General features: G+C 37.7%; 1 protein-coding gene across 1 annotated transcript; it reads left to right on the top strand.

The window, feature by feature from the left end:
* Positions 1–39,290: 39,290 nt before the first annotated feature.
* Positions 39,291–40,883, top strand: LOC123789967 (centromere protein V-like protein 3). Its single transcript, XM_045793913.2, has one exon. The coding sequence runs from the start codon at positions 39,291–39,293 to the stop codon at positions 40,074–40,076; it is 786 nt and encodes a 261-aa protein (XP_045649869.2). The 3' UTR covers positions 40,077–40,883.
* Positions 40,884–72,089: the final 31,206 nt, after the last annotated feature.

The following is a 72,089-nucleotide window of genomic DNA, read 5'->3' as shown; positions in this document are numbered from 1 at the left end:
TCAGTGATTCATCACTTACATACAACACCCAGTGCTTGTCACAACAAGTGCCCTCCTTAATACCCATCACCCATTTAGCCCATCCCCGACCCATCTTCCTCCATCAACCCTCAGTTTGTTCTCTATAGTTAAGAATCTCTTATGGTTTGCCTCCCTCTCTTTTTTTTTCCTTCCCCTATGTTCATCTGTTTTGTTTCTAAAATTCCACATATGAGTGAAATCATATGATGTTTGTCTTTCTCTGACTGACTTAATGTACTTAATACACTCTACCTCCAACCACATCGTTGCAAGTGGTAAAATTTTATTCTTTTTGATGGCTGAGTAATATTCCATTGTGTGTGTGTGTGTGTGTGTGTGTGTGTGTGTGTATACACACCACATCTTCTTTATCCATTCATCAGTCAATGGACGTTTGGGCTCTTTCTAGAATTTGGCTATTGTTGATAATGCTGCAATAAACATCTGGGTGCATCTGCACCTTCAAATCTGTATTTGTGTATCCTTTGGAGAAAATACAGTCTTACAGTGGGCTTTTAGCTAGCTGTTCATACTTCATTCAGATGTTTACTCTATAATTATTTAATAGTTCACATATAGTTTATGTACAATTAGTATATGATTTAATTCACAATATAAAATAGGATGATTCTGACTCCTATCTTGGAGCAAGCTCAAGACCAGACTAATGCATTACTGGAGAGAATATGACAGCCAGGAGGAGGCTGGTTGTTTAGTCCTTGAGCAAAATTTGGAGATGTCCATCCAAGCACAGTCCAAGGCAGAAGTCCAGAGGCTCGTAACCATTTCTGATCCCACTGGAAAAGTTTAACCTATCACTACTTGGACATATTAGACTGACTTGGTACATACATATTAGACTGACTTGGCACAATGTAACTGAATGTCCCTTCCTCTGTCCTTTCTGGTTTTTTTTTTTTAAGATTTTATTTATTTATTTGACAGAGATAGAGACAGCCAGCAAGAGAGGGAACACAAGCAGGGGGAGTGGGAGAGAAAGAAGCAGGCTCCTAGCAGAGGAGCCTGATGTGGGGCTCGATCCCATAACGCCGGGATCATGCTCTGAGCCGAAGGCAGGCGCTTAAACGCTGTGCCACCCAGGCGCCCCTGGTTTTTTTTTAAAGATCTTATTTACTTATATGACAGAGAGAGAGAGAGAGTGCATGCACAAGCAGGGGGGATGGCAGGCACCCTGATGAGCAAGGAGCCCAATGTGGGGCTTGATCCCAGGACCCTGAGATCATGACCTGAGCTGAAGGCAGACGCTTAACTGACTGAGCCACCCAGGTGTCCCATCCTCTGTCCTTTCTAAGCATTCATTCTACAGATATTTACGGAGTGTTTACGATGTGCTAAACAGAATATTAGAGGGACTTAAGGCTATGGGGGAGAAAGCAGAAATGGATAAAGATGATCAAGTGCCAATGCTTAAGGTAGATATAAAATAGACTTTTCTAACTTAGAAGATCCATTTATCTTTTTCCACAAAGAAAAGTATTTATAGGATATACACAAAAGGAAATGAGAAGGGAATCAAAGTGTGTCACACACACAAAAAATCAATTAAACATGACGGCAGTAAGGGTGGAAATCAGAGACCACAAAAGCTATGACATACAGAAACAGTGAACAAAATGACAATTCTAAGTCCCCTATCAGGAATTTTAAAAATGTTAATGGATTAAATGTGTCAATCAAAAGATATAGACTGGAAGAACGTATTAAAAAACTATTCAACTATATGCTGTGTATAAGAGATTCACTTTAGATCTAAGGACATGCACAGATAGAAAATGAACTGAGTAAGGGACGCCTGGGTGGCTCAGTTGTTTAAGTGTCTGCCTTCGGCTCAGGTCATGATCCCAGGGTCCTGGGACCGAGTCCTGCATCAGGCTCCTTGCTCACCAGGGAGCCTGCTTCTCCTTCTGTCTGCCTCTCTTTCTCTTTCCATCTCTCTCTCTGTGACAGATAAATAAAATCTTTTTAAAAAAAGAAAATGAAATTATTGAATAAAGAGATTCCGTGCAAATAGTAAATAAGAAAGAGCAGGAGTGGCTATATTAATATCAGAGAAAATAAACTTTATGTCAAAACCTGTCACAAGAAAAAGAAGGAAATTATGTAATGACAAAAGGGTTAATACGCACATAGGAAATATAACAATTTAAATATATATGTATCAAAGATCAGAGCTATTAATATATGATGCAAATATTGATGGAATTGAAGAAAGACATGGCAGCTTTATAATAATAGTAGATTTCAATACCCCAATTTCAATGATGGATAGCACAACCAAACAAAATATCAGTAAGAAAACGGAAGGCTTGTATAACACTATAGACCGACTGGACCTAACAGCCATATACAGAACACTCCACCACCAACAGCAGAGTATACATTATTATCAAGTACACATGGAACATTCTCCAGGATTGATTATATGTTGGGCTACAAACAAGTCTTAATAAATTTTAAAAGATTGAACTCATACAAAATATCTCTTCCAATCACAATGGAATGAAACTAGAAATCAATAGCAGAAGGGAAACAGGAACATTCACAGATACGTGGAAATTAAATAATACACATTTAAACAAAAATGAGTCAAATAAGAAATCACAGGAAAATTAGAAAATACCTTGAAACAAATGAAAACAAAAACACAACATACAAAAACACAGGTCGAAGCAAAAACAGTGCCAAGAGGGACGTTTGTAGTTATAAATGCATACATTGAAAAAAGAAGAAAGCTCTCAAATCAACAATCTAACTGATGGCTTCCCAGTGGAATTCTAACAAACATTTAAAGAAGAGTTGATACCTATTCTTTTCAAACTATTCCAAAAAATAAAAAAGAAAGGAAAACTTCCAAATTCCTTTTATGAGGTCAGGATTTCCTTGATACCAAAATCAGACAAAGCCTCCAGTAAAAAAGAGAACTACAAGCCAATATCCCTGATGAACATGGATGCAAAAATCCTCAATAAAATACTAGCAAACTGAATCCAACAATACATTAAAAAAATCATTCAACATGATCAAGTGGGATTTATTCCTCAGTTGCAAGTGTGTTTTAATATTCACAAATGAATCAGTGTGATACAGCACATTAATAAAAGAAAAGATAAGAACCATATGATCATTTCAATAGACGCAGAAAAAGCATTTGACAAAGTACAACATCTGTTCATGATAAAAACCCTCAACAAAATAGGTTTAGAGGGAACATACCTCAACATCATAAAGGTCATGCATGAAAAACTCACAGCTAATATTGAGTAAGGGACAGGCAGGGCTAGGTAGAGAGAGATAGGTAGGGGGCTATGTGACTAGGCTCACACAAGGGCTACATATTCAGGCTCATAGAAATCCCCAAAGCTGTAGTGATCAAAACATCATGGTACTGGCACAAAAATAGACAGATCAATGGAACAGAATAAAAAACACAGAAAGGAACCTACAACTATAGGGTCAATTAATCTTGGACAAAGTAGGAAAGAATACCCAATGTAAAAAAAAGAGTCTTTTCAACAAAAGTTTTTTGGTGAAACTGGACAGCACCACGCAAAAAAAATGACACTACACCACTTTCTTACACCACACACAAAAATAAATTCAAAATGGATTAAAGAACTAAATGTGAGACCTGAAGCCATAAAAGTCCTACAGGAGAATACAGGCAGTAACCTCTTTGATATCAGCCAAAGCAACTTTTTAGATATATCTCTTGAGGCAAGGGAAACAAAAGCAAAATTAAACTATAGGGACTTCATCAAAATAAAAAAACTTCTGCACAGTGAAGGAAACAGTCAACAAAACTAAAAGGCGACCTGTGGAATGGGGTAGATATCTGCAAATGACATATCTGATAAAGGGTTAGTATCCAAAATATATAACATACTTATAAAACTGAACACCCAAAAAACAAATAATCTAGTTAAAAATGGGGAGAAACAGTGAATAGACATTTATCCAAAGAAGACATACAGATGGCCAACAGACACATGAAAAGATGCCCAACATCATTCATCATCGGGGAAATACAAATTAAAACTGCAATGAGATACCACCTCACACCTCTCAGAATGGCTAAAATTAACAACATAGGAAAAAACAGGTGTTGGCAAGGATGTGGAAAAAGGGGAGCCCTCTTACACTGTGGGTGGGAATGCAAGCTAGTGCAGTCACTCTGGGAACCAGTATGGAGCTTCCTCCTACAGTTAAAAATAGAGCTACCCTACCACCCAGCAATTGCACTACTAGGTATTTACCCAAAAGATACAAAAATACCGATTTGAAGGGTCACATATACCCTGATGTTTATAGCGGCATTGCCAACAATAGCCAAATTATGGAAATAGCCCAAATGTCCATCAACTGATGAATTGATAAAGAACATGTGGTATACATGTGTATATAATGGAATATTATTCGGCCATCAAAAACGAAATCTTCCCATTTACAATGAAGTGGTGGAGCTAGAGTGTATTACGCTAAGCAAAATAAGTCAGAGAAAGGCAAATACCATATGATTTCACTCATATGTGGAATCTAAGAAACAAAACAGACAAACATATGAGAAATAAAAAAAAAAAGAGAGGGAGGCAAACCATGAAGGAAATTCTTAACTATAGAGAACAGACTGAGGCATGCTGGAGAGGAGGTGCATGGGGGCAATGGCTAATTGGGTGATGGGTATTAAAGAGGGCACTTGTGATGAGCACTGGGTGTTACATGTAAGTGATGAATCACTAAGTTCTACTCCTGAAACTAATATTATGCTCTATGTTAACCAAGTAGAATTTAATAAAAACTTGAAACATTACAAAAATTTAAAAATAGAAATAGCGTATGATCCAATAATTCCACTACTGGGTATTTCACCAAAGTATACAAAAACATTAATTCAAAAATTATATGCACCCCTATGTTTATTTCAGCATTAGTTACAATAGCCAAGATAGGAAGCAACCGAAGTGTCCATCAATAGACAAATGGATAAGGAAAACAGGAGTTTTGAGGCCTTGTCCTAGACAAATTCTGAGTCCTGGTTATAAACTGGAACCCTGTCAGAATGAAGCCCTGTAACCCAGACCTACTCCTCACTCTTTCCCTAAGAAGGCATACATGGGAACCCGAACAGACCTGCTGCCATTCAACAGAAACGTTAATGCTGTTTTTTTGGGTACGCCATCATCAATATGGAGAAGCAGCAAGCCAAAACCCCTGGGGGACGGGGAGAGGGAGTAAGATTGTCATCTAATCATGTCTTTTTTGTCCTCTCATCTAAGGCATAAAAACGGCTTCTTTCTTAGGTGGTCTATAAAAATTAGCTGTAAATTATTAGCCCTAACAATTCATTTTGTAGTAGTGGGCAACAGCGGTGAGATTGCGCCCTCCAGTGAACTTTGTAGGAACAGCCACAGCTCTGTGTAAGTAATGGATCTTTTGCAGGCCCTAAAACGCGCAGAAGAGAATTTCTGAAAGCAGCATCAGAAGTCAGGGGCAGCTGATTCTTGTCTTCAGATGGTACAGGAAGGAATTCCTTGGCATTTGGTTGATTTCTAAGTTATGATACTTTCATCAATAGTAACAGTTTCAGGCATCACATCTGGACACAACATAGTCTTAACCAAAAAAAAAAAAAAGGGTTGTTTACACTGGGGGATATTGTTTTGGAGATTGTGGTAACATTTTCCATAAACTTGGTCCCAGATTCAGATTACACTTACCATTTCTTAATTTTGAATGTGATCTTGATTCATCCAGGATAATAAATCTCATCCTCCGTTATTTTCCACTCCAGGAAAAAGTAAATTCTTTTGCTATACATTTTCATCCATGTTTTAACCTGACCTAGAGGAGTAGGACAAGGGATGTTGATGAATTTCTCCTATATATCCTAGTACTCCCATCCTAACTACCTGATTTCACCTCTCAGATGTGTGGACCTCAGGTGTGGACCTTGAACTGCTGTGCAGTGGGGATTTGGGGTTTCATGGTTGAGCAAGGTAGAAATGGACCTGCTTTTAGGGAATTCAGTCACCTGCAGACAACAAATAAAGAATCTTCAACTTTGTACAGTGTGATAGGCAAAATTCTCCTTCATTCTGGAACAGTGGGCTGTTTAGGGGGTATAGTCTCCTCAAGTGACCTGTATGTTCAGATGTGAAGGATGAGTATGAGTTAGGCCAGTGGGAAGTAGGTACAGTTTTCAAAGCAGAAGAACAGCATGCTTGAGGTCCTGGGGACAAGGAAGCATGGAATATTCAAGGAACAGACTTTATCCCTGGCCCCAGTAGCAGTTCAGAGAAAATATTGGTTTATCCAGCTCATTCTCCTTCAAAACTATGAGAGTTTAATCTGATTAATGTGAATAAGTTAAAACATGTGGGCATAGGTCCAGGCCATCTGGGTTTAAATTCCAGCTCCGCCTTTTACTAGCAGTGTGAAGTTTCCAAGTTGGAACAGAGAGTTCAAGCATTAACATTATGTTAAACTATCTCTAGAGTGTATGTGTGGTGGGGGTTGTACACATATGTTCCCATCCAGGCAGCCTATGATGCAAGATTGGACACAAATTTTTGGAATTTTTTATGTTGAGGTAATTTCAAATTTATAGAAATCCTGTAAAAATAGTAAAGGAATCCCCATTTACCCTCTATCCCTTTGTTCAAATTTCTCAGTTGTTAACACTTCACCACTTTCACTTTATCATTCTCTCTCTCTCTCTCACACACAGACATCTATTTTTTTCTGAATCATAAATTGCAGATTTCATGTCCTTTTATGCCTAAATATTTATCACCATTCTTAAGAAAAACATAATTAACAAAGCAAGGACATTCACATTGATGAAAATATTACCTAATCTATAGATTCTACATAAACACCACCAATTTTCCCAATATTTTTTATATATTTTTTTCATGATCAAAGATCCATTTCAAGATAATGCATGGTACTTAAATGTCATGTCACTTTAGACTTCTTCACTCTGGACTAGTTTCTTAAGCTTTCCTTGTCTTCTACACCTTAACATTTTTCAAAACTCTGAGCTAATTATTTTGTAGAATGCTACTCATGTTGGAATTGTCTGACTGTTTTCTCATGATTCAGTTGAGGTTTGGCATATTTGACAGAAACATCATAAAAATGAGAGCATGTCTTTTTCATTACATGATAAAGGCAGGCATGTGATATGGGCTTGTCTTAATACTGATTCTGCCACCTGATCACTTGGTTAAAATGATGTCCACCAAGTTACTCCAACGTAAATTTACTATTTTCCATTGTAATTATTAATTAGTCTGTGAGGAGATATTTTGAGAATATGTAAATAACCCATTGATCATAAAACTTTCATGGAGTAATTTTAGTGCTCCTTTTCATTTATTTATTTATAGCACAGATTCATGGATTCTTATTTTATTCAATTAGTTACAATTCATTGCTATCATTGTTTACTCTTTTTTGTTTCTGGATTCTCTCTGTATTTTATTTTATTTTTCCAGCTTTATTGAGATATAATTGACACATAACATTGTGTAAATTTAAGGTGAGCAATGTGATGGTTGGACTCACACATATATTACAAAATGATTACCATGATAAGGTTAGTTATCATATCCATCTTAACACATAATTACATTTTTATGTGTGGTGAGAACATTTAAGGTCTACTCTCTTTGCAACTTTTAAGTATATAATACAATATTGTTAACTATGGTCACCACACTGAATATTACAACCTCAGACTTATTCATCTGATAACTGAAAGTTTGTACCCTTTGACAAACATGTCCCCATTTCCCCCACCCCAAGCCCCTGGCAACTACCACTGTGCTCTCTGTTTCTATAAATATGTGTTTGTTTGTTTTTTGGATTCCACATATAAGTGAGATTGTATAGTATTTGTCTTTATCTGCCTGACTTATTTCACTTATACTGCCCTCAAGGTCCGTACATATTGTTGCTAATGGCAGGATTTCTTCTTTTTTATAGTTGAGTAATAACCACACACACACACACACACACACACACACACACACACACAAGCATTTTCATGTCTTGGCAATTTTGAGTAATGCCGTAATGAACATGAGGATGCAGTTATCTCTTCGAGATAGTGATTTCATTTCCTCTAGATATATACCAAGAAGTGGGATTGCTGGATCATATGTTAGCTGTGTTTCTAATTTCTTGAGGAAACACCATACTGTTTTCCATGGTGATTATACCAATTTACATTCCCATCACCAGTGCACAAGCGTTCCCCTGTCTTCACATCCTTGTCAACACTTGTTATCTCTTGTGTTTTAGATACTAGCCATTCTGACAAGAGTGAGATGATCTCTCATTGTGGTTTTGATTTGCATTTCCCTGATGATTAGTGATGTTTAACATTTTTTATGTACTTGTTTGACATTTCTATGTCATCTTTGGAAACATGTCTATTCAGTTCCTCTGCCCATTTTAAAATTTGATTATTTGTTTTTGTTTTTTGCTATTGAGTTCTATGAGTTCTTTATATGTTTTGATTATTAACCCATTATCTGATATATAGCTTGCAAAAATTTTCTCCCATTCTGTAGGTCGACTTTTAATTTTGTTGATGGTTTCTTTTGATGTGCAAAAGCTTTTTAGTATGATGTAGTCCCACTTGTTTATTTTTTGCTTTTGTTGCATTGGTGCCAAGACCAACATCAAAGAGCTATTTTCCTATGTTGTCTTTCAGGTATTTTAAATCTTTAATTAATTTAAAGTAAATTTTTCTGAGTGGTGTAAGATAGGGGTCCAATTTCATCCCTTTGCATGTGAATATCCAGTTTTCCTAACATCATTTATTGAAAAGACTATCTTTTCCCCATTGTATATTCTTGGCTCCCTTCTCAAATACTAGTTGACCATATATGCATGGGTTTATTTCTGGGGTCTTAATTTTATTCCATTGGTCTGAACGTGTCTGTTTTTATGCCATTACCATACTGTTTTGATTACTATAGCTTTGCAGTATAGTTTGAAATTAGGAAATGTGATGCTTCTGGCTTTGTTCTTTCTCAAAATTGCTTTGGCTATTCAGTTTTTTAGGGTTCCCTATGAATTTTAGGATTGTTTTTCCTATTTCTGTGTAAAATTCCATTGGAATTTTTATAGAGATTGCATTGAATCTATAGATGGCTTTGGGTAGTATGGACATTTTAACAATATTAATTTGTATGATCCACAAATATGGGATCTTTCCATTTATTTGTGTATTCCTCAGTATTTTTTATCAATGCCATATTTTTCAGTGTAGAGATCTTTCACTTCCTTGGTTAGATTTATTCCTAAGTATTTTATTCATTTTGATGCTATTGTAAATGGGATTGTTTTCTTTATTTTTCTTTCAGATATTTTGTTGTCAGTGTATAGATATGCACCTGAGTTTTGTATGTTGATTTTTTAAAGATTTTATTTATTTGTCAGAGAGAGAGAGCACAAGCAGGGGGAATGGCATTCCGCTGAGCAAGGAGCCCAATGGGGGACTCGATCCCAGGACTCTGGGATCATGACCTAAGCCGAAGCAGGTGCTCAACTGACTGAGCCACCCAGGTATCCCTGTATGTTGATTTTATATCCTGCAACTTTACTGAATTCATTTATTTGTTGTAACAGTTTTTTTCATGGAGTATTTAGGATTTTCTGTATATAAGGTTATGTTACCTGCAAACAGAGACAATTTAACATCTTCCTTTCTGATTTGGATGTCTTTCATTTCTTTTTCTTGCCTAAATGCTCTGGCTAGGGCTTCCAGTGCTATGTTGAATAAAAGTGATGAGAGTGGTCACCCTTCTCTTATTCCTGACTTTAGAGGAAAAGCTTTTAGTTTTTCACCATTGACTATGATGTTAGCTGTGAGGTTGTCATATATGGCCTTCATTACATTGAGGTATATTCTTTCTATACTCAGTTTGTTAACAACTTTTATCTGAAAGGATGTTGAATTTTGTCAAATATTTTTTCTACATCCGTTGAGAGAATCATATGATTTTTATATTTAATTTAATAATGTGGTGTATCACAAATTTTTGACTTATATATGTTGAACCATCCCTCTGTTCCAGAGATAAATCCCAATTGACCATGGTGTATGATCCTTTAATATGCTGTTGAATTAGATTTGCTAGAATTACGTTGAGAATTTTTGCCTCTATATTCATCAGTGATACTGGATCGTGGTTTTCTTTCTTTCTTTCTTTCTTTCTTTCTTTCTTTCTTTCTTTCTTTCTTTTTGTAGGGTTCATATCTGGCTTTGGTATGAGGGCAATGCTGGCCTTGTAAAATGAATTTGGGAGTGTTCTATCTTTAATTTCTCAGAAAAGTTTGAGTAAGACTGGCATTAATTCTTCTTTAAATGTTTGGTTGAATTCACCAGTGAAAGCCTCTGGTTCTAGGCTTTTCTTTGTTGGAAAAGAGTAGATTTTTGCTTCAATCTCCTTAGCCATTATTGAACTGTTGAAGTTTTTTATTTCTTCATGATTTATGCTTGGTACATTGTAGTTTCATAGGAATTTACCCATAGCTTCTTAATTATCCAATTTGTTGGTGTATAATTGTTCATAGTAGCCCCTTACCATCCTTTGTATTTCTTTGATTCCAATTTCCATTATAATTTTGTTTATTTGAATCCTCTCTTTTTTGGGTTAGTCTAGCTAAGAGTTTGTCAATTTTTTTTTCAAAAAGCCAACTCTTGTTTTTTTTTTTATTCTCTTGTCTTTCTAGTCTTTACTTCATTTATTTCTGCTTGAATCTTTTTTCCCTTTTTCTGCTAACTTTGGGCTTAGTCTGTTCTTTTTCTAATTCTTTGAGGTATAAAGTTAGTTTATTTGAGATCTTTCCTTTTTCTTATGTAGGCATTTGTTGCTATAAACTTCCCTCTTAGAACTGCTTTTGCTGAGCATGTTTGGGAGGAGTTTGAGAAGATGGCAGAGTAGGAGGACCCTGAGCTCACCCCATCCCGTGTTTATAACTAGATACCATCTACATCCAAGTCAATAAACCAGAGACTGAAGAATACTTGCAAAACAAACTCCACAACTAAATACAGAGAAGCAGCTGCATCTGAAAAGTTAGGAAGGTCAGGAAGGTGGAGGGAAGCTGTCCCCAGGAGGGTGGGAGCTGTGTGCAAGAAGAGGTAGAGAAACAGGCAATCACACCAGGGAGCTTATACAAGGAAGACTAACCCCCATAACATTTGGTTTTAAAAACCAGAGGGGTTGAATTCAGTGAATTTATAAAACCACTGATATTTGGAGCCTGCAGTTTTAAAAGCCAGCGGATTCAGCACTGGGTGAGCGGGGAGGGCAAGTGGTACCTGGGTCACCGCCCTTAGAAAAACAGTAGCCCAAAGGAGAGGCAACATAAAAAAAAAAAAAAAACGACAACGAAAAAAAAAAAAAAACCAAACCAAACGAACAAACAACAACAACAAAAAAAAAACCCCAGCAGTTTACACAATGCATGGGGGCAAATGGGAGACAGATCTGTTAATATGGTTTTTGGAACATGCTGAGGGACTTCTTTGAAAACAAGGGAACTGGCAGGTGGTATTTTTCCTCCCCAGGCCCCCAGCATTAACAAAGAGCCACCTGCAGGACTTGGGGCTGCACACTTTTAGCCTTAGCCCAAGGCTGAGGACATTTTGTTAAAGCTGAGCACACATCACACCCACCTGCCAGGTTGCTAAAGGAAATTTTAACTTTTAATGTTTGTGTGCACTGCTCCTGGACTCCCTGGGAAGCTCTACTTTTACCAAGGTCAGAATGACTCCACCAAACTTCACAGCATGGGCTCTATTTCTGCTACCAGCACAAATTGTACATCTGCTTCATTACCAAACAACCTAAAAGAAACATTTCAAACTAAAGAGTAAAAATCTACTTAAATTCCATTCCCATAATCCCAAGCCTGCAACCTGGCAATTACTAAAGAATAAAATAAAGCTTTTAACATTCTTTTACTTTTTTTGTTATATTCTTTTTTACATAATTTTTATTTTGTTATATTAGTCACCATACAGTACATCCCCAGTTTTTTTTATAATGATTTTTTATTATATTATATTAGTCACCATACAGTACATCCCCGGTTTTCGATGCAAGGCTCGATGATTCATTAGTTGTGTATAACACCCAGTGCACCATGCAATATGTGCCCTCCTTACTACCCATCACCGGCCTATCCCATTCCCCCACCCCCCTCCCCTCTGTAGCCCTCAGTTTGTTTCTCATAGTCCATAGTCTCTCATGTTTCATTCCCCCTTCTGATTACCCCCCTTTCTTTATCCCTTTCTTCCCCTACTGATCATTCTAGTTCTTATGTTCCATAGATGAGAGAAATCATATGATAGTTGTCTTCCTCTGCTTGACCTATTTCACTTAGCATTATCTCCTCCAGTGCCATCCATGTTGTAGCAAATGTTGAGAACTCGTTCTTTCTGATAGCTGAGTAATATTCCATTGTATATATGGACCACAACTTCTTCATCCAGTCATCTGTTGAAGGGCATCTCGGCTCCTTCCACGATTTAGCTATTGTGGACATTGCTGCTATGAACATTGGGGTGCATATGGCCCTTCTCTTCACTACGTCTGTATCTTTGGGGTAAACACCCAGTAGTGCAATGGCTGGATCATAGGGTAGCTCAATTTTTAACTTTTTAAGGGACCTCCACACTGTTTTCCAGAGTGGCTGTACCAACTTGCATTCCCACCAACAATGTAGGAGGGATCCCCTTTCTCCACATCCTCTCCAACAATTGTTGTTTCTTGCCTTGTCTATTTTTGCCAATCTAACTGGCATAAGGTGGTATCTCAGTGTGGTTTTGATTTGAATTTCCCTGATGGCTAATGATTTTGAACATTTTTTCATGTGTCTGTTAGCCATTTGTATGTCTTCATTGGAAAAGTGTCTATTCATATCTTCTGCCCATTTTTTGATTTGTTTATTTGTTTCTCGTGTATTGAGTTTGAGAAGTTCTTTGTAGATCTTGGATACCAGTCCTTTATCTGTAGTGTCATTTGCAAATATCTTCTCCCATTCCGTGGGCTGCCTCTTAGTTTTTCTGACTGTTTCCTTGGCTGTGCAGAAACTTTTAATCTTGATGAAGTCCCATAAATTCATTTTATCTTTTGTTTCTCTTGCCTTTGGGGATGTGTCATGAAAAAGGTTGCTTTGGCCGATGTCGTAGAGGTTGCTGCCTATGTTCTCCTCTAGAATTTTGATGGATTCCTGTCTCACATCGAGGTCTTTCATCCATTTGGAGTTTATTTTTCTGTATGGTGTGAGATAGTGGTCAAGTTTCATTCTTTTGCATGTAGCTGTCCAATTTTCCCAGCACCATTTATTGAAGAGACTGTCTTTTTCCCATCGGAAGTTTTTTCCTGCTTTATCAAATATTAGTTGCCCAAAGAGCTGAGGGTCCATTTCTGGGCTCTCTATTCTGTTCCATTGGTCTATGTGTCTGTTTTTGTGCCAGTACCATGCTGTCTTTGTGATCACAGCTTTGTAGTACAGCTCAAAATCCGGCATTGTGATGCCCCCAGCTTTGTTTTTCCTTTTCAACAGTTCCTTGGAGATTCGGGGTCTTTTCTGGTTCCATACAAATTTAAGGACTATTCGTTCCAGTTCTTTGAAAAATGTCCTTGGTATTTTGATCGGGATAGCATTGAAAGTGTAGATTGCTCTGGGTAGCATGGACATTTTAACTATGTTAATTCTTCCGATCCATGAGCATGGAATATCTTTCCATCTTCTTATGTCTTCCTCAATGTCTTTTAAGAGTGATTTATAGTTTCTAGAATAAAGGTCCTTTACGTCTCTGGTTAAGTTAATTCCAAGGTAACGTATGGTTTTTGGTGCTATTGTAAATGGGATGGATTCCCTAATTTCTCTTTCTTCGTTCTCATTATTCGTGTACAGAAATGCAACTGATTTCTGAGCATTGATTTTGTATCCCGCCACGTTACTGAATTGCTCTATAACTTCTAATAGTTTGGGAGTGGCTTCTTTTGGGTTTTCCATATAGAGTATCATGTCATCTACGAAGAGAGACATTTTGACTTCTTCTTTGCCGATTTGAATACCTTTGATCCCTTTTTGTTGTCTGATTGCTGTTGCAAGGACTTCTAGTACTATGTTGAATAATAGTGGCGAGAATGGGCATCCTTGTTGTGTTCCTGATCTTAAGGGAAAGGCTTCCAGCTTTTCCCCATTGAGAATAATATTTGCAGTAGGCTTTTCATAGATGGCTTTTATGAGATTGAGAAAAGTACCTTCTATTCCTACACTCTGAAGGGTTTTAATCAGGAAAGGATGCTGTATTTTGTCAAATGCTTTTTCGGCATCAATTGAGAGGATCATATGGTTCCTGAGTCTTTTCTTGTTGATATGATGTATCACACTGATTGATTTGCGAATATTGAACCACGCTTGCATCCCAGGTATGAATCCCAGTTGATCGTGGTGGATAATCCTTTTAATGAACTGTTGGATTCTATTAGCAAGTATCTTGTTGAGGATTTTGGCGTCCATATTCATTAGGGAAATCGGTCTGTAATTCTCCTTTTTGAGGGGGTCTTTGCCTGGTTTGGGGATCAAGGTAATATTGGCCTCATAGAATGAGTTTGGTAGCTTTCGATCTGTTGCTATTTTTTGAAATAGCTTTAGGAGAATAGGTATTATTTCTTCTTTGAATGTTTGGTAGAATTCCCCAGGAAAACCGCCCGGGCCTGGAGTTTTGTTATTTGGAAGGTTGTTTATCACTGACTCAATTTCTTCATAATTAATTGGCCTGTTTAAGAAATCAATTTCTTCCGGTTTCAATCTTGGTAGTTTATAGGTTTCCAGGAAGGATTCCATCTCTTCCAGATTGCTTAGTTTATTGGCATATAGCTGTTGATAAAAATTTCTAATAATCCTTCCAATTTCAATGGTGTTCGTCGTGACCTCTCCTTTTTCATTCATAATTTTAATAATCTGGGTCCTTTCTCTTTTCTTTTGGATAAGTCTTGCCAGTGGTCTGTCAATTTTATTGATTCTCTCCAAGAACCAGCTTCTAGTCCTGTTGATCTGCTCTACTGTACTTCTGGTTTCTGCTTGATTGATTTCAGCTCTAATTTTGGTCAACTGCTTCCTCGTGCGTAGATTAGGCCTGTCCCTCTGTTGCTGTTCCAGCTTCTTGAGGTGAGAATATAAAAACTGCATTTTAGATTTTTCTATTCTTTTGAGTGAGGCTTGGATGGCTATGTATTTCCCCCTTAGGACTGCCTTTGCAGTATCCCACAGGTTTTGGACTGTTGTATTTTCATTCTCATTGGTCTCCATAAATTGTTTAATTTGATTTTTGATTTCCTGGTTTATCGAGTCATTCTTGAGCAGGATGGTTCTTAGTCTCCATCGATGCAATGTTCCATGATTCATTATTTGCATGTAATACCCAGTGCACCATGCAATACGTGCCCACCTTAATACCCATCACCTGCCTATCCCAATACCCCACCCCCTCCCCTCTGAAGCCCTCAGTTTGTTTCCCAGAGTCCACAGTCTCTCATGGTTCATTCCCCCTTCTGTTTATCCCCCCTTCATTCTTCCCTTCCTTCTCCTACCGATCTTCCTAGTTCTTATGTTCCATAGATGAGAGAAACCATATGATGTCTTTCTCTGCTTCACTTATTTCACTTAGCATTATCTCCTCCAGTCCCGTCCATGTTGCTGCAAATGTTGAGAAATCGTTCTTTCTGATAGCTGAGTAATATTCCATTGTATATATAGACCACATCTTCTTAATCCAGTCATCTGTTGAAGGGCATCTCGGTTCCTTCCAGAGTTTAGCTGTTGTGGACAATGCTGCTATGAACATTGGGGTGCATATGGGCCTTCTCTTCATTACGTCTGTATCTTTGGGGTAAATATCCAGTAGTGCAATGGCTGGATCATAGGGTAACTCAATTTTTAACTTTTTAAGGGACCTCCACACTGTTTTCCAAAGTGGCTGTACCAACTTGCATTCCCACCAACAGTGTAAAAGGGATCCCCTTTCTCCACATCCACCCCAACATTTGTTGTTTCTTGTCTTGTCAATTTTTGCCATTCTAAGTGGCGTAAGGTGGTATCTCAATGTGGTTTTGATTTGAATTTCCCTGATGGCTAATTTTGAACATTTTTTTCATGTGTCTGTTAGCCATTTGTATGTCTTCATTGGAAAAGTGTCTGTTCATATCTTCTGCCCATTTTTTGATTTGTTTATTTGTTTCTTGTGTATTGAGTTTGAGAAGTTCTTTGTAGATCTTGGATACCAGTCCTTTATCTGTAGTGTCATTTGCAAATATCTTCTCCCATTCCGTGGGCTGCCTCTTAGTTTTTTGACTGTTTCCCTGGTTGTGCAGGAGCTTTTTATCTGGATGAAGTCCCACAAGTTCATTTTTTCTTTTGTTTCTCTTGCCTTCAGAGATGTGTCATGAAAAAAGTTGCTGTGGCTGATATCAAAGAGGTTGCAGCCTATGTTTTCCTCTAGGATTTTGATGCTTTCAAGTCTCACATCGAGGTCTTTCATCCATTTGGAGTTTATCTTTGTGTATGGTGTGAGAGAGTGGTCACGTTTCATTCTTCTGCATATAGCTGTCCAATTTTCCCAGCACCATTTATTGAAGAGACTGTCTTTTTTCCACTGGATGTTTTTTCCTGCTTTGTCAAAAATTAGTTGCCCAAAGAGCCGAGGGTCCATTTCTGGGTTCTCTATTCTGTTCCATTGGTCTATGTGTCTGTTTTTGTGCCAGTACCGTGTTGTCTTTGTGATCACACCTTTGTCATACAGCTTCAAATCCGGCATTGTGATGCCCCCAGCTTTGAATTTCCTTTTCAACAATTCTTTGGTGATTCAGGGCTTTTTCTGGCTCCACACAAATTGAAGGGCTGTTTGTTCCAGTTCTTTGAAAAGGAGTCTATATGATGGCTAACACCATTTGCTGCACCTATATTAAACTTCTTCTGGGAGGGAAATAGGAATCCATATTGATAAAATCAGGCCGGAAGCCATTTGGCTACAAGAAGCCCTCACTATCACTCCTCCTTTCTTTGGTAGCTAGGACTAATTTACTGATCTATTCTCCTGGATACCCCCATCAATATCAGATCAGTTTTAGAGGGGATAATGAGTTCAACTGTACTGTTACTTTTCCTTAAAATATACTCTGGTTTAAAATTAATGATGTCATGTAGTACCAAACAATGTAGGAAAATATCCAACTTCTCTGATAAGGTACTATCTCTGATAGTTCCCCTCCATTAGCACAAGGGACCAAATGTTGTGTCCTGCACCATGTCAAGTCCTTCCATTCCAAACCCCATAGTGTGTCCTAATTCAGCTTAAAGCGGTTATAGAAGATGGGCTTACACTCATGTTACACAGAAATGGAATGAATGGAAAATTATAACAGGAAAACACTTAACATATCTGATTCCATGTTGCTTCTATTTACCCTACTGCTGTGACCTATAAATTAAAAGCTTCTGCCTCGCCCTGCACATAGGCATGTTACAGCTAAAATTTGCAGAAACTGCTCTTTATGCAAAATCTACCTCACCTGAGGAGGCAAGGAAGTAGACAGAATGGTCATCATTTAAATTCATGAAGAATGAGGAATGATCATAACTCAGGGGACAACTGAAATGGTGCCCCACAAGGTTAATGAAATAAAAACTAACAAAAAGTTTAAAACGTGTTTTCATACAATTATTTCCCCCTAATCAGCTATTGTGTTTTTTCAGACCCCACTAACAAGCTCACTAGCTGTGTCTGTGGAAGCCTGGACTGAAGGTCAATTGATACGGTTCCAGCCTATGAACAAGCAAGGCCCTGCATTCCTTGCCAGATGCAACAAGCCTAAGACCCCAGCCAGGTCATACCAGTTTTTGGAGCATACCCATAGTCTCTTCTCCTTATCCTAAGAAAACCTCCTAATGTCAGGGACTGAATTTTGCCTCCTTCTGATGTTAAGTTTCCACCCCAAAGAAACATGGGAATATACATTATGTTTGCTCGATGCACAAACTCCATCTTTCCTCATAAATAATCATAAATTTCTCTACCTTTTTATCAAGATATATGTAAAAGATTCATTGGATTTTCTTCTTCTGTCCGAGTCTATTCAACATCCCATTGGTTCCTTCGAATTGTACTTATTAGAAATCTTTTACTGTCAATATATCTTTTTATAAATGTTTATATCAAATGTAAATGTATATATATTCACACCTAAAAAAAGGGACTTGATGGACCCAGGGCAAACAGCCCAGTCACCTTGCCATCGAGGTACATAAAATAAGGTTGATCACCAGTGCTTTCAGAGGAAAGACCATTGACCTAATGTGGGAAATGATAAAGGAAATTTTTAACTTTCTTTTTTTTTTAATTTTCAACTTTTAATGCTCGTGGGCACTTCTCCTGGGCTCCCAGAGAAACTCTACTTTAACCAAGGTCAGAATGACTTCACCAAACTTCAAAGCATGGGCTCTATTTCTGCCCCCAGAACACATTGTACATCTGTTTCATTAGCAAAGAACCTAAAAGAAACATTTCAAACTAAGGATAGAAGTAAAAACTTCCCTGTGTTCCATTCCCATAGCTCTAAAGCCTACAACCTTGCACGCACCAAAACTGTAGGACAAAGTTTGTAATTTTCTGGAATGTCCTTCATCATGATTTGTAACACTTGATGTAACAAAAAACATGTAACTCCATATTAAACGTTCCTTATCAGGATCACTCCCTTCTTTGTGAAGATTATGTATCCTGGGCAGCTGTCCTCACTTGGGCTCAAATAAAACTCTCTTCCTTTTTTAAAAAAAATATTCTAAAAGGTTTGTTAATTTTACGTCAATAGGGTGTACGCTGCCACTGTGCTTAATAACCAGCCACCACACTGCACCAAGCCATGTGGCCCCAGCCATTAACATGTGCTGGTCCCAGCTGTAACCAGCTGTGGTAGTAGCTCATGCCCCCAGCTGCCCCAACACACAGCTCCCAGCCACTACAATGTGTCGGGGTATCTGGCATAAGACTAATGGCCCGATGCAAATTTAGCTAACACCACTGCCCTGCTTCCAAGTTCCCTGGCAGGCATGCCCCCTCAGAGCTGGCCTGCCTGGGTCCCACTAACACTACAGAGAGTAAGCCTAGCCAACAGTAGGCAGAGTCAATTCACATGACTGCACTGAAAGGCAAAGTGACTCAGACACAACAGGATAAACAACACACTTTCCTGATGTTTCAGGTTCTGTTGAACAGGGGGACACTGCACTGCTGGGCACTCCAGGACCTCCTCTTCATAAAGTCATTACTTTCAAGAGCAGAAGACATAGCTGACTTTCTCAGCACACAGAAACAGCCACAGAGAGGCAGACAACATGAGGAGATAGAGAAATATATCCCAAATGAAACAATAGGACTAGGCCACAGACAGAGATCTAGTCAAAACAGATATAATTAATATGCCTGATGAGAATTTAAAACAACGATCATAAGGGTACTCACTGGCCTTGAGAAAAGAGTGAAAGACATGAATGAGACCCTTAAGATAGAAAAAGAGAATAACATAGCAGAGATGAAGGGCACAATAAAAAATGCAAAACAAATTTGATGGAATGAACAACAGGCTAGAAGAAGCAGAGGAACAATTTAGTGACCTAGAAGACGGAGGAATGGAAAGTAATTAACCTGAACAAGAGACAGAAAAGAATTATTATAAATGAGAATAGACTCAGGGAACACAGTGACTCCATCAAACATAATAAGATTTACATTATAGAAGTTCAAGAAAAAGAGAGAGAAAGGAGGCTGAAAATTTATTTGAAGAAATCATAGCTAAAAACTTCCCTAATTTGGGGAAGGAAACAGATGTCCAGATCCTGAAGGAACAAAGAACCCCCATCAAAATCAACAAAATCAGGTCAACAAAAAGAAACATTGTAATTGAATTTGCAAAATACAGTGATAAAGAAAAAATACTAAACACAGCAAGACAAAAGAATTTAGTAACTTAATAAGGGAAAACCCATAAGACTAGCAGGAGATTTTTTAAAAGGAAACTTGGCAAACCAGAAGGGGTGGCATAATGTATCCAAAGTGCTGAATGAGAAAAATTTGCAGCCAAGGATACTCTGTCCAGCAAAGCTATCATTCAGAATACCAAGAGAGATAGTTTCCCAGACAAAAACTAAAGGAGTTAGTGAGCACTAAACCAGCTTTGCAAGAAATATTAAAGGGGACTCTCTTTTTTAAAAGATTTTATTCTTTTAGGCAATCTCTATGCCCAATGTAGGGTTTGATCTCATGACCCTGAGATCAAGAGTTGCATACTTTACTGACTAAACCAGCCAGGCATCCCTAAAGGGGACTCTTTGAGTGGAAAGGAGAGACCAAAAGTGAAGGTATAAAGGCAGACAGCATAAAAGGAGTGAAAATGAATATTTCTGTAAAAACTCAGTGAAGCAGCTCAAAAAATAAAAGGACATGAAATATAGTAACATATGACAACATATAATAATAGCATATAAAACAAGCGGAGGAGAGGAGAAAAGAATGGGTTCAAACTTCAACAACCATCAACTTAATTGACTGCTATATGCAGAAGAGGTTATATACAAACATAATGGCAACCACAGATCAAAAACTAATAAACAGGCAAAGAATAAAAAGAAATTCAAATATATCACTATGAAAATCAGCAAAACAGGAAAGAGAGAAACACAGGAAAGGATCAGAGAAAATCTTTAGAAACCACCACAAAACAACTAATAAAATGACAATAAATACATATCTATCAATAATTACTTTGTATGTAAGTGGACTAAATGCTCCAATCAAAAGACATAGGGTGACAATGGATTAAAAAAAAAAAACAAGATGCATCTATATGCTGCCTATAAGAGATTCATTTTAGATCTAAAGACACTTGCAGATTGAAAGTGAGGGGATGGAGAAACATCTATTATGCAAATGGATGTCAAAAGAAAGCCAGAGTAGCTATACTTATATCAGAAAAAATAGACTTTAAAACACAGACTGTAATGAGAGACAAAGAAGGATAATATATAATAATAAAGGGGGCAAACAAATAGGAAGATATAAATATTTTAAATATTTAGGCCCCCAACATCAGAGCACCCAAATACATAAGACAGTTAACAACAAGCATAAAGGAACAAATTGATAATACTACAATAATAGTAGGGGACTTCAATACCCCACTTATAAGAATGGACAGATCATCTAAATCAAAAATAAACAAGGAAACAGTGGCTTTTAATGACACACTGGACTAGGTGGATTTAACAAATATTTAGAACATTCCATCCTAAAGCAGCAGAATACATATTCTTTTTGAGTTCACATGGAACATTCTTCAGAAGATCACATATCAGCCCACAAAACCACCCTCAGCAAATTCAAGAACATCAAAGTCTCACATCTTTTCTGACCATGCTATGAATTACAAATCAACCATAAGAAAAAATCTGGAAAGACCACAAATACATGGAGGTGATATAACATGTTAGTAATCAATGAATGTGTCAACCAGGAAATCAAAGAAGAAATAAAAATATATGGAAAGAATTTAAAAAGAAAACACAACAGTCCAAAACCTTTGAGATGCAGAAAAAGTAGTTCTAAGAGAGAAGTTTATAGCAACACGGGCCTACTTCAAGAAGCAAAAAAAAACCCCTCAAATAAACAACCTAACCTTCCACCTAAAGGAGCTAGAAATGGAAGAACAAATAAAATCTAAAACTAGCAGAAGGAAGGAAATAATAAAAATTGGAGCAGAAATAAGTGATACAGAAACTAAAAAATAGAACAGGTCAATGAAATCAGGAGCTGGTTCTTTAAAAAAAGTCATAAAATTGATAAAGCTCTACGTAGACTTATCAGGGAAAAAAGAGAACGACTCAAATACAGTCATTAATGAGAGAAGAGAAATCACAACCAACACCATAGAAATACCAACAATCATAAGAGAATATTACGAAAAAGTATATGCCAACAAATTGGACAACGTGGAAGAAATTGATAAATTCATAGAAAAAATGGAACTACCAAAACTGAAACACGAAGAAATAGAAAATTTGAACACACAGATATCCAGCAAAGAAATTGAATCAGTAATTTAAAAAAAACCCAAAAAACAAACAAACAAAAAAAACTCCTGACAAATTAAAGTCCATGGCCAGATGGCTTCACAGGTGAATTCTACCCAACACTTAAAGAAGAGTTAATACATATCCTTCTCAAAAAATTCCAAAAAATAGAAAAGGAAGGGAATTTCCAAATTCATTCTATGAGGCAAGCATTATCCTGATATCAAAACCAAATAAAGACACCACTAAAAAAGAAAAATAGAGATTAGGCCAGTATCCCTGGTAAACATAAAGGCAAAAATCCTCAATAAAATACTAGCAAACCAAATCCAATGATACATTAAAAGAATCATTCACCACGATCAAGTGTGATTTATCCTGGGTTGCAAGGGTGGTTCAATATTTGCAAATCAATCAACACGATACATCATGTTAATAAAAGAAAGGATAAGAACCATATGATCATTCTAATAGATGTAGAAAAAGCATTTGACAAAGTACAACATCTATTCATGATAAAAGCCCTCAGTAAAGTAGGTTTAGAGGGAACATACCTCAAAGCAATAAAGGCCATATATGAAAAACTCACAGCTAACATCATCCTCAATGGGGAAAAACAGAGATTTTCCTCTATGGTCAGGAACAAGACAGGGATGTCCACTCTCAGCACTGTTATTTAACGTAGTACTGAAAGTTCTAGCTTCAGCAATCAGACAACAAAAAGAAATCCAAATCAGCAAGGAAGAAGTAAAACTTTCATTATTTGCAGATGACATAACACTATATATAGAAAACCTGAAATACCACCAAAAACTGTTAGAACTGATAAATGATTCAGTAAAGTCACAAGATACAAAATCAATGTACAGAAATATTTTGCATTTTTATATACTAATTAAGCAGCAGAAGGAGAAAGTAGGAAAAAATCCCATTTATATTACACCAAAAACAATAAGATACCTAGGAATAAATCTTGCCAAAAAAGTAAATGACCTGTACTCTGAAAACTATGAAACACTGATGAAAGAAATTGAAAATGACATAAAGAAATGGAAAGATATTCCATGCTCATGGATTAGAAGAACAAATATTGTTGAAATATCTACACTACCCAAAGCAATCTACACATTTAATGCAATCCCTTCAAAATACCAACACCATTTTTCGCAGAAGTAGAACAATCAATTCTAAAATACATATGGAAACTGAATAGGTTCCAAAAAAGCCCAAAGACCCTGAATAGCCAAAGCAATCTTGAAAAAGAAAATCAAAGCTGGAGGCATCACAATCCTGGACTTTAATACTATAAAGCTGTAGTGATCAAAACAGTATGGTATTGAAACAAAAATAGACACATAGATCATAAAACAGAATAGAAAACCCAGAAGTAAACCCCAAACTATATGGTCAATTAATCTTTGGCAATGCAGTAAAGAATATTGAATGGGAATGGGAAAAGGACAGTCTCTTCAACAAATGGTGTGGGGAAAACTGGACAGCAATATGCAAAAGAACCAATTTAAAGTGATACATGCACCTCTATGTTTATAGCAACATTATTTACAATAGCCAAATTATGGAAGAAGGCCAAGTGTCCATCGATTGATAAATGGGTAAAGAAGTGGTAATATATATACAACGGAATACTACTCAGCCATAGAAAAAGAATGATATCTTGCCATTTGCAAGGATGTGGATGGAGCTAGAGAGTATTATGCTAAGCAAAATAAGTGAGTCAGAGAAAGACAAATACCATGTGATTTCATTAATACGTGGTATTTAAGAAACAAAACAAATGGGCCAAGGGAAAAAAGAGAGAGAAACAAGCCAAGAAACAGACTCTTAACTATAGAGAACAAACTGATGGTTACCAGAGGGGAGGTGAGTGGGGGGATGGGTAAAGTAGGTGATACATAAATAAAAATAAAAATAAAATAAAATGCAAATTGAAACCACAAAAATGTATAAAACATAAAATGAATTGAAAAAAAGGACTGCTTTTGCCTCATCTTGTATATTTTAGTATGTTCTGTTTCCATTTTCATTTGTCTTAAGATATTTTCTAATTTCCTTTTTTATTTCTAATTTGACACGTTTGTTGTTCAGGAGTTGTTTAATTTTCATGTATTTGTGTATTTTTCAGTTTTCCTCTTGTTATTGATTTCTAATTTCATACTATCGTGGTCAGAAAAGACACTAGATATGGTTTCGATATTCTTAAGTTTCTTTTTTTTTTAAGATTATTTATTTATTTATTTGACAGAGAGAGAGACAGCCAGCGAGAGAGGGAACACAAGCAGAGGGAGTGGGAGAGGAAGAAGCGGGCTCCCAGTGGAGCAGGGAGCCCGATGCAGGGCTCGATCCCAGGACCTTGGAATCAGGCCCTGGGCTGAAGGCAGACGCTTAATGACTGAGCCACCCAGGCACCCCATCAATATTCTTAAATTTCTTGTCTTGCTTTGTGACCCAACATATGATCTATCCTGGAGAATGTTCTATATCATTATTTATTCTAATTCTCAAATTGTACAGGTTTAGACAGTTTGAGCCCCATTCAAGCTGTTTCTTGTGTTCTTTTGACAAGACCCTATCATTTTTTGAGCACTTCCTTTCTTTTTGTTTGTTTGTTTTTGTTAGAGAGAGAGAAAGAGAGTGGCAGCACAGAAGGAGCAGATGGAGAGGGAGAGAGAGAATCAGAGAATCCCAAGCAGGATCTATGCTCAGTGAGGAGCTCAATGCAGGGCTCAATCTCAGGACCTGAGATCATGACCTGAGCTGAAATCAAGAGTTGACTGCCAGGTGACCCAGCACTTTCTCATTTTCTATTCCATTAAGATGCTCCACACTAATCTTAGACTTTCTTTATTCCATCTCTGGAATCAATGATTTGTCCAAAGAGCGCTGATTCCTTTCATTAGGAAATGGTATTTAGAAACAATGATCTGGGTGCCAGATGTTCTCATTGTAACTGGGATGGAACCATTCTAATTACATTCTGTGCTTCCAGCCTTATTGTGTCATGAAGCTCCAAGTGTTTTAATAAAAATGTACTAGCTCTAGTATAATACTTGGAGAACTACTTGAATCTTGGTTTTCCATTTCGCTGGACTAAAACAGACCCTGAACAAGGGAACAAAATATTTTTAGATGTTTGTTGAATGACTTACTACTGATTTCCACCTGCATTCCAGGAGCAATTACCCTTTGGAACTGAGGGCTTATTTTGTCTATAAAACAAGGTTTCAAATTCTTTTTAGCTAGAGCCAGAAACATAACCAAGTAAAGAACAAATATATTTAGATTGCAATATGTCAAAAATTAGTCAGTATAGTCTGGTTTTTGGACAATGGCATGGACTCACATTCCCTGAACTGCCTCTATAAATACAACTAAATAGCCTGGAAATAATTCAACAGACTTTGAAAGATAGAAAAAAGAAGGTAGACTGAATAGGGACATCAGGACTTGAAGAATGACACCTCACCTAGTGAGTTCCCTAGGGTTTTTTTCTATCACCTACATATCCTAGACTAGGTGCCTGAGCAGTCTACAATCCTGACACTGCCAACAGGCATTGACCAAAAAAAACCCTCAAAAAACAAAAAAAGGAAAAGGAAAATAAAAGCCTTCTCTCCCTACAAAGATCTGGGAAAGGGAAAAATTAGCAGGGAGATCTATACCCAGTGGCAGCAGCTGTCATCTGCCTGCAGTAGCTTCACTAGAAGAGCTGGAGAAGGGGATGAAAACTACTCATCCCCCATGCTCCACAGCAGCCAGAAGCAACAGCAGGATCTGATCCTCCATAAGCAGTAACAGCAGAACCCAGGGAAAGCCAACACGCTCCCTGCCCCACATTGGGAGGCTGCAGATGAGATCTTCCATCTGTAATGGTAATGGCAGTTGTATTAGTGTCTCCTAGTCCTCTACAAAACTGCATAAGACAGTCCAAGGCCAATGTTTCCTTATCTTCTACTCACTGGCAGATAGCCACCTAGTTCTAGTGGGTCCTGGCCCTTCACTAATGGCTGAAGGCACCCATGTTAGGTACATCTGGCTGGCTCTATACCCAGTTGCAGATGGTGAACTAGACCAGGGCTTCCTGACCTTCCAACTAGACCCATGGCTCCTGGCCCTCCACACAATGGCAGAAGACAGCCCATCTTTGACTATGCCAGGAGAAGTCAAGTGGGAAGCCCACTGGCACTAAATAGCTGGAGAACAGGTTAGGGGAAATGTTTTCTGTCTCATGAGTCCAGATTCCCCACAACTCACTTAACTACAATGGGAGAAGAAGGAAGCATTTTCTTTCTCTGCATGCAGTACCAGTAGGAGTTCAAGTAAAGCCAGAAGAATGAAAGAGATCAAAATAGCATTGCAGGGGCACCTGGGTGGCTCAGTCAGTCAAGCATCCAACTCTTGGTTTCTGCTCAGGTCATGATCTTGCTGTTGCAGGATTGAGCCCTGCGTTGGGCTCTGCACTCAGTACAAAGTTTGTTTTGGATTCTTTCTCTCTCTCCCTCTCCGCCCCTTCTGTCTCCCTCTCCCTCTCTCTCTCGCTCTCTCTCTCTCTTCTTCCTTCCCTCCCTCCCTCAAATGAATAAATAAAATCTAAAATATATAGCATTGCGAAGTCTCAGGAAACTAAATTGTTGTTGAAACTACAGTTCACAAAAGTAGGCCAGAACCTATACACTACACATGGTGATTGCCTGAGAAAATAAAAGCCATAAATAGGATAAAGAATCACTTAACCTAATGCTCAAAATGTTCAAAATACAATTGAAAATCATTTGTTATACCAAGAATCAGGAAGATAAAAACTTGAGTAAGAAAAAGCAATCAAATGACACCAAATATTGAGATGAATTAGATGTTAGAATAATCTCATAAAGATTTTAAAGCAGCCACTATAAAACTGCTTCAAAAAGTAATTATAAGTTTGCTTAAAGTAAAAGAAAAAGAAACAAAAACCTCAGCAAAGAAATACAAGTTATATAAAAGAATCAAATAAAAAGTATAGAACTGAAAAACATAATAATGGAACAAAAAATTCACAGGATGGGCTCAATAGTAGAGTAGAGATGACAAAAAATATTATCAATGAGCTTGTGGAGGGATCAATAAAATTTACTCAATCTAATGACCAGAAAGAACATTGCTGAAAAAAAAGAAATGAACAGAGTATTAGAGAATTGTGGGAGAGTAACAAAAGATCTAATATTCATAACTTTGGAGTCCCAGAAGGAGAGGAAAAAAGACTGTGGAACTCACAAAGTATTTATATTAGGGTTCTCCAGAGAAACAGAACCAAGAGGATGTGTGTATATATATATATATATATATATATATATATATATATATATAGACTTATGAGGAATTGGTTGATGTGATTATGGAGGCCAGTAAATCCAAAATATGCCATGTGGGCTGAAAGGCGGGAGGCATGGAAAAGCTGATGGTGCAGTTCCACCCTGAAGGCCACCAGGTGGAGACCCAGGTGAGCCAATGGTGCATAAGAAGTCCAAAGGCAAGCTGCTGAAAGATTCCCTCTTATTCTGGGCTACCAGTCTTTTTGTTCTATTCAGGCCTTCACTTCATTAGATTAGGACAACCCATATTATGGAAAGAAATCTGCTTACTCAAAGTTTACTGATTTAAATATTAATCTCATTCAAAAACACCCTTCAAGTTGACACGTAAAATCAAGCATTACAAGTCCATCTCTTGCAAACTTGGCATCTGCATGCATCTCCTTAAACCATACTTGATCTCCAAATAAAGACAATAACAAGGTTCTCCTTCTGCTTAACATGATAAAGCTATGCTGCACACAACTGCAAATGCATTTTTTCACCAGAAAAAGATGCTAATTCCTTGTGTGATATATATTCTTCTCCTTGATTATTTATAACTTAAATACTATGGTGTAAAATTTAAAACACTTAAATAGGACCATATAAAGTCAATATACCTTGTTATATGTTAAGAGGGTAAGAGAAGGAAGAAAACAAGGATATTTTAAATACATGTGCACAAACATATTCATAACAAAACAAGGAGGAAACACTCATGACAATTATAGTCCTCCTTTCTGTAACTGGTCATATAGTCATAGTTGGTATTTTTGACTTCCTTCTTCCACTACCCATTCCATATTCCATTTGCCTTCAGCAAGCACTTCAGCTGGTCAAGGTTCTTTATCTGGTGGGGTGACCCAAACCTTCATTCCTGAAGGGCATGGGCCATTAGTAGTCTTACCTGGACTGAGTTGCTGTAATTTTCCATCGACCTTAACCACAGGGCATGGTAATACTAAGATATGCTCTGTATTCCAGACATACTTTTCCTTATCTGTATTGTGGAATAGCAGACCAATTTCCTTTTACTAGTCAGGATCAATCACCCCAGCCAGCACAGTAACTCCTTTCTTTAACCACTGATTCAGAGACTTGAGAAGTTCACAGTGGCCAGGTGGCAGTATTAATTTCCAGTTCAATTGAATCATTGTTGTGTATCTCCTTGTGAAAGCATCCCTCCCTTTGTAACTAAGGTCTGTAGGCAAGTGGAGCATATGATTATCGGAACAGGAAGCAAACATTTTGCTAGTGGGACACTAAGAGTAATAGTGTTGATACTTCCATTTCTATCTCTTGATTACTGGACCCATGAATCCTGGCTATGGGAGAACCCATGCCACATATTGTACACTGATTCAGAGTATATATAGCCTTCTGGAGAACCTTGTTCCAGCATTACAAGGTTTTGCCACCTACCTAGAGCTGTAATTGAGTCTTCAAAAGGCCATTCCACCATTCAAAGACAGCTGCTTCACCATGGTAGGGAGCACGGTAAGACCAATAAATTCCAAGAACATTCCCACTTCATTTTCTGTGAAGTGAATAATTGCATTGCTATGTAGTATGCTGTGAGAGTGGATAAGGAATTCTTTAAGTCCACAGATGGTAGTTTTGGGAGAAGCATAGCAGGGACCATAAATCAGTATCCAGAGTAAATATATATTCTCGTAAGGACAAAATGCTGCTCCTCCCATGATGTAAGGGGTCCAATATAATCAACCTGCCACCAGGTAGCTGACTGATCACCTTGGGGAATGGTCCCATATTGGGGGCTCAGTATTGATCTCTGCCAAAAAATTGGGCTCTCAGAAGTGGGTCTAGCCAGGTTATCCTTAGTGAGTAGAAGTCCATGTTGCTAAGCTAAGGCATAACCTCTATCCCTGACACAATGGCCACTTGGTTCATGAATCCAGTGAGCAATAACAGAGATGACAGGGTGGCTGGTGAAAGAAACTGACTGGTATCCACAAAATGTGTCATTCTATCCATTTGATTATTAAAGTTATCATTTTCTGAGGTCACCCTCAAGAGGACATTAAGATGAGACACAAATATTTTTGCATTTTCACCTATTCAGAAATGTTTATCCACATGGATCTTCCCCAGATTTCCTTGTCAACAATTTTCCATGTACCTTCTAAATCCCTGATTACCCAGCCAAACTTTTGGCCATAGCCCATGAAGTGACCATTTCTCCTTCCAAGCAAAATGACAAACAGGTGCATCGCTCAAAGTTATTCCCACCATGAGAAAAGAAATGACAATGATGGGCATGATAGAGGTGTTTACTATTGTTACAATGGCAATCAAATTGTAATATATAAATGTGTCAAGTCAACATGTTCAACATCTAAAATTTACATAATATTATATGTCAAATATATTTTTTTAAATGTAAAAACTGAAAACAAACAAACAAAAAGACTTTCAGCTAGTAATAGGATTACTCAAAGTTGGTAAAGAGCATCTACCAAAAACCCATTTCCAACACAAAACTTAATAATGAAAGACTGAATGTTTTCCCCCTAAGACTGGGAAGAGCACAAGGATTTATGTCCTTACCACTTTTACTCAACATAATACAGGAATTCTAACCAGTGCAATAAGGCAAGATAAAGAAAAAAATTAAAAATTAGATGGAAAAATAAAACTGTCTCTCTTTGTGGATGACATGATTGTCTATATATAAAATTCTCAGGAATCTACCACAAAGTCCTTGTATTTAGTGCAAAAGAAAAATCCTAGTATTTAGCGTGAGTTCAGCTATGCCACAGGTTAAAAGATCAACACATTAAAATATATCCCATTTCTATATACTATCAATGAATATGTGGAAATCAACTTAAAAATGCAAACTCTCTCTCTTCCCAGATGACATGATACTTTATATGGAAAACCCAAAAGACTCCACCCCCAAATTACTAGAACTCACACAATAATTCAGTAATGTGGCAGGATACAAAATCAATGCTCAGAAATCAGTTGCATTTCTATACATGAACAGTGAGACTGAAGAAAGAGAAATTAGGGAATCCATTCCATTTACAATAGCACCAAAAAACATAAGATATCTCAGAATAAACTTAACCAGAGAGGTAAAGGATCTATACTCTAGAAACTACAGAACACTGATGAAAGACATTGAAGAAGACACAAAAAGATGGGAAAACATTCCATGCTCATGGATTGGAAGAATTAACATAGTTAAAATATCAATGATACCCAGAGCAATCTACACTTTCAATGCCATCCCGATCAAAATACCAATGACATTTTTCAAAGAACTGGAACAAACAATCCTAAAATTTTATGGAACCAGAAAAGGCCCCGAATTGCCAAGGAATTGTTGAAAAGGAAAAACAAAGCCGGGGGCATCACAATGCCGGATTTCAAGCTATACTACAAAGCTGTGATCACAAAGACAGCATTGGTACTGGCACAAAAGCAGACACATAGACCAATGGAACAGAATAGAGAACCCAGAAATTGACCCTCAGCTCTTTGGGCAGCTAATCTTTGACAAAGCAGGAAAAAACATCCAGTGGAAAAAAGACAGTCTCTTCAATAAATGGTGCTGGGAAAATTGGACAATATATGCAAAAGAATGAAACTTGACCACTCTTTCACACCATACACAAAGATAAACTCCAAATGGATGAAAGACCTCAATGTGAGACAGGAATCCATCAAAATCCTAGAGGAAAACATAGGCTGTAACCTCTTTGACATCGGCCACAGCAACTACTTTCATGACACGTCTCCAAAGACAAGGGAAACAAAAGGAAAAAATGAACTTTTGGGACATCATAAAGATAAAAATTTCTGCACAGCAAAGGAAACAGTCATCAAAACAAAGAGGCAACCCACAGAACAGGAGAAGATATTTGCAAATGAAACCACAGATAAAAGGCTGGTATCCGAAGAACTTCTCAAACTCAATACACAAGAAACAAATAATCAAATCAAAAAATGGGCAGAAGATATGAACTGACACTTATCCAATGAAGACATACAAATGGCTAAGAGACACATGAAAAGATGTTCAACATCATTAGCCATCAGGGAAATTCAAATCAAAACCACTTTGAGATACCACCTTATGCCAGTTAGAATGGCAAAAATAGACAAGGCAAGAAACAACAAATGTTGGAGAGGATGTGGAGAAAGGGGAACCCTCTTACACTATTGGTGGGAATGCAAGTTGGTACAGCCACTTTGGAAAACAGTGTGGAGGTCCCTTAAAAAGTTAAAAATTGAGTTACCCTATGATCCAGCAATTGCACTACCGGGTATTTACCCCAAAGATACATAGTGAAGAGAAGGGCAATATGCACCCCAATGTTCGTAGCAGCATTGTCCACAATAGCTAAACTCTGGAAGGAGCCGAGATGCCCTTCAACGGATGACTGGATTAAGAAGTTGTGGTCCATATATACAATGGAATATTACTCAGCCATCAGAAAGAATGCCCCACATTTGCAGCAACATGGATGGGACTGGAGGAGATTATGCTAAGTGAAATAAGTGAAGCAGAGAAAGACAATTATCATATGGTTTCACTCATTTGTGGAACATAAGGAATAGCAGGGAGATCAGTAGGAGAAGGAAGGGAAGAATGAAGGGGGGGTAAAGAGAAGGGGAAATGAAGCATGAGAGACTATGGACTCTGAGAAACAAACTGAGGGCTTCAGAGGGGAGGGGGGTGGGGGATTGGGATAGGCTGGTGATGGGTATTAAGGAGGGCACGTATTACATGGAGCACTGGGTGTTACACGCAAACAATGAATCATAGAACACTACATCGAAAACTAATGATGTACTGTATGGTGAATAACATAATATAATAAAAATATAAAAATAAATAAAAATGCAATTCCATTTAGAATTATTTATTTATTTATTTATTTATTTTTAATTTTTTAAAAGTAGAATCCTTGCCCAGCATGGAGCCCAATGCTGGGCTTAAACTCACGACCCTGAGATCAAGACCTGAGCTGAAATTGAGTCTGACATGTAACTGACAGAGCCACCCAGGTGCCCTAATTTTCAATTACCTTAAAGGAAATGTACTACTTAGTGCTATGGATTGAATTGTGCAAACCACCCCCTCCTGAAATTCATATGTTGAAGCCCTAACCCCTAGTGTGATTTTATCTGGAGATAAGGCTTTTAGGAAGTAATTAAGGTTAAATGATGGCATAAAGGTAGAGTCCTAATCCAATAGGATTGGTGGCTTTAAAAGAAGAGGAAGAGCTCTCTCTTTCTCTCTCTCCTCATGCATGCCCTGAGGAAATGCCATATGAGCACTTGAAGAGAGCTCTTACTAGAACCCAACCATGCTGGCACCCTGATCTCAGAACTAATTAAATGGAGAAGTAAACTATATTCAGAGATACAAAGATTCAACATACTAAAGATGTCAATTTTCTCCAAATTGATCTATAGTTTTAATGCAATTTAATATCCAAATTCCAGCAGGATATTTGTAGACATAGACAAGCTTACTCTAAAATTTATATGGAAAGTCACAGGCCCTGGAATAGCTTAAATAATCTTGAAAAAGAGTAAAGTGTCAGAAATGACTTTATGTGATATGAAGTCTTACTATACAGCTACACTACTTAAGACTGTATGGAATTAGTGCAGGTATAGACACATAGATCAATGGAGCAGAATAGAGAACCCAGAAATAGAACCACACAAATATGTTCATCTTGTTTTTTACAGTGGTATAAGAACAATTCCGTGGAAGAAGGATAGCTTTTTCAACAAATGGCACTGAAGTAATTGGACATCCATAGGCAAAAAAAAATCTTGATCTGAACTTAATACCTTATATAAAAATTAACTCAAAGTAAATCACAGGCTTCAATATAAAACTTTAAAACCTTGAGGGGAAAAAACACAAGAAAATCTTTGGGGGTTAGGGCCAAAGAGTTCTTAAGCCTGATAGCAAAAGCATGATCAATAAAGGAAAAATTGATAAACTGATGTCCTAAAAATTAAAAACTTTTGCTCTGCAAAACCCATTGTAAAGAGGACAAAAAATAAGTATAGACTAGGGGAAAATATTTGCAAACCAAATCCAACAAGGAACTACTATCAAGAGTATATAAATAGCTCTCAAAACTCAACAGTAAAAATACAAAACAAAGAAAAACCAACAAAAATCCAATTAGGAAATAGGCAAAGACATGAGGATATAGAAATATATTGCACATGAGCACATGAAAAGATCCAATATCATTAACCATGAGGAAGCCTCAAATTAAAACCACGAGATATCACTATACTCCTATCAGAATGGCTAAAATAAAAGTGACAACATTGTATGCTGGGGAGGATGTGGAGACACTGGATCACTCTGAGTTGCCAGTGAGAACGTAAGAGAGCACAGCCACTCTGGAAAATAGTTTGGCAGTTTCTTATAAAACTAAATATGCAATTACTATATGCCCCAGCAAATGTACTCTTTATCTTAAAAAACACTTATGGTTACACAGACACCTGTACACAAATATCCACAGTAGATTTATTTGTCGCAGCTAAAAATTGGAAACATCTCAGATGTCTTTCAATAGGTAAATGTTTAAACAAACTGTACTATATACACATCATGAAATACTACTCAGGAATAAAAAATTAACTATTGATATGACAAACAAATTTGATGATACAGAGTATTATGCTGAGTGAATAAGAGCCCATCTTAAACAGCTACATACTGTTTGATTTCATATAAAATTTTGGAAATGACAAAATATTAGAAATGTTGAACAGATTTGTATTACCAGTGGCTAGTGACTGCAATGATGGGAGTATGAATTTATATATGTGATCTAATTGCATAGAACTTGTTTCGTTGTGCCTGGACTGGCCCTTGTTGTTCTCATCATGACTGCAAGATGCCCTTAGGAACAACAACCATCAGGAAACTTTGAAAATAAAGGTTTATTACTTACACATTGTGGAAATTACATAGGACACCTGGAGTGTCACAGCAAGGTCATGGGGAGGCAGGGGACAGTAAAGAAGGGCCTAGGGCTCTGCTTTTATTGGGGTGTAGGTGGGGGCCTTGGGTTTTGAGAGCTCACTCATTATTGATGAATTTAAAACAAAATAGCAGGAATTTAAAGTGTGGGAAAAGAAAAAACAAGAGGCCCAAATGACTTTTAAAACAAAGGAGTCTGGGGTTGTGGGGGCAGCCTGGCTCTTTATCTAGACTTGTGACTGGTACTGTATTTATTCAAGACAGCCATCATGAAGAGGATGCCCCTTTGAAGTAGATGCCTTGCAATCAAAGCTTAAGTCAAGGCACCTGCATTACAAAAAGAAAAGTCAAATGTCAGAGCTTACACTACAGAACTAAATACACACACAGATGAGTACATATAAAACTTGGGAAATTTGAATAAGATTGGTGAATTTTATCAATAAAAATATCCTAGTTTTCATACTAGTTTTGCAAAATACTACCATTGGGGGAAACTGGGTAAAGGGTACAAGGGATCTTTCCTTATTATATATTACATCTGTATGCATACCTACAATTATTTCAATAAAAAGTTCAACAATAAGTCTGTTGTGATATGCCTAGGCTTTGTTCTAAATACCATGCTCCACTAAAAGGAACCAGAGCTTTTTGTAGAAATGTGTGATTCTAGGGCTGGGAGTGTAAAAGTCTAAGGAGAGCTTTGGATATCTGGTTGTACCAAAAAACAAGAAAGTGGTCAAAGAATAATGGAGATGTGCAAAAAGACACAGGATCCAGTTTGAAAAGGCTCCTATGGGCCAAAGTTGGGATACTTTGTACTTAAAAAAATTAGTTTATGGGATGCCTGGGTGGCTCAGTTGATTAAGCCTCTGCCTTTGGCTCAGGGCATGATCCCAGGGTCCTGGGATGGAGTCCTGCATGGGGCTTCTTGCTCAGTGGGGAGCCTGCTTCACCCTCTGCCTGCTACTCCCTCTGCTTGTGCTGTCTCTCTCTCTCTCAAATAAATAAAATCTTTAAAAAATTATAAGTTCGCTATAAATTATTGAATGCAAGGTTACTATTACTCCTACTCTTTACTCTGCAAACTGATAATTAAAGGTAAAGAATTAAGTACATACCCCGCCTTTAAGGGAGAAACACTAGTCCATCCACACTTGATGAGAGAAAGTTCATATTTATGGATGAAAGCCAGCTAATAAAAGTAGAAGGAAAATTAGAATTAGAAAATTGCCATTTTGGGGCACCTGGATGGCTCAGTAGGTTAAGCATCTGCCTTCAGCTCAGGTCATGGTCTCAGGGTCCTGGGATCGGGATGTCGGGCTTCCTGTTCAGTGGGAAGCCTGCTTCTCCCTCTCCCTCTGCTCCTCTCACCCCCACTCTCTCAAATAAATAAATAAAAATTTCTTAAAAATCACCATTTTGCAATCAAACAACAAACAATTGAAATAATTGGTTCAATCAGAGATTATTAATGGATTTTTAAACCATTAGGCAAAAGTTGGGAAGGAACTCACATAGTGCCAAAATAACACCCCTTAGATTACTTGCTTATTGCAAAAGGAAAACTCTACCTCCACAATGGAGAAAACGGGCAATCATTATCTTAAGGAAGATAGAGCATTTAGTATCATTACTACTGGAATAACTTGACATCATGAACCTCTGATGTGATGCGATATGAAGTATACAACATCTGCCAAAACGAAATACTTGCCAAATGTGTAAATTGAATCTCATCTAGCTTTTTAGACCTGGCTTTTAGCTGTAGGGGAAAAATACTGGGTAGAAGAGCAGTCTAAAGGACACTACAAGAAAAAAGGCAAAATCAGCAATTGACTGGCCTGGTTGCTTATTACTTTTTTTAACTTCAAGTTTTTATTTAAATTCCAGTTAGTTAACATACAGTGTAATATTAGTTTCAGGAGTAGAATTTAGTGATTCATCACTTACATACAATACCCAGTGCTCATCACAAGTGCTTCCTTAATATCCATCATCCATTTAACACCCCCCCACCTCCCCTCCAGTAACCTTCAGTTTGTTTTCTATATTTAAGAGTCCGTTTTCTGGTTTGCCTTTCTTTCTTTTCCCCCTATGTTCATCTGTTTTTTTTTTCTTAAATTCCACATATGAGTCAAATCACATGGTATTTGTCTTTCTCTGACTGACTTATTTCACTTAGTATAATACTCTCTAGCTCCCTCCACATTGCTACAAATAGTAAGATTTCATTCTTTTATGGTTGAATAATATTCCATTGTGTATATATACCATATCTCTTTATCCATTCATCAGTTGATGGACATTTGGACTCTTTCCATAATTTGGCTATTGTTGATAATGCTGCTATAAATATTGGGGGTGCATGTATCCCTTTGAATCAGTATTTTTGTATCCTTTGGGTAAATACCTAGTAGTGAAATTGCTGGGTCGTAGGGTAGTTCTATTTTTAACTTTTGGAGGAATCTTCATACTGTTTCCCAGAGTGGTTGCACCAGCTTGCATTCCCACCAACAGTGTAAAAGGGTTCCCCTTTCTCCACATCCTCGCCAACATCTGTTGTTTCCTGTATTGTTGATTTTAGCCATCCTGACTGATGTGAGGTGATAGCTCAGTATAGTTTTGATTTGTATTTTCCTGATGATGAGTGGTGTTGAGCATTTTTCATGTGTCTGTTAGCCATCTGTACGTCTTCTTTGGAAAAATGTCTATTCATATCTTCTACCCATTTCCTTTTTTAAAAGATTTATTTATTTCGTTTAGAGATAGAGAGAGCATGAGCAGGAGGAGGGGCAGTGGGGGAGGGAAACAAGCGGACTCCCTGCAGGGCTCCATCCCTGGATTCTGAGATCATGACCTGAGCCAAAATCAAAAGTCGGACGCTTAACGGACTGAGCCACCCAGGCGCCCCATCTTCTGCCCATTTCTTAACTGGATTATTTGTTTTTTGGGTGTTGAATTTGGTAAGTTCTTTATATATTTTGGATACTAACCCTTTATGAGATATGTTATTTGCAAATATCTTCTCCCATTCTGAAGGTTGCCTTTAATTTTTGTTCATTGTTTCCTTCACTGTGCAGAAGCTTTTTATCTTGATGAAGTCTCAACAGTTTATTTTTGCTTTTGTTTCCCTTGCCTCCAGAGATGTGTCTAATAAGAAGTTGCTACGGTGGAGGTTACAGAGACTAAAAAGAAACAACCAAAGTTAATATCTGAATTTTCATTAGATCCTGTTGAGGGGGGAAATCTTTTTATAAAACACATTTTGGAAACAATTTAGGAAATTTAAATATATACTGGGAGTTAGATGAAATTGGAAAATTATATTGATTTGTATATGTGATAATGATACTGTGGCTGTACAAGAAATTATGCCTTGTTAGCCTTAAAAATAAAGCCGCCAGTTATTTTACCAGCAAAAAGAGGGTTTACGTGGGAATAGCAGAGAATTGCAATCCAGGACAAGGAAGCTATAGCAAAACCATAGGCAAATCCAACAAACAAAGGAGAGGAACATTATTTTATGGGGAAGAGGGAGGAATTTGGGAGATGTTGTTTTGATCAGAAGTCCATTGGAGAAAAGAAAGGGTGATGACCAATTCTCATTGCTTGAGTTTCAGGGGCAGTGGATTTCTTGTAGGAGATGCAATGTACATCTTTCCCTGTTAAGACAGGCTTGTAATTGATCATTCCTTCCTGTTGAGATTCTTCTGTTAGGGGTCTGTAATTGACAATTCTTCCTGTAATTTCCCTACCAGCCTCCCCTTCTAGCATCCCCAGTCCAATTTAGTGAGATTTTCCTTTATTTATTGTCACAGCCTCTATTCTTAGGACATGAGTGCTGAAATATTGAGAGATTAAGTGGCATTGATGTGTGTATTTTAAATTTTTTTTCAGAAAATATATACACATACACATGCATATATATGACAAAATGTTAAGAACTATTAAATCTGTGCGTGGATCTCTGCTTATACCCAGTGTGTGTAGATGTCACTATTTAATTCAGGAAGCACTTTTTGGAAGATTCCTCACTGTTTTCCCAGGTAGATTACACTGCAGGAAGGAGGATCCGTGCTCATTTTGTGGGGTCTCTCCTCTGGCCATGCCCAATGATCACATCAATTTCCAAAGAACAGAGTTCCGGCTTCATATTTATGCTTCTCAGAGCTGTTAATTTTTCTCGGTGTAGATGGACAAATTAATGCATTGTTTCTTCTTTTACCTCTTATTCTTAGAAGACAAATTTACACAAGTAAACTTCTTGTCCTGTATTGAAGTTAACATCCAGTTTTTCTCTATGGGTCCACTGGTGTGTTGTAACATAGTATTGTGGGTCGTCATTTTTATTAGCCCTGACTATAGTACAATCACACACTACACATTTGTGTATGTTTCAGTTTGTCTCTTCTACACTAGATGAACAGTGCTTATTTTAGACTGTTTTGTCTGCTGCTGCATGCAAGCTAGATAAAAGGTCTGCAGCATTTTCAGTGTTTCAATATTTTAAGGGTAGGCTTCTGATTTAAATGAACAATAGAAAATAATATTTAGGAGAAGGGGCAGCTGATAGGCTTAGCCAGAATTTCAGGCCAGTAAAGGCTGTTTTGATAGGGTCAAACAAAGGGTCTCTACATCACATTCAACAAGTGGCCAATCAGGCTGACGCAATGAGGCTGCTCGGTAACTTACTAGGAAACCAGGGGCGGTGGGCACGCGCTTGGAAGGCTGCAGGCGCCATGGGCAGAGTGAGGAACGGCGCCAACACCCAGCCTCGGGGACGAAAGCGGCCCGGGGATCCCGCCGCCGCCTGCGCAGCCGTCGCGGTCATGGGCGCGCGGCGCCCACCTTTCCAAGTCCGCATGGGGAGCCAAGCGGCAGGAAGGAAGCCGGCGACGGCCAGGCGGGATCTCGCAAGGTTGCGGCGGAAACGCTGGTGGCGGCGCGCCCGGGAGGCAGGCTCCAAAGGCCCGCTGCGATCCCCGAAGCCGCGGGCGCCCGCCGTGTCCCCAGGCGAAATGGACCTGGGCGCGCAGCGGGAGCGCTGGGAGACGTTCAGGAAGCGACGGGGCCTCAGCTGCGAGGGTGCCGCCAAGTTCCTGCTGGACACCTTCGAGTACCCAGGCCTGGTATATCACACGGGAGGCTGCCACTGCGGCGCGGTCCGCTTCGCCGTCTGGGCCCCCGCAGATCTGCGCGTGGTGGATTGCAGCTGCAGGCTGTGCAGGAAGAAGCAGCACCGACACTTCCTCGTCCCGGCCTCGCGCTTCACTCTCCTGCTGGGCGCCGAGAGCATCGTCACCTATCGATCCCACACGCACCCCGCGCTGCACAGCTTCTGCTGCAGGTGCGGGGTGCAGAGTTTCCACGCCTCTGTCTCTGACCCCGGCGTGTATGGCGTCGCCCCGCACTGCCTGGACGCCGGCACCGTGCGCAGTGTGGTCATCGAGGAGGTCGACGGTGGCGACTGGGGGGAGGAGGCCGTGGAGGAGCCCAAGGCCATCCAGAGTGCATCCCCCGAGTGAGCCCTTGCCTCTCCTCCCGAAGAGGAGTGGCGACTGGGGCCGCAACACGCCTGAAACATGCCCAGGTCCCCCCTCGAGGGAGCCCCTTCAGTGCTTGTGAAGGGATTACTGTATGAAAGAGGTCGGCTTCTGGACTGGTGAACCCGTGATGTCTCTCCAACCTCCCACCCCTTCCCTTTCAGTGTTTTGCAACGGACTTGGACTTGCTTATGATCAAAAAAACTGAGCACACATTTGTCTGTCAATGGCTGTAATTTTCCAATCCAATAAGCAAGTAGTGTGGCTACTTTTGCAAGTCGCCTTGTATAACGCTCACCTGTATTCTTTATTCTTTGTATAGTTCTCATAGATGATTTTCAGATCATTCATATGTACTGTACCGTTACGGTGCTGTTGTGAACAAGATTGTTTTTAATGGTCGCATCTGGTATGCAGGACCACTCACTATATCCAAACACTTTTGTGAACCTTTATTAGGACGTTTTCTATTGATTATCTGTGTGCGTTTGTGTTTTAGGTAAGCACTCACATTTACGCTACTGAGAGATAGTGCTTTGATTTCAGCCACATTGTTTATTTAGTGTGTTTTTATGTAATATGTTTAAGGCTCATTAGTGTGACATACCTCACTGCACTTGTATGCCCTCTTTGATGTGTTGAAATTCCTATCTTGAACATGTGTTAAGTATTCAGATAAAAAGTGTTCCAGAAATAAATACTTAGTCACTAGAATACTATGTATTTCTATGTTGTACATTACAAATCAGCATTAATTTATATGTAATTTCTATATACCTGAGATTTTTATCAAACAATAGGTGGTGTCTTTTCCTATCAAATGATATGTATAAAAACCATCATTTAATGGCTTCGTAGAATTAAAAACTGTGAATCTTCCATAACTTATTTAACCAACCTCTTCTCATGGATAGTTGCCTTTTCCCCCAGCTTTTCACTATAATAATAATATTTTGAAGGAGTAAAGTACAAATAAATATTCTCAGTGTTCTCTCACTTAGATAAAAGGGCCTGGAACTCTTTCCATCTCTTTTTCTTGCTGTCTGTCTCTCTTCTGTACATACATTTCATTAGATGTGCATATAATATACATCGAATTAACTTGACATATCTGTCAACAACTTAAAAATGAACTACATAGGTGTGTGTTTCCAGGTATTACAAATAACATGACAGCCATCACACAGAGAAGCTATCATCTTTCAATCCTTACCTCTCATTTTCCATCATCCCCCCCACCCCAGCCTAGAGGAAGGGGTTTATGACTTGGTTTCCCTAACATGACCCTCTACTCCTCAAGCTTCCTCCTTTGTTATTTGGAAGAGCTTGGCCCATCCCTTTACCATCTAGAGATTGGGTTGAGGTAGAAAAGGGAGAGAGAGAGGGAGAGAACATGAACATGCACATATGCCCCTGGGAGATTCAGTCATCTTCATGGTCAGAAAAGACCAAATTGCATCTAAAGTTACACCTATAAAACATTCCATTGGGGATCCAGAGAGAAAGAAAAAGAAAAAGGCTCAAGACTTCATGCTTCTACCATGTCAGTGTTTCTACCAATAAACGTATGTATAATTTCTCTCTTTTTCTGAGTGACTTTTCTTTCAAAGTGAATATTGATGTTTCTGCTTCTCCCTGCCATGTGCAAATCATTCATGAGTTAATTTTGTTAAAAACTCGCATTTAAGAGTTTCAGAGAACGTTGTTAACCTGCATACCATTTATGGGTCCTAGGCTGCTTTCCACGTGTGAGAATGCAGATAGGGGACAGTTGTGTGGTGAAGAGGGATGGGAGACAGTGCTAGAACCTGAGGATGGACAAGCTGTTGGGAAAGTGGATGATCTCCCAGATATCTGAGGATGGAGATTTGGAGAGAAAGAGAAGCAATAAGAAGCTCAGAACCAGTGAGGAATGCTGAGGAAAGGACAGAGCTGTTTAAGGGAGTCTTTGGGAGTGCTGGCACAGATTGCATGATGTCAGTGTTTTTTCCCCTTCCTCCAAGGAAGGCCTTAATGTTGCTTTATGCATTAGCTTTTTTTCTGTTGCACAAAAAAATATCATACACTTTAAAACTACATAGTAAATGTCCATGCACCATTAAAGTCATCATGGACACTGGTAGTGGTCTGTGTGCCATGCTTTAGGCATCTCTTATTTCAAAGAAAACGCAAGGACTTGGATTGTGGGTCTTGCCTGAAATGCCAACTCTTCTACCTACTGCTGTCTGGTTTATAAAATCTGTAAAAACCCACACTCTCCCTCACTGTGAGGACTAAATGAAGTCACACATATAGTCTCCTGGCACAGTGACTGATATGCACCAAAACTTTGCTGTGGTTATTGCTCTTATTAGATCAGGACACTGATAAACAGAACCAATGGTCATAATTGTATTCGGCTCTAGGATTAAGACACTTCCATGTGCATTCTCTCAGGTGCCATTTTTTTTGAGCCACTTAAAGTGAGAATCAGAGCAGTCCAGTGATTGGGGTAAGACAGGAGGAGTAAGCCACAAGTCTGCAGGATTCTAAATGTTCTATACCCTTTTAATGGATTTGTCAAACAATATCCACTGTTCCCTCTCTGTCCACATAGACATGTTCCTGTCCTCATCCATCCAAGCTATTAAGAAGGGAATCACCCTAGATGGAACCTCATCCTACCCCACCTCATACCCTATTTTCTCTCTGGCTTTACCCCCATTTTTCCCTACTGGTTGTCCAGCACTACTTTCTGTGCTAGGATAGAGCAATGAACAAAATGCAGTGCCTAGGCCCTTATCATTTCTGTCTGGTGGATGAGAGAGACAAATAACTATGAGCTTACAACAGAGTGTAACTAGGACAAGAACAGGGTGCTGGGGGAGCACAGAAAAAAAGCCCCTACTCTTGAACTAGTTAATAAACTTCTCTGGGCTTCAGTTTCACGGTCCTCATTTCTAAAATGGTTACAATAATAATACTCCTTTCCTAATCTTGTCCTCTCTCCAGGGCGAGATATAAAGGAACCTAAAGAGACCAGCTATATTCCAGGAGAAACCACAAACTCTGTGCCCTCCTAGTCACATATCAGGTTGGAGGCAAAGCATTCCAAGACCCCTGGGAATCTAGTCTATTCTAGGGAATGGGGGCAGGATTGGTGCCATTTCCATCTTTTCCTTTATGTCTTCACATCTACCAAAAGGGCTTCTTTTATTTATAATGTATTCTTAAAATTACAGATTGTAAGTAACTAAATTTAGTCCTCACAGGTCGTGCTATAAAAGGGGGGTACCAGCAGTGGTATATCACCCTCTGGTGGACATTGTAAGTAATGTCACATTATTGGATGATTTTACTGTTTAACATTTGAGAAATTCAAAAGCGATGGGTGATGCTTTCTTCCCCAGAGTCTCTGGGAAAGAAGCCCAGTAGTTGGGATGCTTTTCTCTACAAAATAAGTGTTTCAGAAATCACATCCAGGAAGAACAGTGTCATGCAGAAAAAGAAGACCTGTTTCTTTCTGTGGGGCTCTTTTCATGAAGTAGGAAATCTTTCAGAAAATCATTGCCCCCAGATACAAATTCCAGTTTCCTTTTTCTCACTGACTAAAATCTTGCACTAGTTAGTATATTGAGAAAAGAACCTCTATCAGTAAATTTCAAGTCCGTAGCCATGTCTGTTCATCCAGCTTTATTGATGACATACAAATAGGAAATTGATGTGGACACATTATTTCTGTTTTTTATCCTTATCCTATGAACTGAGATTTCTAGCTATCATAGTCCATTCCCTTACATTAGTATGCCAAATCCCGAAGTAGGTTGTGGGATATATACCTGGTCTCAGTCTTTGTGGAGCTCACAGCACGTTGGAGGAGACAGACAACAAAACAAGAAACTTCAACAAACTGTAGTAGGTTCTCAGGGTGATGGGGGAATTCAAGTTGTCCTGATAATACATATCCAGACGAGGGCAAGCCATAGCCTTTCAAAGGAAGAGAATTTCCATATGAGACATAGCAGATAAATAGGAGTTGGTCAGGTGGAAAGGGAACTAGAATTTCCCAGAGAAAGGGAATAATATATATGAGGTCTTGGAATTCAGAGAGAGTATGATGCACATGAGGAACAGACTTCTATTCCAACCTCTTTATCAAATTGTAAATTGTATTTGCTTGTTGTTTTCTGTTAGCATTTTGAGGGTAAGGATCCTACCCAATTCTTTATGAACCCCAAGTGCTTAGTACAGTGTGACATATCAATATTCAATAAATCTCTATATATGCATAAACTAAGAGCACCCACTATGTGCCATGCACTGAAAAAGAACTACTCCTGTATTTTGATAAAATTCAGACTTATTTAGAAAGTATGTACATTAAAACATAGCTATTTCTTGCCAATGGTAAAAAATTTTCAGAAAAATGTATGTATCATCTGAGTACAAAGGAGTGGGGAAACAACCAACCAATGTTTTGCTTTTGTGTTTGTTTCTACACAGAGAAAGTCCATTTATTTCTGATTTCAAAAACAACAAATATACAATGTAAGGAAAAACAGAAAAGTATAAAATTGCAAAGAAAAAAATATTTTCCTATTTCCATGAAACAGCCAAGTATAAACATCTGCATATAATTTCTCAAAAAAAAAAAAAAAAGCTTTGGGGTGCCTGGGTGGCTCAGTTAGTTAAGCGGCCAACTCTTGATTTCAGCTCAGGTCATGATCTCAGGGTCCTGGAATCGAGCCCTACATCTGGGTCCATGCTCAGTGAGGAGTCTGCCAGAGGATTCTCTTTCTCCCCCTGCTTACTCTCTCTCTCTCTAAAATAAATTCAAAAATAAAATAAAATTTCTTCTTTAAAAAAAAGCTTTATTAAGGTATAATTGATAGACAGAAACCTGCACATATTTAATGTATACAATTTGGACATATGCATACATCCATAAAACCTTGACCACAGTCAAGGTAATAGATACATTCATTACCTCCAAAAGTTTCCTTGTTGCATGCTTTATTTTTAAAAAATTTTTTATTTGAGTATAGTTGACACACAATGTCACATTAGTTTCAGGTGTACAACATAGTGACTCAACAAGTTTATATATTATGCTATGCTCACCACAATGCTATTATAGTATCATTGACTATATTCTTTATGCTGTGCCTTTTATTCTGTGACTTATTCATTCCATAACTGGAAGCCTGTATCTCCCACTCCCCTTCACCCATTTTGCCCATCCCCCACCCTCTCTCTTCTGGCAACCATCAGTTTGTTCTCTGTAGTTATAGGTCTGATTTTGCTTTTTGTTTGTTTATTCATTCACTTTTTTTTAGATTCAATATATAAGTGAAATCATATGATATTTGTCTTTTTCAGTCTGACTTATTTCACTTAGCATAATACCTTTTAGGTCCATCTATGTTGTTACAAATGGCACAACCTCATCCTTTCTATGGTTGTGTTATGTTACATTGGATATGTACACTACATCTCCCTTATCCATTTGTCTCTTGATGGACATTTAGGTTGCTTCCATATCTAGTCTATTGTAAATAGTGTTGCAATAGGGCTTTGGTGGGGGGGGGAATGGGATAGGCTGGTGATGGATATTAAGGAGGGCACGTATTGCATGATGCACTGGGTGTTATATGCAAGTAATAAATCATGGAACTTTACAACAAAAATTGGGGATGTACTGTATAGTGACTAACATAATATAATAAAAATATTATTAAAAAATAAAAAAAATAGTGCTGCAATAAACATAGGGATGAATATATTTCTTTGATTAGTATTTCTGTTTTATTGTGTTTTCTAATAACCACTAGTGGAATTATTGGATTATATGGCATTTCTATTTTTAATTTTTTGAGGAACCTCTCTACTGTTTTCCACAGTGGCTGCACCAATTTACATTTCCACCAACAGTGCATGAGAGTTCCTTTTTCTCCACATCCTCACAAACACTCCTTACTTCTAGCCTTTTTGATTTTAGCCATTCTGACAGGTATAAGTTAATATCTCATTGTGGTTTCCATTTCCATTTCTCTAATGAACTAACCAGTGTTTTTGAGAATTCTTGAACATTTACTGTACATGCTGTTATGTCCATGCATTAACCTGTTTAAACATGAATAAATAAAATCCATTCAATCTATCCTATTTATATGCTTGAATATCTATGTGTGTACGTGTGTATACGCATATATTCTTGGATGTGCATAAAATATGCACTGAAGTTTGTAAACAAACAAATCCAAAGTAAATAATATATATTTTCACACATGTGTACTCATAGAAATGGCCTAACCATCCCCCTCATTACCACTACCTCCCTTCTCCATTTTTCCTCCACTCCTATACCTTGTTTATCTAACCATCTCTTCACATGTCACCTGCACTGCTCTGGAACCACTAGTCAGCATCGGAAGGCCAGGTCATTTGATGTGTGTGTGGGGAGTGGGGAATTGAGGTATTAACCTGATGTATACTGATAAATATTTAACATGTTTTTCTAAGTATAATTCTGGCATGAATTTTGGTTTTTAACTTGTTTAGGTTAATGAGTAAGACAAAACTCAGATATAGATAAAGACCTATGTCAGAATTTCACTAATTCATCAATGACTTCGGGATTCTCTTTGCTGAGTTGGACAATAGTTATCAAATACTAAAAGACTAGTTCTTCAATTTTGTGTCCTATTCACACTGTAATGGCCACAGACACAAAATACATTTCAGTTTAATCTGCATTATTAATATATTTTACTTCACTTTCTTAATTTTAGACAATCAACATAACCATAAATTGAACCCCAATTTCCTGATCTCCACCGTGTGGCGTAAATACCCACACCATGGCCTATTTCAAGTTACCAATGTGAAGTCATTGAATACAAACCTAAGAAGAGATGTGCAGACAAATAACATATAATTTCACTCATATGTGGAAATTAAGAAACAAAACAAATGAAGAAACAAAGAAAAAAGAGACAAACAAAAACCAGATTCTTAAATAGAATAAACTGGTGGTTGCCAGAGGGGAAGTGGTTGGGGGAAAGAGTGAAATAGATAAAGGGGATCAAGAGTAGTTATCTTCATGAGTGCTGAGAAATGTATGGAATTGTTGAATCAGTATATTGTATACCTGAAACTAATATAACACTGTATGTTAACTATACTTCAATTAATAAAAAAGAGATGTGCAGTTTTATACCATTATATAACATTTCCACAAGACACACACAAAACACAAAAATAACTTTAAGAACATAGACAATAGTAAAATGTAATAAAATAATTAGGAAGCAATAAGCTTTGTGTATTTTTTCTTTTATAATATAATTAAATTTATTATAAGTTCATATAATTTAATTTTCAATCATCACCTTTAGCAAGTCGGTACGTACCACTGGTCTTGAGCCCCTTCTCTACACAGATTCATGTAACTTTGAGGCAGACCCTAACCAATCCAACACAAGAGAACTCCATCTTCTGCACTCCTCCTCCTGCTGATTTCCAGGACTAAAATTAGGACCCTATTTCCCTAAAAGTACCTTTCTTTTAAACCTTAAGGCCCCTAATCTAACCTTAAAGTCCTTAGTCTCTAGAAATCACTGGCTCTAGGCAGTAACCATCATCTTTGGATTTGTTAGACCTATGCAGAAACTTCACTATGCTCAATGCTTTGTTCTTATGGTCTTAACGCTGGTCTTTCCTGGGGCAATCCTTCACTTTGTGGCAAAAGCATATTAAAGAACTCTTAGTGACACTCTTTTTCTTAAATTTTATTTTAACTCCAGTGTAGTTAACATGAAGATTTATATTAGTTTCAGGTATACAATAGAGTGATTCATCAATTCCATACATCACCCAGTGCTCATCATGACAAGTGCACTCCTTAATCCCCATCACCTATTTCACCCATTCCCCCACTCCTCTCCCCCCTGGTAACCATCTGCAAGTTAAGAGTCTGTTTCTTGGTTTGTCTCTCTCTCATTTTTTTTCTTTTGCTCATTTGCTTTGTTTCTTAAATTCTACATATGAGTAAAATCATAGGGTATTTGTCTTTCTCTGACTTATTTTTTTTAAATATTTTTTTATTATATTATGTTAGTCACCATACAGTACATCCCTGGTTTTTGATGTAAAGTTCGATAATTCATTAGTTGCGTATAACACCCAGTGCACCATGCAATACGTGCCCTCCTTACTAGCCATCACCAGCCTATCCCATTCCCCCACCCCCCCTGACTTATTTTGCTTAGTATTATACTTGCTAGCTCGATCCATCTCCATGCATGTGGCAAGATTTCATTCTTTTTATGGCTGAATAATATTTAATTGTATATACACACCACTTTATTCCCTCATCTATCGATGGACACTCAGGCTACTTTCATACTTTGACTATTGTAAATAATGCTGCAGTAAACAGCGATGCATATATCCTTTCAAATTAGTGGTTTTGTATTCTTTGTGTAGGTACCCTGTAGTGTGATTACTAGATCATAAAGTAGTTCTATTTTTAATTTCTTGAGGAACCTCCATACTGTCTTCTATAGTGGATGCGCCAGTTTCATTTCCACCAACAGTGCACAGGGGGTCCTTTTTCTCCACATTCTTCCCAACACTTGTCCTTTCTTGTGTTTTTTATTTTAGCCATTCCGACATGTAGTTTTGATTTGCATTTCCCTGATGATGTTGAACATCTTTTCATGTGTCTGTTAGCTATCCGTATGTCTTCTTTGGAGAATGGTCTGTTCACGTCTTCTGCCAATTTTTTTTAAAGATTTTATTTTTTATTAAGCAATCTTTACATCCAACGTGGGACTTGAACTCACAACCCCGAGATCAAGAGTCACACCCTCTTCCAATTGAGCCAGCCAGGTGCCCCTGTCTGCTGCCCATTTTTAAATTGGATTATTTGTTTATTGGGTGTTCAGTTGTATAAGTTCTTTATATATTTTGGATGCTAACCCTTTATCAGATATGTTATTTGCAACTATCTTCCCCCATTTCCGAGGTTGCCTTGTAGTTTTACTGATTATTTCTTTTGCTATGTAGAAGCCTTTTATTTCAATGCAGTCCCAATAGTTCATTTTTGCTTTTGTTTGCCTGGCCTCAGGAGACATATCTAGTAAGAAGTTCCTATGGCCAATGTCAAAGAGGTTACTGCCTATATTCTCTAGGATTTTGATGGTCTCACATTTAGGTCTTTCATCCATTTTGAATATATTTTGATGGTGTAAGAAAGTGGTCCAGTTTCATTCTTTTGCATGTTGCTGTCCAGTTTTCCCAACAGCATTTATTAGAGACACTGTCTTTTTTCTATTGGATATTCTTTCTGCTTTGTTGAAGGTTAGTTGACCATAAAGTCGCGGGTCCATTTGTAGAAGGGTTTTCTATTCTGTTCCATTCATCTATGTGTCTGTTTTTGTGCCAGTACCATACTATCTTGATCACTACAGCTTTGTGACATAATTGAAGTCTGGAAATGTGATGCTTCCAGCTTGGCTTTTCTTTTTCAAGATTGCTTTTGCTCTTAGGAGTCTTTTGTAGTTCCATACAAATTTTAGGATTGTTTGTTCTAGATCTGTGAAAAGTGCTGGTGGTATTTTGATAAGGATTGCATTAAATGTGTAGATTGCTTTGGGCAGTATAGTCATTTTAACAATATTTGTTACTCCAATCCATGAACATGAAATGTTTTTCCATTTCTTTGTGTCATTTTCAATTTCTTTCATAAGTGTTTTATAGTTTTCAGAGTACAGATCTTTTATCTCTTTGGTTGGGTTTATTCCTAGGTACCTTACGGTTTTTGGTGCAATCGTAAATGAGACTGATTCCTTGATTTCTCTCTCTGCTGCTTTGTTATTGGTGTATAGAAATGCAACTGATATCTGTACATTGATTTTATATCCTGTGACTTTACTGAATTTGTGTATCAGTTGTAGCAATTTTTTGGTGTAGTCTTCCAGGTTTCCTACATAGAGTATCAGATCATCTGCAAATAGTGAAAGTTTCACTTCTTCCTTGCTGATTTGGATGCCTTTTGTTTCTTTTATTATCTGATTGCTGAGGCTAGGACAGTGGTGAGAGTGGACATCCCTGTCTTGCTCCTGACTGTAGAGGAAAAGCACTCTGTTTTTGTCCATTGAAGATGATATTAGCTGTGGGGTTTTTGTATATGGCCTTTATGATGTTGATGTATGTTCATCTATCCCTACTTTGTTGAGGCTTTTTATCAAGAATATATGCTTTACTTTGACAAATGCATATTCTGCATCTTTTGAGAGGATCATATGGTTCTTATCCTTTCCTTTATTAATGCAGGATAACACATTGATTTGCAAATATTGAACCACCCTGCAACCCAGGAATAAATCCCACTTGGTTGTGGTGGATGATTCTTTTAATGTACTGTTGGATTTGATTTGTGAGTATTTTGTTGAGAATTTTTGCATCCATGTTTATCAGGGATATTGGCTTGTAGTTCTCTTTTTCATCAAGGTCTTTGTCTGGTTTTGGAATCAGGGTAATGCTGGCCTTGTGGAATGAGTATGGAATTTTCCTTCCATCTATTTTTTGGAACAGTTTGAGAGAAATAGGTCTTAACTCTTTAAACATTCACCTGTGAAGTCAACTGGTCCTGGACTTTTGTTTTTTGGGAGATTTTTGATTACTGATTCAATTCCTTTGCATATATCAGTCTGTTCAAGTTTTTTTATTTCTTCCTGTTTCAGTTTTGGTAGTTTATGTGTTTCTAGGAACTTATCTGTTTCTTCCAGATTGCCCAATTGTTGACATATGGTTTTTCATAATATTCTCTTACAATTTTTTTTTGTATTTTTGTAGCGTTGGATGTAATTTCTCCTCTCTCATTCATGATTTTATTTATTTGCATCCTTTCTCTTTTCTTTTCTTTTTGATGTGTCTGGTTAGGGGTTTATCAATTCTATTAATTTTTTTTAAAGAACCAGCTCCTGGTCTCATTGATCTATTCTACTGGATTTTTTTTGTTGTTGTTCGTTTGTTTCTATATCACTTTTCTGCTCTTCATTATTTCCCTTATTTTTCTGGTTTTAGGCTCCATTTGTTATTCTTTTTCTAGATCCTTTAGGTGTAAGGGTAGGTTGTGTATTTGATATTTTTCCTGCTTCTTGAAGTAGGCCTGCATTGGTATATATTTCCATCTTATGACTACTTTTGTTGCATACCAAATATTTTGTACCATTCTGTTTTCATTTTCATTTGCTTCCGTGTATTTTTAAAATTCTTCTTTAATTTCCTAATTGACCCATTCATTCTTTAATAGGATGTTCTTTTTTTTAAAGATTATTTATTTATTTGAGAGAGAGGGAGAGTGTGCATGCACAAGCAGGGAGAGGGACAGAGGGAGAGAGAGAAGCAGACTCCCCACTGAGCAGGGAGTCTGACGTGGGGCTCAATCCCAGGACACCAGGACCATGACCTGAGCCAAAGGCAGATCCTTAACTGACTGAGCCACCCAGGCACCCCTTTAATAGGATGTTCTTTAACCTCCCTGTATTTGTGGTCTTTCCAAATTTTTTCTTGGGGTTGACTTCAAGTTTCATAGCATTGTGGTCAGATGCATGGTATGATTTCAGTCTTTTTGCACTTGTTGAGGGCTGATTTGTGACCCAGTATGTGGTCTATTCTGGAGAATGTCCCACATGCACTTGAAAAGAATGTGTATTCTGCTGCTTTAGGATGAGATGTTCTGAATATATCTGCTAAGTCATCTGGTCCAGTGTGTAATTTAAAGCCATTGTTTCCTTGCTGCTTTTCTTCTTGTGTGCATTGATGTAAGTAGAATGTTAAAGTACCCTACTATTATTGTATTATTATCAATGAGTTCCTTTTATGTTTGTTATTAATTGTTTTATATATCTGTGTGCTTCCAAGTTGGGAGTATAAATATTTACAATTGTTAGATCTTCTTGTTGGATAGACTGCTTTATTATGATATAGTGCCCTTCTTCATCTCTTGTTACAGTCTTTGGTTTAAAACCTCATTTGTCTGGGGCGCCTGGGTGGCACAGCGGTTAAGCGCCTGCCTTCGGCTCAGGGCGTGATCCTGGCATTCTGGGATCGAGCCCCACATCAGGTTCCTCCGCTGGGAGCCTGCTCTTCCTCTCCCACTCCCCCTGCTTGTGTTCCCTCTCTCGCTGGCTGTCTCTATCTCTGTCAAATAAATAAATAAAATCTTAAAAAAAAATAAAATAAAACCTCATTTGTCTGATATAAATATTGCTACTCTGGCTTTCTTTTGACATCCATTGCATGACAAATATTTTTCCATCCCCTCACTTTCAAACTGCAGGTGTCTTTAGGTCTAAAATGAGTGTCTTGTAGGCAGCAATGTCAATGGCTTTTGTTTATTTTATCCCTCTGACACCTCTATTTTTAGATGGGAGCATTTAGCCCATTTACATTCAGAGTAATTATTGCTAGATATGAATTTAGTGCCATTTTATTGCTTGTTTTGTTGTTGTTTCTGGAGATTTTCTCTGTACCCTTCTAGTCTTTTTCCCACTCAAAGAGTTCCCTTTAATATATTCTTGCAGGACTGATTTAGTGGTCATGAACTCCTTTAGTTTTTGTTTGTCTGGGAAACTATTTCTCCTTCTATTCTGAATGATAGCCTTGCTGGCTAGAGTATTCTTCGCTACAGATTTTTCCCGTTTAGCACGTTGAATATATCATGCCACTCCCTTATGGCTTGCCAAGTTTCCGTGTAGAGATCTGCTGCTAACCTTATTTGTCTTCTTTTGTAAGTTAGGGACTTCTTTTGTCTTGCTGCCTTTAGGATTTTTCTTTATCTCTATATTTTGCAAATTTAACTACAGTATGTCTTGGTGTTGGCCTGCTTTTATTGATTTTGTTGGGAGTTCTCTGTGCTTTCTGAATTTGGAAGTCTGTTTCCTTCCCCAGTTTAGGAAAGTTTTCAGCTATTATTTCCTCAGATAAACCTTCTGCCCCCTTATCTCTCTCTTTGTCTTCTGGGACTCCTATGATATGATGTTATTGTGTTTCATGGACTCAGTAAGTTTCCTAAGTCTACTTTTGTGATCTAGGATTTTTCTTTCCTTCTATTGTTCAGCTTTATTTTCCATAATTCTGTCTTCTATATCATTTATTCGTTCCTCTGCTTCTTCTATCCTTGTGGTCATTGTGCATTTTTCATTTTGGCTTGATTGATTTTAAGCTTTTATCTCTGCAGTAAGGAACTCCCTGGTGTCTTCTATGCTTTTCCCAAGCCCAGCTAGTATCTTTATTATTGATGCTTTAAATTCTGGATCAGGCATATGACTTATATCTGTGTTAATTAGATACCTGGCTGTGTCCTTTCCTTGTTCTTTGTTTTAGGATGAATTCCTCCACCTTGGCATTTTGTCTAGGTCTCTGTCTTCTTCTCTGTGTTAGGAAAGTCTGTTATGTTTCCTACTCCTGAGAGTAATGGCTTTATTAAGAAGAAGTCATATACTGTCCAGGGCCTGCTATATCAGGAAGTATCTCTGGTGTATGCTGCATGCACTCTACTGCTGTGTTATGGCTCCTCTATCTCTCAGGTTAGTCCTCTGCAGGGTTTCTCCTTGCTTGCAGTGGGGAGTGTTTGGACCTTGGCCAGAGTTTGGTGAGTCTTAACTAGGTGTGCTCTGATCTGCTTGTTAAAAGAGACCTGATGCTATTTCCACTAGAGCTAAAGCTTTGCAGAACTCTGTGGTCAGTAGATGTGGTGTGTGCAGGGGTTTGTGCTGGTCTTCAGGGGGAGGGGCCCACTGTGCTGGTTCTCAGGCATATTTGCCTGAGAAAATCAGTACCAGCAGAGTGCAGGGTGTGGGGCTTGATGTAAGAAATTTAAGCAGCCTGTGTTGGCGCTGTACTGTTTATTGAAGTTAGTTTATGCTGAGGTGCCAGGGAGGGAAATGGCACCAGCCATCTCCTTAGCCCCTGGAGAGGGGAGTGTGTGCTTGCTGCTGTCAGGGAAGCCCTCCCAGAAGAGTGAATGATTTCCCCACATGCATCATATGTGTTTTTCAAACTGCTGTTTTCCCACTGTGTCCGGGTTACTTGCCTGCCTGAACCAGTGCACTTCACTTTTTGGGTTTTATCCCAGGCAGGTTGGCTGGGTTTTAAAATTCCAAACTTAAGGAGCCTTGTGTGGCAGGGACCTGCACTCATCTTCTATGGGAGGGTCTCACCATGCTGGGATTGATGCAGGTTTAACCCAGAAGGGTGGTCCCACCAGAGTGCAGGAGCATGGGGTTTGGAGCTAAGTGCACTAACGAGCCAGTGTCTAGGATAGGCATCCTCAGCAGGTGTCTCTGTGGGGGAGGGAAATGGCACCTGTCAGCTCCTTTGTCCCCAGAGAGGCAAGGCAATGCCACCTCTCTCAGATGGACTGCAAGAAGGGGCAACCATCTCTCCCAGCGGGTCTCAGGTGATTTTTCTTGCTTCTGGAGGTAGGCTTGTACTGCTATAAACTTACCTCTTAGAAGCACCTTTGCTGCATCCTAAAAGTTTTGGATTATTGTGTTTTCATTTTCATTTGTCTTTGTGTATTTTTGGATTTCCTCTTTGATTTCTTGGATGACCCATTCAATGTTTAGTAGCAATTTATTTAACTTCCATGTATTTATGGTCTTTCCAGATTTTTTCTTGTGTCTGGTTTCTAGTTTCATAGCATTGTTGTTAGAAAAGATGTTCGTATATACATCTTTCAGAACTCAGTCATTTATTTATCACTTTTAAGATTACTGACAATTCTGTATACCAAAATTTTTGCCTAATGTTTTCAATAAAACTGAATGACCTTTAAGATTGTGGCAAAATGCTCAGAACACTCCAGGAGGTTAAATATGGCCTTTTTCTTCTTGACATGTACTTATATTTTCTGCTTTGGGGGGACAGAGCAATTTGTTTGAATGCTTTCTGAGAGGGAAAAACCATTGCCATTTATAATGTCCTGCTGTCATTCAAAAACAGTCCTGAGGAGAGACCTTTATTGAAGAAATTGTTCCTGGTAAAAAGAATGCAAATTGGAAGCTTGGAGTTGGCTTCTGAGAAAACAGATGACAGAGGGAAGGAAAATGGGGAAGCTTCTATTCTTGAGGAATCAAGAAATCTAATAAGGGATGGAGTATTTCAAAAGAGGGTAAAAAACCTGAGTAATTGCCAATAGGGAAGGAAATCTGGGGGGAAATCAGAAATATTTAGAGGAAAATTTATGAAAAATTTCCAAAGAGTATGTGATGTCAATGCTCTTCCCCATCATACCACAAAGGCCTTGATATGGCTGTGATATGCTATATGTTTATTGCCAAATAAAACATATATATTACTATGTAAGTTTTAATACCCAAGTAGCACTAAAATTTTTGTGGGTGTCACCAGTTTTCTGTGTTCCACACTTCTGGAATCTCTTACTTGCAGGAAAGAGAAAGGGCTTTGAAATTAGCAGGACTGGATTAAAAGTTACACATGAAGGTGGTGAAACAGGTGAATAGGCAGTTAACAATCTTCTGTATAATTAGCCATTTTGCATTTCACAACCTAAAATAATCCCTCAATCCTGGATTATAGTACCCTTTACATATAGTTGCGGAATAGTACATGCCATCCCATGAAGAACATTTACACTGTGCCTGTGTTAGCCACACATTAGTGTGGTGGGAAATATACCAACACAGCTGGGATCTTCAGGCTATACATGGGGAATATAAGGCTGGGAGTAAGGTCATTGATATTTCTCCTGTCTTTTTTGTCCACACACCTAAGCCCTGGATCAATTGTACATTTAGGAGCTTTGTGCTATGAGGGCTTATAATAATGGGCTGTAAATGATTCCCATTTACACTCACTGGACCATCACAGCCGATATCAGTAGTGACGTAGCGACCTCCAGTGGATATTGGAAGAAATTGTACAATCCTTGATTGTTTGGGAAACCAGCGTTTTGGCTGGCTTCTTTTTAGCATGTCTGGAAGGATTCCCTGAAGTCAGCATATAGGTCAGCATATGTCTGTCTCCAGGGGGTCCAGGAAATGAGCCTTCTGACATCAAAAGATACTTCACTTAGCATACTTTCCTCTGCAATGAGTTCCAGGCATCAAGTCTAGGCACAATGGCATCCAGCAGAAAAAGAAGACAGCCCTCTCCTGTACTTCTCTTTTGAGGAGAAAGAAAATACTCCCCAGAAATCTCCTGCTCCCAATTCTATTTCCAATTATATTTTCCTGAGCCTTAAAAAGATTTTTGTCCATTTGGGATATTAGTGAACTTCCATCATCTTCCACCCACTAAATATTCAACTTCTTTATTTGTGCCCTTTCAGACAACTCTAATCTGCATTGGATGATGAGGAGACGATGGGGACAAAGTTTTTGTATTGGTTCTTGGGGTCCAAATAAGATAGACTTTTCCCAAATCTGCCTGTCAGGCACTGTGTTAGATTCTGGGATGCCAAGACGAGTGAGACAGAGTTCATGATTTCCGCTAAAAGAGACAGAAAACAAAAAAAGAAACTATAGCAAACATGTATAAGTGCTCTCTGAAATACAAGACATTTGGGATACTCTGACATCACACAGGATGGAAATCCCTCCTACGTTAGAGTGGCCTCTAAAGGAAGAGATTTATAAGCTGAGACCCCAAAAGACATTAAGAGACAGACAGACAAGTGTGGAGCAACAAGTTTTCTACATAGTGGGAACAACGTATCTGAGGCCCTGAAAGTCAGAAAGAGCTTGGTTCACAAAAGGAACAGATTTCTATCCTGGCTCTGATTCTAGTACACTGAACTTCTTTGCTTATATACACATTATATCATAAGAACCCTGTCATATTTTGATTTTTTAAAAAATTTTTATTTTATTTTATTTATTTGACAGAGAGAGAGACAGCCAGCGGGAGAGGGAACACAAGCAGGGGGAGTGGGAGAGGAAGAAGCAGGCTCCCAGTGGAGCAGGGAGCCCAATGCGGGGCTCAATCCCAGAACGCTGGGATCATGCCCTGAGCCAAAGGCAGACACTTAATGACTGCACCACCCAGGCGCCCCCATATTTTGATATTTTGAATCTTGAGTGCCCTAATCAGGAAGGGGAACTGGGGGTCTAGGAACCTGGTGTGGGATGGAGACTTTAATATATACCTTTTGTTATTTGTCGATATTTTCATTCTGTGAAAGTAATATATAACCAGAAATAAAATAATCAACCTACTGAGCCACCCACGTGCCCCTGCATCATCATTTGTAATGTCTCCATGACATTTAATTTCATTGGTATAGCATAATTCATTTAATTACCGCCCACATTGATAAACATGTAGGATTTTTCTTCTGGTTTTCTATGGTAACAGTGCTAATTCCAAAGAGCAAGGTATAGAACAGTGTGTACGGTGTGTTATCACTTAAGTAAAAATGGATGGGGAAGCTGTTGATCAATATACTTAACTCTGAATTTTTTACTAAATGAAAGTTATAAACTATTTTTTAAATCCATAAAAATTCAAATTAAGTCATTTATTCTCACTTGAGTGTATTATAATAGAAATAATCTATAAAGATTGTTACACAGAAGCCAGCCTCCTTCAACCCATTCAACCTCTTCAACCTCCAGTCCCTGCCTGCTACCCAAAGATGAAAGAAACAGGCTTTCAAACCTGTTCCTTTGCTGTAACTTACCATTTATCTCCTGTACTTTTTCTCATGAATTAGCTGTCATCACCAATCAGCACCCTAGGAGGGTTAGTCCTCTACTGTGCAGCAACTGTCCAGTGACAAGGGCCCTAGTGTTTTGGGGATCCCAAGAAGTAGTGATGTATTTTGTGCAGGTTAGAAATAACTAGGCAATCATGTCCACCACACAGCAAAGCCCACCCTGCTTTTATGCCCTGCTTATGATCTCTTATAGGATTTTGATGGTTTCCTGTATCACATTTAGGTCTTCACCCATTTTGAATTTATTTTTGTGTATGGTGTAAGAAAGTGGTCCAGTTTCATCCTTTTGCATGTTGCTGTATAATTTTCCCAACACCATTTGTTGAAGAGACCATTGGATATTTTCCCATTGGATATTTTTTCCTGCTTTGCCAAAGATTAACTGACCATATAATGTGGGTTTATTTCTGGGTTTTCTATTCTGTTTTATTGATCTATGTGTCTATTTTTGTGCCAGTACCATACTGTTCTTGATTATTATGGCTTTGTAGTATAACTTTAAGTCTGGAACTGTGATGCCTCCAGCTTTGCTTTTCTTTTTCAAGGTTGTTTTGGCTCTTCTGGGTCTTTGGTGGTTCCATAAAAATTTTAGGATTGTTCTAGCCATGTGAAAAAAAATGCTGTTGGTATTTTGATAGGGGTAGAATTAAATGTGTAGATAGCTTTGAATATTATAGACATTTTAACAATATTTGTTCTTCCAATCCATGAGCATTTCTTTGTGTCATCTTCAACTTCTTTCATCAGGGTTTTATAGTTTTCAGAGTACAGGTCTTTCACTTTCTTGGTTAAGTTTATTACTAGGTATTTTATATTTTTGGTGCAGTTGTAAATTGGATTGTTTTCTTAATTTCTATTTCTACTGCTTCATTATTGGAGTATAGAAATGCAACAGATTTCTGTATGTTGATTTTGAATCCTGTAACTTTAGTGAATTTGTTGATCAGTTCTAGCAGTTTTTGGGGGGAGTCTTTCAGGTTTTCTATTTAGAGTATCATGTCATCTGCAAATAGTGAAAGTTTGAATTCTTCCCTACTGATTTGGATGCCTTTTATTTCTTTTTGTTGTCTGATTTCTGCCACTAGGACTTCCAGAACTGTGTTGAAATAAAGTGGTGAGAATGGACATCCTTGTCTTGTTCCTGACCTTAGGGGAAAAGCTTTATCAATTTTATTGCTTTTTCAAAGAACCAGCTCCTGGTTTTATTGATCTGTTCTATTGTGGGGTTTTTTTTTGGTTTTTGTTTTGTTTTGTTTTTTTAGTTTCTATATCATTTAGTTCTGCACTAATCTTTATTACTTCCTTCTGCTGGTTTTAGATTTTGTTTGTTCTTCTTTTTCTAGCTCCTTTAGGTGTAAGTTTAGGTTCTTTATTCATGATTTTATTTGCTTCTTGAAGTAGGCCTGCATTTCTATAACTTTCCCTCTTAGAACCACTTTTGCTGCATCCCAAAGATTTTGGACCATTAGGTTTTCATTTTCATGCACATTTTTATTTTTTCTTTTATTTCCTGGTTGATCCAGTCAATGTTTAATAGCATGTTTTTAAATAATAATTTTTTATTATGTTATGTTAGTCACCATACAGTACATCCTTAGTTTTTGATGTAATGTTCCATGATTCATTACTTGCGTATAACACCCAGTGCACCATGCAATACGTGCCCTCCTTAATACCCATCACCAGCCTATCCCAATCCCCACCCTCTCCCCTCTGAAGCCCTCAGTTTGTTTCTCATAGTCCATAGTCTCTCATGCTTCATTCCCCCTTCTGATTACCCCTCTTTCTTTATCCCTTTCTTCCCCTACCGATCTTCCTAGTTCTTATGTTCCATAGATGAGAGAAATCATATGATAATTGTCTTTCTCTGCTTCACTTATTTCACTTAGCATTATCTCCTCCAGTCCCATCCATGTTGCTGCAAATGTGGGGTAATCGTTCTTTCTGATGGCTGAGTAATATTCCATTGTATATATGGACCACATCTTCTTAATCCAGTCATCCGTTGAAGGGCATCTCGGCTCCTTCCAGAGTTTAGCTATTGTGGACAATGCTGCTATGAACATTGGGGTGCATATGGCCCTTCTCTTCACTATGTATCTTTGGGGTAAATACCTGGTAGTGCAATTGCAGGGTCATAGGGTAGCTCTATTTTTAACTTTTTGAGGAACCTCCACACTGTTTTCCAAAGTGTCTGTACCAATTTGCATTCCCACCAACAGTGTAAGAGGGATCCCCTTTCTCCACATCCTCTCCAACATTTGTTGTTTCCTGCCTTGTCAATTTTTGCCATTCCAACTGGCATAAGGTGGTATCTCAATGTGGTTTTGTTTGACTTTCCCCTGATGGCTAATGATTTTGAATATTTTTTCATGTGTCTGTTAGCCATTTGTATGTCTTCATTGGAAAAGTGTCTGTTCATATCCTCTGACCATTTTTTGATTTGATTATTTGATTCCTGTGTATTGAGTTTGAGAAGTTCTTTGTAGATCTTGAATACTAATCTTTTATCTGTAGTGTCATTTGTAAGTATTTTCTCCCATTCCGTGGGCTGCCTCTTAGTTTTTTGCCTGTTTCCTTGGCTGTGCAGAAGCTTTTGATCTTGATGAAGCCCCACAAGTTCATTTTTTCTTTTGTTTCTCTTGCCTTTGGAGATGTGTCATGAAAGAAATTGCTGTGACCGATGTCAAAGAGGTTGCAGCTTATGTTTTCCTCTAGGATTTTGTTGGATTCCTGTCTCACATCATGGTCTTTCATTCATTCGAAGTTTATCTTTGTGTATGGTGTGAGAGAGTGGTCAAGTTTCATTCTTTTGCATATAGCTGTACAATTTTCCCAGCACCATTTATTGAAGAGACTGTCTTTTTTCCACTGGATGTTTTTTCCTGCTTTGTCAAAGATTAGCCGCCCAAAGAGCTGAAGGTCCATTTCTGGGTTCTCTATTCTGTTCCATTGGTTTATGTGTCTGTTTTTGTGCCAGTACCAATGCTGTCTTTGTGATCACAGTTTTGTAGTATAGCTTGAAATCTGTCAACGTGATGCCCCCAGCTTTGTTTTTCCTTTTCAACAATTCCTTGGCGATTTGGGGCCTTTTCTGGCTCCACACAAATTTAAGGGCTGTTTGTTCCAGTTCTTTGAAAAATGTCATTGGTATTTTGATCTGGATGGCAATGAAAGTGTAGGTTGCTCTGGGTAGCATAGATATTTTAACTATGTTAATTGTTCTGATCCATGAGCATTGAATATTTTTCCATCTTTTTGTGTCTTTTTCAATGTCTTTCAAGAGTGATTTGTAGTTTCTAGAATATAGATCTTTTACATCTCTAGTTAATTCAGAGATAACGTATGATTTTTGGTGTTATTGTAAATGGAATACATTCCCTAATTTCTCTTTATTCAGTCTCATTGTTCGAGAATAGAAAGGCAACTGATTTCTGAGCATTAATTTTGTGTCCCACCACATTACTGAATTGCTCTATAAATTCTAGTAGTTTGGGGGTGGAGTCTTTTGGGTTTTCCATATAGAGTATCATGTCATCTGGGAAGAGAGACAGTTTGACTTCTTCTTTGCTGATTTGGGTACATTTTATCCCTTTTTGTTGTCTGATTGTTGTGGCAAGGACTTCTAGTACTGTTGAATAATAATGGCGAGAGTGGGCATCCTTGTCGTGTTCCTGATCTTCAGGGAAAGGCTTTCAGCTTTTCCCCGTTGAGAATGATATTCGCTGTAGGCTTTTCATAGATGGTTTTTATGAAATTGAGGAATGTACCCTCTATCCCTACACTCTGAAGGGTTTTAATCAGGAAAGGATGCTGTATTTTGTCAAATGCTTTTTCTGCATCAATTGAGAGGATCATATGGTTCTTGACTCTTTTCTTGTTGATATGATCTATCACACTGATCTATTTGCGAATGTTGAACCACCCTTGCATCCCAGGGATGAATCCCACTTGGTCATGATGGATAATCCTTTTAATGTACTGTTGGATCCTATTAGCTAGGATCTTGTTGAAAATCTTGGCATCCATATTCATCAGGGAAATCGGTCTGTAATTCTCCTTTTTGATGGGGTCTTTGCCTGGTTTGGGGATCGAGGTAAAACTGGCCTCATAGAATGAGTTTGGTAGTTTTCCTTCTGCTTCTATTTTTTTTAGAATTCCCCTGGGAATCTGACAGGCCCTGGAGTCTTGTTTTGGGGGAGGTTTTTGATCACTGCTTCAATCTCTTCATAACTAATCAGTCTGTTTAAATAATCAATTTCTTCCTGTTTCAGTCTTGGTAGTTTATAAGTTTCCAGGAAGGCATCCATTTCTTCCAGGTTGCTTAATTTATTGACATAAAGCTGTTGATAAAAGTTTCTAATGATCTTTCCTATTTCATTGGTGTTGGTTGTGATCTCTCCTCTTTCATTCATAATTTTATTAATTTGGGTCCTTTTTCTATTCTTTTGAATAAGTCTGGCCAGTAGCTTATTGATCTTATTTATTCTTTCAAAGAACCAGCTTCTAGTTCTCTTGATCTGCTCTACTGTGCTCCTGGTTTCTAATTCATTGATCTCTGCTCTCATCTTGATCACCTGCCTTCTTGTGCGTGGGTTAGGCCTGTTCTTCTGGTGTAGTGATCACAAATTCTTTTAGTTTCTGTTCATCCTGGAAGGTCCTTATCTCTCCATCAATTCTGAATGACAGCCTTGCTGGATAAAGGATCCTTGGCTGCATGTTCTTCTCGGATAGAGCTTTGAAAATACGCTGCCAACCCTTCCTAGCCTACCAGGGCTCTGTAGACAGGTCTGACATTATTCTGATATTTTTCCCTCTCTTCCGTTTATCTTCTGATATCTGTGCGTGGATTCACGGCTTCCTGCTTCGTACCTCAATAGTCAGCGCTGGAGATGTTTATGTAGAGATCAACATGTATCTTCCTGTGTCTCAGGCTGATTCCATGGGTGTTCAGGATGGTCTGGTAGATATCCAGCTCGATTCAGGGGACCAGCTGAAAATGGGGTCCCCTACTCCTCTGACATCTTTTCTCCCTCCAGCTGTTTAATAGCATGTTATTTAACCTCCATGTATTTGTGGTCTTTCCAGATTTTTCCTTGTGTTTGACTTCTAATTTCATTAGCCTTGTGGTCATTAAATATGTATGCTATAACTTCGATCTTCTTGAATTTGTTGAGGTTGTTTTGTGGCCTAATATGTGGTCGTTTCTGGAGAATGTTTCATGTGCACATGAAAAGAATGTGTATTCTGCTGTTTTAGGATGGAATATTCTGAATATATCTGTTAAATCCATCTAGTCCAGGGTGTCATTCAAAGTCACTGTTTCCTTCTGGATTTTCTATTTAGATCTGTCCATTGATATAAGTGGGGTGTTAAAATCCTCTACTATAACTGTATTATTATCAATTAATTCTTTTATTTTTACTAAATGCTTTATATATTTGAGTGCTCCCACGTTGGGTGCATAAATATTACAATTGTTGTATCTTCTCCTTGGATCATCCCCTTCATTATTATATAGTGTCCTTTGTCTCTTGCTATAGTCTATTTTTAAAGTCAATTTTTTTTCTGATATAAGTTTTGCTACTTTTGTGGGTCTTTTTTTTTGACATCCATTTGCATGATAGATATTTCTCCATCCCCTCACTTTCAATTTGCAGATTCTTTAGGTCCAAAATGAATCCCTTACAGGTAGCATATAGATGGGTCTTGCTATTTTTATCCATTCTGTCATCCTATATCTTTTGTTTGGAGCATTTAGTTGATTTACATCCAAGGTAAATATTGATAGATATGTATTTATTGTCATTTTAATACTTGTTTTGTGGTTGTTTCTGAAGATTTTCTCTGATCCTTTGTTTTTCTGTCTTTTATGTTTTGCTGATTTCTTTACTGATATATTTGGATTTATTTATCTTTATTATTGCATGTTGATTAGGGGTTTTTGAAATAGGGTTAGCATTAGGTTCTTTTATAAACTCTTCTACATATAGCAGTCTCTATTAAGTTAATGGTCTTTTAAGTTTGAACCCATTCTTTACTCCTCTCCTCCCCACGTTTTAGGTATATGTTGTTATATTTTATATCCTTTTATTTTGTGAGTTTATTGACTGATTTTTTACAGAAATATTCATTCTTACTGCTTTTGTGTTTCTTACCTTTATACTGCCACTTTTGGTCTCTCCTTTCCACTCAAAGGGTCCCCTTTATATACCTTGCAGGGCTGATTTAGTGGTCACAGACTCCTTTAGTTTTTGTTTCTCACATTGAATTTATATGAGATTTTATTTATTTATTTGTTCACTTATTTATTATTTTCATGTATTTATTTGTTGTTTGCTATAGTGTGTGTGTGTGTGTGTGTGTGTGTCCACATCCAAGGTGCTTGGATTGAATGAATAGTTGCTGTTAAATTTTTAAAAATATTTCTGTGTTTTCTGTCTGAGTCTGTCCTGGAACTATACACATTTTTGCCAATAAAATTTCCATGTTCCAGTATAATATTTAGAAAAAAAGTAGTGGAACCTCAGATTCCACATTTGGAGAAGTGGATGGATACTAGAAATTGCATTGTATCAAAAAGTACTATATGTTGTCTAACTGAACATAACAAAAAAAAAAGAAGAGAGAGAAAATGTATCATTTATAGAACACACCAAAATCTGTTTGACATTATTCATCATGATTATGCATTTAAGTGTAAAAGGACAGTTTGTTTTTCAAAATAAAGGTGGTTTGGGTGTAAAATAAAATAAAATAAAATCATAGATCTTAAAAAAAAGTACTGATCATAGGCATTATTTTTAATGAGGCTGTTATGAAGAGTGCGGGTGGAGGAGACATTATGATGTTTAATTCTTTTTTAATTCTAAATCAAGAACTTAGATTTTGGGAAAGAAGTCAAGATGCCCCCAAAGAGAAAAGAACACAGGAATGGGAGAAGCCATGTGCTTTAGACTTGTGCAATGGGATACTTTTTCAAATTAGCTTGTAATATTTGGGAAGTTAAATATGTATTTGTAATTGCTTAAAAATGGGAAAATATTTCATTACGTTGATAAGTACAATTGTTTTTGTCATGCAGTTAAGACTCTGAGCACAATGGTCCATTTTCTATTTCATAGCATGTAGATAAATACTCAGTTTTGGATGTTAACAGCAATTCAATTATGTTAGAATTGCTGAGATACAAATGTCTTTATTTCTAAGATAGTCATCCACAGCCAAAAAATTTTTTATTGAAAAATAAGTCACTTTATAGGGCATAGCATCCCTGTAACGTATTCTTTTTTTATAATAATATTTTTTTATTATATTATGTTAGTCACCATACAGTACGTACATCCCTGGTTTTTGATGTAAAGTTCCATGATTCATTAGTTGCGTATAACACCCAGTGCACCATGCAATACGTGCCCTCTTTACTACCCATCACCAGCCTATCCCATTCCCCCACCCCCCTCCCCTCTGAAGCCCTCAGTTTGCTTCTCAGAGTCCATAGTCTCTCATACCTCATTCCCCCTTCCGATTACCCGCCCCTTTCTTTATCCCTTTCTTCTCCTACCGATCTTCCTAGTTCTTATGTTACATAGATGAGAGAAACCATATGATAATTGTCTTTCTTTGCTTGACTTATTTCACTGTAAAGTATTCTTAACCAAAACTAAACAGCTTTTCTCCAAAACCAACAAGATTGAACTTTATCTTTTCAAATTTCCATTGGTGAAGATGGTGCATGTAACCTGAACAAAAGTAAAAAGCACTACAAGAGGGATGGGTATCTTATGGAGATTAAAGAACTTGGGAAAGGGAATTGCTTTTTCTGTCCTGTCCTTCGAGTAGGGTCAATTTTTCAGAGAGAGTAGCTTATCAGAAACAGTTGTTATCTGGGAAAGAGGTTATGTCCTACCTGAAAGCTCTGTGTCACTCATAGCTAGAGAGAATTTTCATGTACGGAGCTCCCCTGTGGTGGCACAGTGATTAAAAATCCAAGAGAAACTCATCTTTCTGAACACAAGATTGGTTAAGGGGGCCTTTGGAAGCCAGAGAATATGGGGAGGGGAATCTTGGAGAGTATGCAAGCAGGGGATATCCTAATCTTGTGAACAAATATGTATACATTTCAGGCTTATTGTTAAGTTGCATATGTACAGGATAGACCCAAAGCAGCATAACAAGATACTTTGAACTTAAGCATGCCATGGAGATTCTTTAATCTCCATAAGATACCCATCCCTCTACCCATAACACTACTCAAATCTCTGACTAAATCCTGAAAGGTGCATGCATGAGACAGTCAAAGCAGCATAGTAAATTCTTGTAAACTGGACTGAAAATGGCATAATTGTTCAAAGAAGGTGAGACAGGTCTTTTAGCTTAAACCTAACCAAGTTGATTTCTAGCTTAACCAACCAAACAAAAAGTATTCTCTAAAGATATTAATAGGATCCAGAGTTTAACAACACAATTATACAATTGTATATAAGAATACAATCCAAAATTATACTACATATCAAGAATGAGGAAAATTTGAGAAGAAAATGTAAGGGAAATGTAACACATGTCAACACCACAGTACCTCAGATTTTAGAATTGTCAAAGATTTTAAAGAAGCTATTATAAACATGCTCCTGGGGTGAAGGTACAGTGAAGGAAAATGCTGTTGAAATGAAAGGAAAGATAGAAGCTCTAAGCACAGAAATAAAAATTATTTTTAAGCCAACAGGAAAATTTTTAGGTCAAACAGACAATATCAGAAATTTTAAAATTCACTAGATGAGTTCAACAGAGGTATGGAAATGATAAGAACAAACTCGGTAACGTGAATTAGATAAATAGAAATTATCCAATCACATGAGCAGAGAGAAAAAAAGATTGAAATAAAATGAGCAGAAACTCCATAATTATAGTATTCATTGGACTCCTAAAAGGATAAGGAAAAAATATTGGTATAGAACATATATTTCAAGAAGTAATTGTTGAAACTTCCCAAAAGAGGTGAAAGACATAAGTTTATAGATTCATGAAGCTCAGCAAATCCCAAAGATCACACAGTGAAAGAAAATCATGTCTGGAAAAATCAGTCAGTCTTCTAAATGCTAAAGATTAAAAAAAATCTTGAAAATGGCCAATAAAAATAACACAATGCACATAAGGAGATAATGATTCCTCCCAGAAAATCATGGAGGCCAAAAGTGGTAGAGCAACATCTTTAAAGTGCTGAAAGAAAATAAATGTCAACCACAAATTCTACATCCAGCAAAAATATCGTTCAGGAATGACAATGAAATAATGACATTCTCAGATAAAGTTGGTTGCTGGAAGAGCCAGTCTAAAATACATGCTAAATAATATATTTCAGACTGAAGGAAAATGATAAAAGTGGGAAACTTTGAACTTCAAAATGAAGAAAAATAAAGAGAAAAATGACAAATGCCAGATAAATGTAATAGTCTATTTTTATTCTCTTAAGTTTTTCAAAATATGTTTGGCTATAGAAAGTGAAACTGATAACATTGATTGGTTGGATTATCATAGTATGTAGATGTAAGGCATATGACAACTATAAAGGGAAGATAATTTTACTTGAAACAATAAAACATTAACTAAAGTAGAATTTTAAATGTAAGGTATATATATTTTAATAGTTAGAACAACCACTAACATTATTAATGTAGGGAGACAGTTAAAAAATCAAAAGATAAATAAAATAGCATAATAAAAATATTCAAATAATACAAAATAGGGCAAGAATGTTGAACAGAAAAACAAAAACTAGAGGAGAAAAATAACAACAAAAACCCCCCAAAACATACAATAAAATAGTATAGCTAAATCCAAGATATCAATAATTATGTGAAATATAAATTTTCAAAACACATTAATTAAAAATAAATGTCAGATTAGGTGAAGAGAAAAAGACTCAACTATGTACCATTTACAAAAGACCCTCTTTAAATATATGACATGGATATGTTTAAATAAAATATGGAAAAGAGATACCATACAAAGTCTAATCAAAAGAAAGCTAGAGTAGTTACAATAATATCAGACAAAGCAAATTTCAGAACAAGAAAAAATATTAGACATATGAAAAACATTAATTAATGATAAAAGGGTTAATTCACTAAGAAAAAATAACAATCTTAAGTATGTGTATACCTAACAATAAAACGTCAAAGTGCATGAAGCAAAATTTGACAGAACATCAAGCATAAACAGAAAAATCTATAATTATACATTCAGGATCAGTACTGTTCTCTCAGTAATCGATAAAAAAAGTAGTCAGAAAATCAACCAAGCTATAAAAGACCCAAACAAAAAATAAGTAAATAAATAAAAATAAAAATAAATAGAAGACCCAAACAACATCACTAATCAACTTGACCTAATTGATATTTATAGAATGTCCCACCTAATAACAGTAGAATAAACAGTCTTTTTAGGTGCATACTGAACATTAAGAAAGACAGGCCTTCATCTGAGACATAAAAGAAAAAAAATTAACAAATTTAAAAGAATAGGAAAAAATAAGATATGCTCTTCAACTATAACATAATTAAACTAGAAATTAATAACAGAAAGGTATCTGGGAAAATCTCTAAATATTTTCAAACAAGACTATATACTTGCAAGTGATCAATGAGTCAAAATGGAAGCTTCAAGACGAATGAAAAATATTGTGAATCTGGGCTTCCACTAGCATTCAGAAGCAACAGATACAGTGAGATTTGGAGCCCTATTACCACCATGAAAAAGTTAGTGGTGTCAGAGGGGAAGCTGAATTTCCATTCCAACAATCTGCAATAAGGCAGTGTGAATGAGTACCTACTTTTGCCAGGGTACTATAGGAAGTGCCCAGGAGGAGCTGAACACACACATCCATCTAGCTCTTGTGGTATACCTCAACAGGAGCTATGCTTGGTTAAAAAAAAAAAAGATTAAATATGACCTAGTGTCTCATGGCACAATATCAAGTATGTTCTGTATACAATAGAAAATCAAATATCATACCAAGAACCAGAAAGTCACAACACAAATAAGAAAAGACAATCAACAGACAAGACTGAGGTGAATCAAATATTGGAATTTTCTGATAAAGATATTGAATCAGACAGCATAAAAACACTTCAACAAAACAATCATACATTCTCTTGAAACAAATGAAAAAATAGAAAATATTAGTAAAAAAATAGAATTTACAAAAAAGGAAATAAATGGAAATTATAAAAATAAAAAACACCATAACAGGGGTCGAGGCAAGATGGCAGAAGAGTAGGGATCCCTGTTTCAACTGGCCCCCTAAATTTAGCTGAATAGCTACCAAACCATTCTGAACACCCATGAAATCAGCCTGAGACGTAAGAATATATGTCTGGATCTCTACAAGCAGAAAAACTCTGCCTGTCACAAGGTATGAAGGGCAGAGTTGTGAATCTGCAGGCAGATATCAGAAGATAAACAGAAGGGGGAGGGAGCCACCATAAGCTGGCGCCGGGAAGGTGATATAACACCGGAGTGCAAAAGCGTCCTGCCCCGGGGAACCGGGCACAAATTCGCAGAGTAGTAGCGGTGAGGAAGGGCTGTAGAGCACCACCCAGATAGAATCCAGGAACTGTGGGTTTTCCGAGCGCGAACCCGGGATGGCTTGCGGTTTTAGAAGCACAGAGGGCAGAGACATGCCCCGGCCCTGGGGTAGACCTCTGGGAGAGTTGCTGTGGGGCACACCACCACAGGAAGCTGCAGTTTTTAGCAGAACATACAGAAACAGAGACTGTGTGTCCTGGAGGGCTCAGTGAAGAGCAGACTACAATTTCTATGCTCTGTGACAGAGGTTTGGGTGTGGCCATTTTTGCTCTGACTCTGAAGAGACACAGAAAGCCGCTAGAGAACAAAAGCTCAAAAAACTGGTTTCCATGGAGCCCAGCCTCCTGACAGGGGGCAGGGCAACTATGCCCAAGCACGGTTGCCTGAGAAACAGCATGGCAGGCCCCTCCCCCAGAAGACAGGCTCGAAGAACAAAAGGACTACAAACCTAGGGTCCCCATAAAATGGGTGCATCTTGCTTGGGTTGTAGTTAATACTTTGGACTCTATACATTCCCGCAACCACCCCCCCAACAGAATGACTAAGAGGAGGAACCCCAACAAAGAAAAGAACCAGAGACTATGGTCTCTGCCACAGACCTAATGGATATGGATATAAGAGATAGACTTCAGATTAATAATTATGAAGTAGATATCTAGGCTTGAGAAAAATATTAGCAACAATATAGAATCTCTAAGGGCAGAAATGAGATCCAATCAGGCCAAACTTAAAAATGCTATGAATGAGATGCAGTCTAAACTGGATACCCTGACAGAGTAAATGAGGCAGAAGAATGAATTAGTGAGCTAGAAGATAAGATGATAGAAAGGAAGAAAGCCAAGGAGGCCTGGGATAAATAGCTAGAAGCCCATGCAAACAGATTTAGGGAGATCAATGATGCCATGAAACGTTCCAATGTCATAATTATTGGGATCCCTGAGGGGGTGGAGAAAGAGAAGTCTAGAAGATATATTTGAGCAAATTGTTTCTGAGAACTTCCCTAATCTGGGGAAGGAAACAAGCATTTGTGTCCAAGAGGCAGAGAGGACCCTTCCCAAGATCAATGAGAAGAGACCAACACTACAACATACAATAGTACAATTCTCAAATCTTAGATCCAAGTAAACAATGTTGAAAGTGGCTAGGGGGAAGAGATTTCTTATGTACAGAAGGAAGAACATCAGAATAACATCAGATCTGTCCACAGAGACCAGGCATGTCAGAAAGGGCTGGCAAGATATATTCAGTGTACTACATGTGAAGAACATGCAGTCAAGGATGTTTTATCCAGCAAGGCTGTCATTCAGAATGGATGGAGAGACAAGGAGCTTCCAAGGCTGGCAGAAACTGAAAGAATATGGGACCAACAAGCCGGCCCTGAGAGAAATATTAAGGGGAGGGGTTCTATAAACAAAGAAAGACCCAAGAGTACTATAAACCAGAAATTTACAGAGACAATCTACAGAAACGAGGACTTCACAGGCAACATGATGGTAATAAAATCATATCTTTCAATAATCACTCTCAACATGAACAGCCTAAATGCTCCCATGAAAAGGCACAGGGTTGCAGATTGGATAAAAAGACATGACCCATCCATATGCTGTCTACAAGAGGCTCATTTTGAACCTAAAGATACATCCAGGCCAAAAGTGAGGGGATAGAGAACAATTTTTCATGCCAACGGACCTCAAAAGAAAGCTGGGGTAACAATTCTCATATTAAACAAATTAGATTTTAAGCTAAAGATTATAGTAAGAGATACAGAAGGACACTATATCATTCTTAAAGGGTCTATCCAACAAGAAGATCTAACAATTATAAATATCTATGCCCTAACATGGGAGCAGCCAGCTACATAAGCCAACTGTTAACCAAACTAAAGAAACATATTCATAATAATACTTTAATAGTAGGAGATCTCAACACTCCACTCTCAGCAACAGACAGATCATCTAAGCAGATGATCAACAAAGAAACAAAAGCTTTGAATGACACACTGGACCAGATAGACTTCATATATATATACAGAACACTCCACCCTAAAACAACAGAATACTCATTCTTCTTGAATGCACGTGGAACTTTCTCCAGAATAGACTACATACTGGGTCACAAATCAGGTCTCAACCGATACCAAAAGATTGAGATTATTCCTCATATTTTCAGACCACAGTGCTTTGAAACTGGAACTCAGTCACAAGAAAACATTTGGGAGGAATTCAAACACTTGGATGCTAAAGACCATCCTGCTTAAGAATGTTTGGGTCAAAGAGGAAATCAAAGAAGAACTTAAATAATTCATGGAAACCAATGAGAATGAAAACACATCGGTCCAAAACCTATGGGATACTGCAAAGGCGGTCCTAAGGGGGAAATACATAGCCATCCAAGCCTCACTCAAAAAAATAGAAAAATCCCAAATACACAAGCTAACCTTACACCTTAAGGAACTGGAGAAAGAACAACAAATAAATCCTAAGCCAAGCAGGAGAAGAGAAATAATAAAGATTAGAGCAGAGATCAACGAACTAGAAAGCAGAAATATAGTAGAGCAGATCAATTAAATTAGAAGCTGGTTCTTTGAAAGAATTAATAAGATTGATAAACCACTGGCCAGACTTATCCAAAAGAAAAGAGAAAGGACCCAAATTAAAAAAATTATGAATGAAAGGGGAGAT

The sequence above is a fragment of the Ursus americanus genome, chromosome X (assembly GCF_024610735.1).
Source record: "Ursus americanus isolate L20-20 chromosome X, mUrsAme1.1.p, whole genome shotgun sequence".
NCBI lineage: Eukaryota > Metazoa > Chordata > Mammalia > Carnivora > Ursidae > Ursus > Ursus americanus.
The sequence above is the reverse complement of the archived record's forward strand: the minus strand, read 5'-3'. Positions and strand labels throughout refer to the sequence as shown.

Excerpts from the sequence above, each read along its gene's own strand:
- LOC123789967 (XM_045793913.2), top strand. The coding sequence starts at position 39,291 with ATGGGCAGAGTGAGGAACGGCGCCAACACCCAGCCTCGGGGACGAAAG.